At 42.2% G+C, this 72,089-nt stretch overlaps 4 protein-coding genes across 5 annotated transcripts in view; 2 read left to right on the forward strand and 2 right to left on the reverse strand.

Moving 5' to 3' along the window:
• Positions 1-1,703, forward strand: part of LOC130202316 (transcription factor 23-like) — a 4,440-nt gene extending 2,737 nt beyond the window's left edge. The window contains exons 3-4 of the mRNA XM_056427772.1: positions 285-449; positions 688-1,703. Of these exons, the coding sequence (XP_056283747.1) occupies positions 285-449; positions 688-825 (303 nt within the window). The 3' untranslated portion in view covers positions 826-1,703. The remainder of the gene's footprint in view (positions 1-284; positions 450-687) is intronic.
• A 9,869-nt stretch (positions 1,704-11,572) lies between these two features.
• slc5a6a (solute carrier family 5 member 6a) lies at positions 11,573-37,557 on the reverse strand. Of its 2 annotated transcripts, XM_056427768.1 has the most exons (18): positions 36,552-37,557; positions 25,957-26,050; positions 22,746-22,975; positions 22,390-22,611; positions 19,668-19,733; positions 18,585-18,636; positions 18,378-18,445; positions 16,506-16,660; positions 16,268-16,408; positions 15,953-16,082; positions 15,754-15,842; positions 15,474-15,586; positions 15,063-15,130; positions 14,904-14,990; positions 14,631-14,809; positions 14,302-14,405; positions 13,027-13,154; positions 11,573-12,910 (listed from the first exon to the last, which is right to left on the reverse strand). In XM_056427768.1, exons 3-18 carry the CDS (start codon positions 22,869-22,871, stop codon positions 12,710-12,712), a joined length of 1,929 nt encoding a protein of 642 aa, XP_056283743.1. In that variant the 5' UTR covers positions 22,872-22,975; positions 25,957-26,050; positions 36,552-37,557; the 3' UTR covers positions 11,573-12,709. The 2 variants fall into 2 exon arrangements, with proteins under 2 accessions (XP_056283743.1, XP_056283744.1); XM_056427769.1 differs by lacking the exon at positions 25,957-26,050.
• A 90-nt stretch (positions 37,558-37,647) lies between these two features.
• rpl7l1 (ribosomal protein L7-like 1) lies at positions 37,648-41,599 on the reverse strand. The gene is made up of 6 exons (XM_056427771.1): positions 41,531-41,599; positions 41,045-41,153; positions 40,763-40,926; positions 38,797-38,934; positions 38,615-38,724; positions 37,648-38,500 (listed from the first exon to the last, which is right to left on the reverse strand). Exons 1-6 carry the CDS (start codon positions 41,542-41,544, stop codon positions 38,292-38,294), a joined length of 744 nt encoding a protein of 247 aa, XP_056283746.1. The 5' UTR covers positions 41,545-41,599; the 3' UTR covers positions 37,648-38,291.
• Positions 41,600-55,562: 13,963 nt separating this feature from the next.
• Positions 55,563-61,626, forward strand: si:dkey-1j5.4 (leucine-rich repeat-containing protein 15). Its single transcript, XM_056427770.1, has 7 exons — positions 55,563-55,686; positions 57,027-57,251; positions 57,410-57,594; positions 57,698-57,954; positions 58,393-58,513; positions 58,726-58,861; positions 58,987-61,626. Exons 2-7 carry the CDS (start codon positions 57,071-57,073, stop codon positions 59,175-59,177), a joined length of 1,071 nt encoding a protein of 356 aa, XP_056283745.1. The 5' UTR covers positions 55,563-55,686; positions 57,027-57,070; the 3' UTR covers positions 59,178-61,626.
• Positions 61,627-72,089: the final 10,463 nt, after the last annotated feature.

Below are 72,089 nucleotides of genomic sequence, written 5' to 3' on the forward strand. Positions count from 1 at the left end.
TTTCACTTACACACACTTACAATACTCATTCTTACTCATGTAGCACATGGGCAACTCTCACCCACAAAAAGTCCACCTGCTGAGCCTGTTCCAATCTTCTTTGGTCAGGTTAAGATTTTTACATTTGTTTGCTGAATGCTGAATGTTTTTTTTACACTTATTTAGGAAGAAATAAATCAATTACAAATAATCTATTCTAAAGCTAGGCCAAGTTGTTTTCCCTCAATTAGAGATTGTTGAACGTCTCCGTCTACAGATTTGAAAGCTCCTTCCTCTGTCCTCAGGCGGCTCTGCCCTCAGTCCCACCGGACACCAAGCTGTCCAAGCTGGATGTTCTGGTTTTGGCGACGAACTACATCGCTCACCTGACAGAGACACTGGACCAGGGAGCCACGCTGGCCGAGCACGCCCTGCCCTCCAGGCCAGGCGGATACCTGCATCCTGTGAAGGTGAGGACAGGAAGAACTTGCAGGTATTGTCCATCATGATGAGCAAGAAAAGGTCAGGGTCGAATTCCCTCTTCTTGAGTGGCAGTCCCACCGAACGCTGCAGCAGCTGATATTTCGTGTGACTGCAACCCAAGGGTGGGAGGTTAAACTTGGGGCCAAAATAGCATTGTGATCACATGTTCCGGTGCACAGCACATCAGCATGAAGAGCTAACCCAGTGCGCTGCCTCTCTCCTCAGAAGTGGCCCATGCGTTCCCTGCTCTACTGCGGCAGCATGGGAGAGCTGCTGTCGGGGGTCCAAGCCAGTCAGATGCCTCCACCTGGACGGGACGTGAGCCACCCACTGAATCCCACCTTGGAAGCAGACAAGGAGTGATAGCGGAGCATGGGGACTCTCCCTCCGGAACGAGAAGAAGCCTCTTTCCAAGTTACATGGTGGCTGATATTTAACTTTAGCAAAGCTGAAAAAATATAGCCTGCTAAAGGCAAAGATTTAAATATTTTGGATAGAGATCAAAATGTAAAAGTTGTAGTTTTTGGATTCTAATAATGGACAGCGGCCATTATTTTAAATCTCTGGTTTTGAATACGTGATGAAAGTCAAGTTGCCTGGATTGCTTTTTTTAATGAGCTAAAAACAGCTTTTTTGTTTACTGTAACAAGTGTGTGGTGTGTATCCGTGAAGGCCTTGCAAGTCATATTATTTTCCATCAGAGAACACGTAACACACACACAGGGACACATGTGTATCCACGAAGGCCTCGAAAGTCATATTATTTTCCATCAGAGAACACGTAACACACACAGGGACACATGTTAATGCACACAGCACAGAGAGGTTGAGATTCCCTCCAGTTAAACATATTCTATCACTATCTGAGCTTCAGACAGGAACAGATTTAATGCGAGGAAATTAAAAAGCTGCTTCACTTCACTAACAACGCCACAAATCACCGTGCAGAGGAGCAGTGTGTAGCCGATCGTCTTGATTTACAGGTTGTTATGTGTTTAGCTTTTTCATATTGTAATTTTGTGTAAGGAAGTTAAAGGAAATGTAAAAATTGTATTTTGTTGAGATTCTAGGCCCTTTAATGTTGATGATTGAAGCCTGTGTGTGCGTGTGCATGTGCGTGTATGTGGGAGTAAAAAGGATGGACAGACAGATGGGCAGTGAGGGAGGGATTGTTGTGGGAACACAGCTGCTGTCTGATCACTTCATATCTCTCCAGTAGTGACCACTTAGTTCTCATTACAACCCTGTCACAGAATGTAACCTTCTACATTTGAGTAAAACACCATCTACAATTACAACTTGTGCATGTGTTATTTCTTACAATATGACAAATGCTTAAACAGTCCCTTTGGTTCAATTAAATTCAATTAAATGCAGTTTATTTTGTATAGCCCACTCTCACAAATTACAAATTTGCCTCAGAGTGCTTTACAATCTGTACAAATAGACATCCCTGTCCCAGAACCTCGCATCGGATCAGGAAAAACTCCCAAACAACCCTTCACAGGGAAAAAAGGGAAGGAACCTTCAGGAGAGCAACAGAGGCGGATCCCTCTCCAAGATGGACAGGTGCAATAGATGCCATGTGTACAGAAGGACAGATTAGAGTAAACACATTCAATGAATATGACAGAGAATATGAATAGTTGGTAGTAGGCATGGACCATGATCCAGACCTCCATGATCCATCAGGAGGTAGAGGGGAGTGGGCAGAGCATCAACAGGGCCATGGCATAGTTGGTAGAAGGCATGTTCTACGATCCAGACCTCCGTGATCCATCAGGCAGATGGAGGTAGAGGAGGAGTGGGTGGGGCATCAGCAGCGCCATGGCATCAGACCCAGCCCAGTCCAATGGACCCTATGAAACATGAAGTCACAAGCACTCCGGAGAGAAAGCAGAGTTAATAATGTGCTGCGGTGATCCGCAGTGGGCAGTGTGAAAACCTTAGAATTAGGAAATTAAAATCAACACCATTAAAGTCACAGAGACTAGATGGTGCAGTTTTAGATAACAATTTCTTCTTGAAAAAAAAACTAGAGGAGTTTCGTCAAAGAAAAAAATAACCTCCTCTAGTTTTTTTTTTTTGACTCCATGTCTGGCAGTACTTTTTGAAAGGCCTGGATTCGAGAGTTTACACCTCTTTACATGTAGTTTTCACTAAATAACATAAACTAAACACTGATAACTTTGTTTTTCTCCATATAGCATAGTATAGTGTAAACGTACAACGTAAAGCAAGGTACAAGTTACCAAATGTATCCATCTGAAACCATTTTTAACAAGCTAACACCGGTTTACTGTACAGTATTTGCAGTTTCTGGATTTCAACTCGTAATTTACGAAGTATCTTGTTTTTTTTGCTGTATGACAGCAATTGCAGAAATGAGATCTCAGAACTGAAATCCAGTCCAATAACTCATGTAGATATGTTTGTCGGTGAGATAGAAGAGACGAGACCAAGTGAAATCCTCTCCTCCTTGAACAAGATGGGCTCTGCTCCACGAGCAACAGCCCAGCGTTCAAGGCTATCTCTATAAATCTGTCCAGAGAGGGCCGTGTGTAGCGATGACTAATTTGGAGCTGCTGGATTCCAAACACTAAGGCAGAGGTTACGGAAGGACAGGAAGCAACTCTACAGCATGCTGTGGAGAAATAAGCACGCAATGGAATCTGAATCAGAATTTTTTTAAAGAAGCCACATAGTTGGTCGTCCGAATGCGCTCGCTCTTAAGTGGACACTTCAACTTCATTCAATGATCTTAAACTAGGTTTTTAGCACCTCCACTCTTTTTCAGTATTTCAACAATTTCCAATGATCAACTTTACTTCAGTTGCATTAAGTGCTCACACTTCAGCTGCTCTCAGTTCTCTTCACACATTGAAGTGGAAGACGTTCATTCGGGGACACACAATTTTAGGGAATCCCCTTTGTCGCAACAATTTCAATTTTCTTCTGCCCTTTCACTTCAGTAGACACTTCAGCTTCACTCAGCGCTTGCACTTAACTGTGGTTTAAGATTATTTCAGCACCTCCACTTAACTGACACTCTTTTCTGTACTTCTCTGTTCTTTTGGACTCGTGAAACGTCATTCAAAGTCCGCTTCTCGCAAAGCACGGTCAAAATGCCCCGGATGTGACTTGATCCTCCCACTTTCCGGAGGATGCATCAGAGGAGACTTGTGCGTACTCTGGCCAGCCGATATCCCAGAATGCATTTCGAACCAGCAGCCGGAAACAATCGCGGAGGAGAAAATAAACAACTGACAGATGACTTTTTCTAAATACTACTGTTGTTTTGTCACGGAATGTAATTTTAGGATGTTTTCAGACGAGAAGTTAGTAGTTTAAAAATCTAAACTGTGGTCGGTTTGTTTTGATTCAGCCTAATAAAGATATGCGCCGGAGATTTGAGGTTCTGCTCGCGGGACCAGTGCATCATTTATTTTGAATTGTGTGTGGATATACTGTATATGACAGCGTTGTCATTTTTTTTTTGACTTTAAAAAAAGATTTACAGGGAATAATTGGAGTAAACTCATGGGCAAGAACAGCTGATGTGGTGATTACATCAAGTCAGCTGCTGTTCCAATCGAAGAAAGACAGTCCTCAGCCATTTCTCAATTCCAAGTACACCGAGTACAGACTTGTGTTCTTTTGGAGTCTGGACTTGGGAGTTTGGTCTTGGGAGTCCAGACTCCGAAGGACGGTCTTTCTGCTATTGGAACAGCAGCTTACTTGATGACGTCACCACATCAGCTGTTCTTGCTCATGAGTTTACTCCAATTATTCACTGTCAATTGTTTTTTACAGTCAAACAAAATATGAGAACCCTGCTTTTTTCATTACTCTTTAAATATAATTATATTATTTTGAATTGTGTGTGGATATACATATATATATATTTACTAGGGCTGTCAGCGTTAACGCGTTAATCTATGCCATTAATTTGGCCGCGTTAACGCACTAAAATATTTTAACGCAATTAACGCAAATTTTTTTTTTTTTTTTTTTTTTTTTAAACCGCGGCAGTACGGTTTGACACTGTTTCCGTTTTTAAAACAATCATTTCTCCGCGAAAATAAGGATCATAAATCAGTTTAACTCGTGGATGAATCAGTCGGGTTTCCTCCTGCTCCTCCTTCCTCCCGTCTCCCCCTCTGATCCACAGAGGAACGGAGGGGCGACTTGTCGGGGGACGCGGCGCGGAAATAACTCGTCACACGAAACCTTCACCGTGATTGGTCAATCCGTTTGTCTGTCAACATTTCGGGGGGAAAAAAAACCAATGAACACTCAGTAAATCACGAAGGACCTCCCACCTCACAGGTTAGGCTCATTTAGCAGCCTGTCAGTCAGAGAACCAGAGGACACGCGCGAGGACAATGAGGCTCATTTCAGAGCTGAGATTGTTCTGGAATGTTTGATGTATAACACGTGGGGGTGTGTCCCATGCAAAAGACTTTAAACGGTGAATTTAATTTATTTTGTAAAATGTATAAAATGCCCCCAGCCTCCAGAGGGTTAACGTGACATATGTGAATGTCAGTCAGTTACCAAGGCCACTGGTTCTGCTGCTGTTCAATGTTAAAGATGACAGGACCAATGGGGTCTCAATATATATATATTTTTTACTAATCTGATGTTTCACTGAAGAAACAATTTATCATCCACGATAATAAATACCTCGCTGGCACTGTATATGTAGGAGCCTCTTTGAAAACACAGCTCTGTGTGAAGTTTTGTCTTTAAAAAGAATGAACTTTGAACTTTGAATCGCAATTTCAAAATGTGCGATTAATTAGTTACTTTTTTTTAATCGATTGACAGCCCTAATATTTACACAATTCAAAATAAAATAATCATACACATATAATTGTATATATACATGTAATAGATATATTATATACATACATATATATATGTATATATTTGTATCTATACATAGTTATATTGCACATGTAATTGTAAACAATTTGGTCAAAAGTAAAAAGATACCACTTTAGTTCAACATTAAAGTTTAATTAAATATATTAAAAAGTCAAACTGCTCTAATGTTATCTGTGAATAAATAATAAACTCTTTGTTCTCGTTAGATCCATCAAAACATAATTATATCTCATGTTTAACCGCTACGGACATCAGATCCAGCGGAGCATTTAAAAAAGTCTGGCGGCCACACAGCGTGCTGACCGTCCGGCGCTGAGCGAGCAGAACCTCAAATCTCCGGCGCATTTCTTTATTGGGCTGAATCACAACAAACCGACCACAGATATGATTTTTAAACTACTAACTTCTCGCCTGAAAACATCCTAAAATTACTATCCGTGACTCAACAACAGTAATATTTATAAAGTCAACTGTCAGTTGTTTATTTTCTCCTCTGCTATTGCTTCCGGTTGCTGGTGTGAAATGCATTCTGGGATATCGGCTGGCCAGAGTACGCACAAGTCTCCTCTGATGCATCCTCCGGAAAGTGGGAGGATCAAGTCACATCCGGGCATTTTGACCGTGCTTTGCGAGAAGCGGACTTTGAATTGGAACATGTACTCGGGCTGAGACTGATGATGTTTCACGAGTCACAAGGACACAAGTACAGAAAAGTACGGACAAGAACACTGATTGAGAAACGGCTCTCCTGTCTTTTGGAGTCTGGACTGCCAAGACCAAACTCCAAAAGAACACAAGTCTTTACTCAGTGTACTTGGAATTGATAAACGGCTAAAGAATATTGTCAATTCAACTTGGAACTGGTTTAAAGGTCTTAAAAACTAAAGAAATCAGAAATAAAGCCAAAACCATAATAAAGCATTTTTTCCCGCTTGTCATATATAGTTTAACTCCAGGTCCTCCACTTAAACAATTCCACACTTCAGCTCCTTCCAGTGCTTTTACTTCTGCAATTGAATCCTCAACTTCTTTCAGCGATATCGCTTAAATTAACACTTTAAGTGCTGACACTTGAACTGAAACTATTTCTACTGCCACTTTAACTACTTTCAGTATTTTAAATATTACATTTTTTTCTTTCATTGAAAGCTAGCCACATGGAAACAAAATGCCCTATGCCTATTGCACTGATGCACAAAACCACAGTATGCAATGTATAATTGAATAATATGACATCATATAGCAGAGGTGTTGCAAGTGCACCAAAGAGAGTGTCTCTAACTCCAGGGCTGTGTCTATACATTCAAAGTGTGCTTGTGTTGTTGCTCCTGCTTCCACGTAAAGACTATTTATGCCACTGGAACAGCTTCAAGAAAGCGTGGATCCAAACGGTTTGCCCCTTCGTGATGGGAGATAATCAGCATATTTCCAGTATCTCCTGCTCATTATGGTCGGGACTCGCTGATTACAGGCCGGATTTATGGAGCTCTGAAGCCAACTCTCCCCCCGCTTTGGCCCACGGGCCTCTGCTGGAACCGGGTAGAAGTCAAGAAAGAGGATGACAGCGGGGAGGAGAGGATGAATGAAGAGTAGTATGAAGAGGGAGAGGGGAGAGGGGAGAATTTGACCATGGAGAAAATAAATATAGAGAAGACAGGAGAACAGACGGGAACAACAGGGGAAGATGAGGGAGAAAGGGTCAGGAGAGTAACACAACATTGGGGAGGGGGAGCTTTCAATTGTTATGAATAAATCATATTTGATCATTTTAAGATAAAATTATGCTAAACCTTAAGATTTTTCTAAAACGGTATTTCATTCTATAAACATTCTAACAAATTCAAACATCATTTACCTTTCCACTTTTGTTCTTTTTTATTGAAGCAAGAGGTCAGTGCTGTATTTCACACTTGAAGAAAGGCTCAGAATGACACTTGAGTAAAGGTGCACTGCACATTACTAGGGGAACGGAGCTTCAGTTGCCGACGGTGGCATCAACTGTACACGAAGTGGACGGAGTCGTTGTGACGTCACCCGTTCGTTTCAAATCTTCGAGCTTGACGACTTTTGCCGTCGCCATCTTGGATGACGGCGTCGCAACGCGGAGTGACGTAGAGACGCCGTTTACGGCTCGAGTAGGGACAGCATCCTGTCAACCACAGTAAGCCCGCCCTATCTCTGCCGCACGATACATCTAACACAGTGTTGTAGTGAATGTGATGTCATAATTCACCCGTGTTCCTGGTGTAGTTCTATACACAATTATTGAAGTAATGAGTCACACACATCGGTGTGACTGTTCCGGGATCGCGATCCCTTTAACCCTTGTGTTGCCTTCGGGTCATTTTGACCCGATTCAATATTTAACCCTCCTGTCGCCTTCGGGTCAATTTGACCCGATTCAATGTTTAATGTCGGTGTTCTTTCGGGAGTCAACAAACAAACATAAAGTACCTCACACTTAAACTTGGAAAACAATATTAATTCTAATAATTTTCTGGAGATTTTAATAGCTGGGGTCATATTGACCTCAAGGGTAAAATATGTTAGTAAATATAAAGGTAACAGGAGGGTTAAACATTGAATCGGGTCATATTGACCCGAAGGCGACAGGAGGGTGAAACATTGAATCGGGTCAAATTGACCCGAAGGCAACACAAGGGTTAAGTGTTGTGTTGCTGTTTGTGACGTCGAGGCCCATGCGGGTTTGGTTACTGGGCAGCGCCATCTTGTTCATTTTGTTATACGGAATAAACGAGACACACACTTGTGTGCTCAACTTGAGGAATTGTGTTTGCATTTTAATGCAACTTCCACAGTGTCATCATTTTCTAAAGTCCTTCTGGAGAGAGCTGACACATCGTACCTTTATGCTTAGCCTACTAATAATATTAGCTTCCTCTTTTTTCTCACATTTCTGTTGGGCTTCCGTAGCACAAAAACGGTGTTCAGGAATTTCTCCCAATGACAGAAAAATGAAGGTCTGAAAGAATGCATCATCATGCATAGTTGCAACACAGGAGACGATCCACAAATATTTCAATAGTCCACGAGCATGTCTTTTTGTATTTTTAATATAACAAAATACAGAGCGATTGGACAGCAGCGATTGGACCAACATTGACAAACTTATGGCAAACTCCTTCCACGTTTAAAAAAAAAGGGGAGACACACCCTTGCACTGTAAGTATGTATTAATATCTGTTGCCAGTATGAGTTTAATATACTGGAATTCTGCTGCTGTGTGTAAACATCCTCTGAAATATTATCTCTCACACACCAGTTATTGTCCATTAATATGTTCCAAACATACTGAGAGCTTTCTGTCCCGAGATACAATATGGGATGTACCTCTAGCAACACCCTCAGGCCAAACTTCTATTTTAGTCTTCATTATTGATTTTGTTGCCTTGAACAGCAAGGTTTAAATAAAATATAATACAAACATTCGTAGGGTCCTACCATAACATGTTGACAACCAAAAAATAGCATAACAAATATGACTATGCGAAATGTCTGAAAGCTGCATCGCCGAATCTTCTTGCGCTTTGTGGAGTAGCTAGAGGGGCCCTTCTGTTTCATAATCCAATACCATCTCAGAGTAGTGCCTTGATGACCACTAACTAATGGGTTACCAACATAAAGACTTGTTTACAGGCTTAATTTGTGGTTTCCATTTGGTCTTAGTCAACACTTGTGCAGCAGAATTTAGATGTATTCATAGTTGATTTATTGTGCTCCCCGGTAGACCTAAAAGGAGAATTAAAGAGTTCTAAAAGATGCACCTGTCGGCTCTTTGAAAATGGAGATGATGCACAGTGCTGCCAAGGGGGGCATGACTTGGAGGTGAAAAATGTCATGATTTCTTATTAAGAACAAGTCAAAGTGTTAAAAAAAAGTCCTAGAAAGATTATGTAAAAAAATAAACATAAGTTAGTATAGTATCGGGAAAAGTCACAAAAAAGTCAAAAAATATAGGGTAGTCGTTGTATAATATCATGAAATAAAAATAAATAAAATAATGGACAGTCAACAAAAAAAATGTTGATTGAAAAAATCAAAGTAGATTACAACTTATGATTTCTTTCGACGTAAAGTCAAAAACACGCCATAGGAAAGTAAGAAGTTAAAAGTCATAGTTTAGTGCGTCCAAATATGTTATTGATAACAAATTTGAAAACTCACAGTGTTTCCCACAGTAGGTTTCTAAAAAGTCATTCAACGTCAGAGTACATAATTTCTAATGAGTGAAACACTTTTTCATGACCCTTTTTTTATTTTTTCCGTTTTTCCGACAACAAAAGTAACAAAGACACACACTTTTTTTTTTAATAAAAAAAAATATATATATTATTGCATTTGTCATAGTATCATTTTTTTATATATCTCAATCCAACTACATCTAATTTATAAATCTAATATTCAGAGATCCAAATAACTGAAACATGTCAACAGATTAAAATGCAGCCAGTTTAGCTTTGCACTGAATTTAAATACGTTTTTTTTGTTTTCCTTTTCCTCCCTCTCATGGCATCACGAGACACACAGATGTTTGAGACTGGGTTCATATTCCTGTCAATATCCTTTTCATATGAAAATTACATCAGGAAACAGAAAAGATTTTTTTTTAAACAAAAAAAACATCACAAAATGAAGGCACAGACAAAGCAGAGTGGTCATCTCGACTTCAGTGCTTAGTTGTTGTTTTTGGAATGCTACCAGGTGGAATTCATGTGGATGGGAGAACAAATATTATAAATATCGTTTCAAAAGAAAAACAATATTTATCGTTGCTGGAAATTACTTAGTGCCACTATCCGAAACTGTATTCTGAACTCTGTTACCGTGCAATCCAAAATAATTTGATACATATACATATATACATACACACACGTATGTATATATATACACACACACACACACACACACACGTGTATATATATATAAATTAATAAATTAGAAAAAGGCCACTAATGAATAGAAGAAGCATTTATCGGACGTATTAAAATCAAGCATGTTCAGACTGCTTTATGCAAACTGCCAGCTGAGCATCGACATCATTGTGCTTGGTTAGTGTGTTGCTGCTCATTAGGATCACAGTGCTCACCCAGTCAGGGTTCATAAAAGGTCAAAGGGGGGCAGGTCCATCTGTGTATCATTACAGGCACACACTTCAAGTAATTTCAAGTATGAAGGTATCATAAAAATCACAAATTAAAGTACACAATTTCCCGTCATTTGAAAGCAGTTAAAAGCTAACAAGAATTGTTGAACCATGAGACGTGCATGCGGAGGCCAGCATATGGGATGTCGCACTCGAAATTAATTTTAAAAAATCCCTGTGTGAAATGCTGCGTATGGTAAAGGGCGCCATGGCATCGCAGAGATGGACCGTGACGCTCCCGTTTTGCCGACATTCAACAAAAACAAGGAAACACTTCATGGTTCTTGCATATAGAAAGCTACATTTCAATAAGTGCAATGTGGCTTTTACATGAATTTACCAAAATATATTCGATCTCAAATATATCTTCTGTTAGTAAAAAAACAAACATCATAAATACATACTCTATATGCTTTGGATAAAACGAGGTATTTCTGAGAATGACTATACAAACATAACGGATCGGTGCCGATGTGGTTTCAGAAAATGGCTCAAAGTTTGGTTCATATATTGTGTGTATAAATATATATATATATACAGGACTGTCTCAGAAAATTAGAATATTGTGATGAAGTTCTTTATTTTCTGTAATGCAATTAAAAAAACAAAAATGTCATGCATTCTGGATTCATTACAAATCAACTGAAATATTGCAAGCCTTTTATTCTTTTAATATTGCTGATTATGGCTTACAGCTTAAGAAAACTCAAATATCCTATCTCTAAATATTAGAATATCATGAAAAAGTATACTAGTAGGGTATTAAACAAATCACTTGAATTGTCTAATTAACTCGAAACACCTGCAAGGGTTTCCTGAGCCTTGACAAACACTCAGCTGTTATAAATCTTTTTTTTTACTTGGTCTGAGGAAATATTAAAATTTTATGAGATAGGATTTTAGAGTTTTCTTAAGCTGTAAGCCATAATCAGCAATATTAAAAGAATAAAAGGCTTGCAATATTTCAGTTGATTTGTAATGAATCCAGAATGCATGACATTTTTGTTTTTTTAATTGCATTACAGAAAATAAAGAACTTTATCACAATATTCTAATTTTCTGAGACAGTCCTGTATATATATATATAAAATAGGACACGTTCCTCCAATACAGCGCCAGAAAACTAATTTAACCCCTGTGCATCATGAGGGACTGCCTGGCTGCGTCAATTCATTTTGGCATGAGCTTGACTTTTTTTAAGTATGTGGGGGTGGGGGCATTCTTACCTAGAAGACAATTTTAGTAAGTTTCAAAGTAAAATGGATTTGATGCATTTTAAAGCAAAATTCAGAGGCCAGATATATGAACAACTTAGTGCTCCTGTTTCAGCAGTGCTGGAATGGAACCAAGTATTGTACTTAAGGGACACATGCTGTGTCCCTCTCACCCCCAGTCTTTGCAAAGGCTGGACAAAAAAAAAGGGACGAATCCGGGATCCAAAAAGAAAACAAGCCTGTGATTAGTATGACCACAGGGAGCCGCTGATGAATTTGAGATGATTCTCCAAGATCCTGACTAAAAGTGGCCATGCCAAAGAGCAGACTGGAGTGATGCCGAAACACTGTACGTACGTTACGCACGTGCACACAAACACACAATGGATGACTTTAAATGCGATGGTCAAGAATTCTGTGATTCCAAAAAACAGGACGACGATATCCACACGTACACACTATTAAGCAAATCAATCACATACTGGCACTGATGACGACCTGACTACAAAAATACCAGAGATGACTGACCAGAGAATCATATTTACCTTCAAATATATCAAGTGGCTGCCTAATAGGACTAATGTCAGTCCGTTTCATAGGCCCAATCGGGCTTCTCCATGTGGTTCAGAGCAGGCAACACACACACAACTTCTTCTTCTTCTTCTTCTTCTTCGACTGCTGCCATTTGGGCTTTCAGTGCACAGTTCCAGCATGGCTCGATTTTCAGTTGTGTTGAGGAGGAAAAATGAAAATAAAAACTATGCGGGAGCTGGTACCAATAAAACACAGTTTCCCCATTAAAGTCCATAAGCCTTTTCTAGAATCAGATTCAACTGATTCCGACATTGTAGAAACACCCAAACGCGGTACTACAGACCTTCTGAGTAGTGACGGACTTTCACACCTGTGATCCGTCTTGTGCTCTCAGGAACTGCAGCAGCTGGGAGGTTGTTTGCGTAGGAAGCAGGAGGGGAAAGGATCAAAAGGCCGTCTCCTCAACCGTGTGCCCCCTCAGCTGGCATAAGGGCAGGGCCACCCTCGCTTCCAGGTCCTCATCCTCTGTCTGTGCTCGGTCGCTCTCCAGCTCTTTGTCCTCGGTGACCGTGTCCTCTTTGCAGAGGGCTGCTCCGTTGCCGTCCTTCTTGGCCATCTGATAAGGCTGCGCGTCGATTTCTTTGGACTGGACAACAAGGGGTTTGTTATTATCTGTTGCAGTTGAAAGCTCTCGTCGTTTGTTTTTTTACACAAAATAAACAAGGAGGAAACATGCATGGAAGAGTGTAAATAGGAGGTTACCTTCTGAGGGGTGGACAGAGGAGTGACGCAGCAGAGCTTCTCCTTGTAGCGCTCGGGCAGGAAGAAGAGCAGCGTGCCCATGACCGGAAACACTGTGCCGGGTGTCAGGTCCTTCTCCTTCATGGGTCCTAACATGTTGACATATACGTGAGCGGGGCAGCGTTGATGAGGTGTTATTTCATTTGAGTGAAAGCTACCCGGCAGGCGCATGTGCTGAAATCTTGGCAAAGTTTTGATACCAAAATTGAATGGTTGTTGTTTTTTAAGAGGAGAAAACACACAACTAATATGTGGCAGACTCCTTTCCCAATGCCAGTAGCCTTTCATTTGTTCGAAAACCGAGAAACTTAGAGAAAATGTAAATATGCTTTTTCTTAACAAAACTTTATTTCAGTCAAAGTTGACACTTTTATTTGTAAAAGTAAATTTTTACTCATTACTGCATTTAGATGTGCGATAAAAATACAGAATATCGTTTTTTTTCTGTATATCTGCTACTTTTTCACAACACCGAGTTGGGAACTTGTGAACCGGTTTCTGTCAAATCTAAATGAAGTGTGTTTTACAATGATCGGTACATGATCTTTTCACATACACTGATCTTTTAGCATCTAACTCTGTTATTAAAAGGTATAACATCAGAGATTGGGAGCATTCCATTTGTGTCAATATATCGAGGGCGAGCCAGCATGGTTAACCGGCGCTAATTGTAATGGCAGAGCTCAGAGTGTTTACCTGAGAGGGAACAGGAGGATTGAGCTACACTTCAGTAACAACACGGTCAAACCAGATAACATCATCAGCCGTAACCGGAAGAGCAGCGGCCGTGAGCTAACCAGTGGGCCACGACCACATGCACTACAAGCAACACCTCCGATAACAACGTTCAGAAGGAGAACGACTTCCTTCTCAGCTCAGGTTGACATTACTCCTCTATATCTTTACATGGTTAATAGTTGTTTTCTGCTTCATTAATGCTCTGAATATTTGCTCTGTTGTGCGTTTATTTTGACACAAACCAAATCTGGTAACGTTTTGGATTAATTTTGTTATGTCTCAGTCAAGATGATCAGCGAGTTAAAATTACTGTTGTCTGACTAGAGTATAGTGGGTTATAATAATTTTATCAATCTGTTGATTTGACATATATACACATATTTTTACTTATTTGTTTCAAGGACTGAATGCAGATTGTCACCTTCCCCAATTAAGGGGAAAGTTAGATGTTAGTGGGCTTTTTTTATTGGGCGGTAGGAGGGGCTTCTGAGCGTGTACCTGTTAGCAGGCTGACTATCAGTCCCACCACCACCACAGTGGTGGAGTTGTGAGCACTGTACCACATGTAGGACAACGAATAGAGCGCCTCCACACCCGATGGCCTAAAGGAAAGGGGGAGACAAAGTGGTGAAACCTTCAGGGAAGAAACCTTCAGGAGAGCAATTGAGGAGGATCCCTCTCCCCAGATGGGCAGAAGCAATTGATGTCATGTGTACAGATGAACAGGGGACCTCCCTGGGGACCATTACGGGATTATTCATCTGCTGTCGGTCTGCAGAAGTTCAGTGAAATTCTGTGAGGTCAATTCTTTGGTTTTCATGGGTTACCTTAGCTTGGCTTTGGTGGCGGTGACCAGTGTCGTCACGGCGGCGGTGGTCATGTTGCCAAACAGAGGCAGGTCCGTGGCATTGAGTGCTGGCAAGGAATCGGGCATGCGCATCACAAAGCTCCCAATGCCAATCCAGAAGGCCATAGCGAGGCCCGCTACTAACCCGACCACTGCACCCTGAGGAGGACAGGTGCAGAGGTTCGAACCTCAACACAAACAGTGTGGCCAAAATAAAATCAAGAATAAATAAAAGTGTTCAAAAAGGACTTACAGTCGAGTTTGCCCAGGGAAAGAACATTCCCAGACAAAAGAGGCCCAGCAGAGGACCACCTACCATCCCGAAGATGCTGAAGGCTGCCTGAAGGCACAAAGCAGAGGCGATTTTTAAATTATTTTTTTAAAAACTCAGAGCATGTCTATGCATGTTTACCTGCAGCACCGATCCCATTTTCGAGGCGATGTAGGCCATAGCCAGACACACCAAGCCGTAGACAAAAGCTGTGGAGAAGAAATGGGGCTCAGTTGATTCTTAAAGTCAACCTTGTTTTTTTAGAGACTATGAAGAACTGCTCTTGTACACAATTAAATCCAAAACACATTGGCTGTGTACATTTAAATGGCCGTGTGCTGACAGTAAAAAAGAAAGGAGAGTTGTTTCGTTGAATGTGTTTACATTCCTCCTGCTGCAAATAAAAGCAATAACTACAGGAATGCACTATTTTGTAAAGTGTTTTCTTGTGTGGCATGTGATGCATTATGAATTAATTATCCTTAAACATAGATTTGATGTACCGCCCACCATTTCTTTGAGGAAGAACACAATTTAAAGCAGCCGTCTTACCAAGGCCCTTAGATAGCAGCGTAGCTTTAGCCTCGGTCATGTTTGGAAAATAAGGTTTTATCAGGTCCTCCATGGTTACGGTTGCAAGGGAGTTAAAAGCGGATGAGATGGTGCTGGAGGGAGAAAAACAGATGGGATTGAAGGCTCATCCATACGAGAAGAATAGCGCATGAAGACAGCAGTGATCAGGAACTTTCTCAAAGTTTAGAAACTGGAGGACTCGTTGAATTGGCTTCATTCAACAGTGGAGGATCCTTTCATTCCAGATCTGTCCTCTTACCTGAGAGCGCCGCTGAAGAGGCAGGCCACAAACAGTCCAGCGAGCCCGGGCAGATCCTTGAAGACGTCCATCACAAAATACAGCACCATCTGCAAAAAGCAGCTAAATATTAGCAAACACCACCAGAGCAAAGAAAGAAAAGAAAAGTCTCTACATACATACTACTATGAAGGAATCATGAAGAAGAATTAATGTTAACCTGGTCATTAGTTTTGACGTAGCCCTTGTCAAGAGGGCTGTCCTCTCCGTAGCGAGCAAACATGACCAGACCCATCAGGCAACCTAAACACAGGACAATCTGCTGGCATGGGAAAACTACGTAGCAGGACCTGGAAGGATATCAGAGGTGAGGGCCAACGTTCACGGTCAACGGTGGAGACAAGAGCACCGACATCATAAAAAAGGAATAAATGAAAAGGAAAGTAAGTGAATATATCAAATAAGTATCTCTAGCAAGTGTGACGTGTGTGTGTGTGTGTGTGTATGTATTTGTCAAGACTTTGACGGCACTCACATGACGGCCTCCTTTTCCGTACGAGCGCTGAGGTATCTCTGGACCTGGGCCTGGTTGACCCCATACAGAGCCAACATCAGGAAGACTCCTCCCACACCCAGAGTCCAGAAGGTGTGGCGCTCCAGAGGGTCGGGGTTCAGGCTGCACGGGTAAAGGGGAAATGGAGTATGATCAGCCCCTCCCTTTATGTGTCGCAATCTTTCATAGGTAATGAGGAAAGCTTAACCCCGTGACTCACTCTAGTCCAGAAATGCGGCTGCCATTAACTGCTTTCCTCCACACCTCTGCCATGCCCCCCGCCTGATTGGCCCCCACCACGATGACCGCCAGCTGTCCCGCGAACATCACCACCGTTTGGAAGACATCGGTCCAGATCACCGCCTTCAGACCCCCCTGGGAGAGAGGAGCAGTGGATTCACTTTAAATTCTATCATAATCAATGGTGAAAGGTTGACCATAGTGAGCGGCTTGACATACTGACAACAAATGTGACATCTAAGATCCTAGAATGACCAGAGGTGAGGCTAGAAATAATATATATATATCGACATCAGAGAAACATCCTGAGTACTATTAAGTTATACCAGGGGTCGGCAACCTTTCCTATCCAAAGAGCCATTTGGCCTTATTTTCCACCAAATAAAATGTGTCCGGAGCCACAAAAGCTATTTGATAGCATAAGTGTTATCTATATATACATATATACTAGTGCTGTGAAAAATAACGCGTTAACTCAGTTAATTCAATTACAGGTTTAACTAGTTATTTATTTTTAACGCATTTAACGCATGCGCAGAATGAGCTTCCAATCTGTCTGTTGTTGGTCGTCGGGACGAAAAAAAAGTCACTTGCAAAATGAGCTTCCAATACACCACTTCAATCTGAACTCTGTCCGCTCTCATGCAGACGGTCGTGCTGTTCATCGGTAATGATCCTTCCGCAGGTTCACCTACGGAAACCTTGTTACGACTTTTACTTCCTGTAGATCAGGGGTCTCAACACGTCGATCGCGACCTGCCAGTCGATCGCGGCGTAGTGTTGGTAGATCGCATGACATTAAAAAGATTGGCCCGCCCCCTGACATGTTCTCTATAGCACGTCTTTGTTCTTTTATTAAACTAAACGTCTGTTGTTGATCGTATCTCCACAGCAGCATGTCATTTCTGTCTCTTCGCGTTGCGTTAACACTTATCGATCTCCGTCTCGCGCGCCACAGAGCTCCGTGCGCACGCATCGGGACCGAGCAAAAAAAGTCACTTGTCGATCTGTCCACCTTTAGATTGTATCATGGTGGAGTTAATGGTTGACAAACAAGAGAAAAATGCTCTGTTTAAACGTTCCATATGGAAGAAAACTGCTAAATAACTGCTGAGTTGCAGCACCATTGTATAGAAGAATGTATAAATGTATATATCTGTCTTTTGTCATAAATCTCTATGTTCTCACAAAATATACCGAGAATATCGGTAATATGTGATTAATCCACAAAAACCTGTGATTAATCCGATTAAAAATTGTAATCGTTTCACAGCCCTAATATATACATATATATATATATACATATATATATATACACACGTATATATATATATACATACATATATATGTATATACACACATATATATATATATACATACATATATATATGATATATACCTTTATTCGTCCCACAGTGGGGAAATTTCAAAAATCACAGCAGCGGTGCACATCAGAGCATTAATAAAAATAATTATAAAACACAAAACTAAATACTATATATATATATATATATACATATACATACATATATATATATATATATATATACACACACACATACAAAAACTATAGTTTGTTATATTTAAGAAATTATATAACCAGAATTGCTTTTTTACCATGAACAAAACCAAACTTCTATGAAGAGTAGAAAGAAAAATACACCGGTCAAATAATCAGACAACTATGTAGGTCATGTTTCGTGCTAGTTCTGAAAGAGTCTTTCAACATTACATGTTCGATAATTTCTGTCACATATATAGCAGACAGCATCGTTGGCAGTTAAAGACAAATGAATACCCCTACTCCTAACCCCCCCCCAGTTATACAAATGTTGGAGTTTAATGGACTCACCAGAGCAGTATACAGAGTGCACACCAACCCCATGGCCAGCACTGCCCCCCATAGGTCAAAACCTGTCACTGCAAAAGAGTTATAGAGTAGTAGCATTACAAAACACTGCTCGCCGGTTACTCAATCATCGTGGCGACCTGTGGGCAACCGTTTGCAGAAAATAAGGTGTGATAATCCTCTGGTGAAAAATGAATGAATAAATCTTACCTGCATTGAGTGCCAAACATGGGGCGTACAGGACCACCCCCATGTAAATGACCTGCAGAAGAGGACAAATCACAAATGTATCAGATTAGATCTGCTTCACTGTGAAACAACCCGTGGCTTTTTCTCTCTTTTTTTTGCGTTTAGAGAAGGTTTGGTTGGACTCATCCAACTGACTTTGAGATAAGTTAAATAATATGAACGCATTTTTGTAAAATAAATGTAAAAGATGCTAAATAAAAATTCCCTTTTTTCCCCTGTGAAAGTTATTTTTTTAGAGTTCTTTGTGATTGTGTACCTTAGACAGGGATGCCTTATGTGTACATATTGTAAAGCCCTCTGAGGCAAATTTGTAATTTGTGATTTTGGGCAATACAAAATTAACTGAATTGTACCGATTTCACTTGACAATTAATGACATTAAAAGACTACTTTGAGTTCTCCTTACTTTTAGCCATCACTGTGCTGTTTTGACAGAGGTGCATGACTGCAGTGAAAGAAATGAGGCCAAGGTGAGTCAAATGTGACAGGAGGTTTAAAATAACAACAGAAAATGTAACAGTGTTAGGGTTCAGAGGGTTTATCTTTTGTTATACTAGATGTCATCTGCTGATGAAGAGGCAAAGTAGCCTTTTGGGGAATGTGCACTTATTATCTTTGAGACTAACAATTTATGAGAAGACTGAACGCTGTTATGGCTTTTGTTTGATAAAACAACACTTTACGAGGGTCATAGTGACATCTCCAGGGCCAAGGTTTTACTCAGGCCGTCATATAATCAGCCAATGAACGCGTTCTCAGATAGGACGATAAGAAGGAAATTACTTTCTCCTTTTGGCTTGTTGCCTTTCTTAACTCACTGTTTTACAAGCTCATCTGCTTACTTTAGCTGCCAGCTTGCTGAACTCAATGGGAAGTGGCTACGAAGTGATTGTATAAAATGTTCTGTCAGATGAGTCATGTCTGTATCTATTTAGGTGGTCGATTCATCAAAAGGGGCACCGATCAGATCCCCGATTCCTGCAAGTGCTGGCATAGGATGGTGCAGGCAATACGACAAAGAAAGTATGACGCAAAAATAGATACCATCTGAAAGATGAAGGTCACTGTCCCACATATGCGGACCGTCTTGTTGAAGCGCAGCTCCAGATACTGGGAGAAACAAACACAAAAAAACAAGACTGATTAGAATATAATCTCAGAGTCATTGCGCTAAAGGTTTTTAAACGGTCAGTGTCGCGGATACTTATTTTCGGGCTCGGAGCTGCCAATTCAGACCCATATTGTCAAAGTCTACAGTTTCCTTTAAATTAAATCAGTTGCACAAAACACGTCTCCTCATCAAGATGTCAGGTCAGGTTTTCTCCTCATCTTGGTCTCATACTTAAAAGAATTAAAACCCTTTAGCAAACCACAGTAAGGATAAAACACCGAAGGTACCTCTGGCTTCATCTCAACTGCAACATGGCGGCGTACCGAGTCATTCACCAAGTGACAAAATGCCCTTCATCGTCTGCTTAACACCGCAGAAGGTTCCCACCAAAATGAGGAGGCTGCGGTGGCTGCATGCTTTACTTTAATGTTGCCGCATGGACCTCGTCACCAAACCTTTTCATTGCCATTTGTAATTTTTCTCCCACATGCATTGATTTCTTTTTGCACTTATTTGAGAATCCCATTTCCTTTTTTATATTTTACATTCTATTGCGCAACTTTTTTATGGATGTAGAATCTTTTTTAAAGCCATAAGAGTTTTCCCGAAATATGGAAACCGTGGCCTTAAGTAAGAGGGAATCAAACCTTCCATGTCACACTTAAGAAAACTTGGGGTGTTGTGGTCATTCTCGACACGTGTACCCAGTGGTGTATAGTAACGAAGTAGAAGTACTTTGTTACTTTACTTAAGTCGTTTTTTTGGGTATCTGTACTTTATTTTATTACTTATATTTCTGTTTACTTTTACTTTTACTTCACTACATTTTGCAATGAAAACTTGTACTTTTACTCCGATACATTTCCCCTGAAACGGTATCGTTACTCGTTACTACGGAAAAAAATAATCATAAGAAACATCGGGGACTGTTGTGGAACACACCGCAGCGCACCTGAACGCAACACGAACACCAGGTTGGGGATCAGTGGTCCTTGCCGCGTGTTTTCTCTTCCCAGTGATGCCCAGGATGCGAGTGAGCGAGCGGCTACAGATACGACTCATTTCATGTGGAGCAGCAATGGAAGCTCCTCGAACAACCACGGGGACCAAGATCAACGTCCGTGGCCATATTTGGGCGAACTCTTTTCTTTTGTCGGAGTGAAAGTTTCTTCCTCCCGGATGAAGTGCCTCTTATGCCGACCGAAAGCTACGGAGATACTGGCCTTCAACAACTCACTATCCAACCTCAGGAAACACATTGAGGTAAATTAAGATTAATCCCATGAGCCGCAACGTTAATATTTAGTCATCATAAACCTGTTACGATATCTAGCAGTGTTGCCCTCAGGATTGTAGTAAGTTATATCTTTGGCAGGAGGGGGGGAGACAGGTGTCTGATTGTCCTACGCATGTTGTATGTTAGGCTACCGTTCGCTAGCTATCGTCAATTAAATGAGACAATTAGCGTGAGTGTAGTAGACGGATCTCTAGCGAGTTAATGAGCTGAAGAAGTGTTGACAGTTGTGAGAATTTGTTGATTTGAGTCGTCTTAGCTATAATATAATGCTAATCATTCCAGCATTATTATAATTATTTGTATTAATATTATAAGAGTGACGGTCCAGTAATGGCGACGATATTGATTTGGGACTGTTGTTGTGTTTAACTACAGAGATACAAGTACATATTCACAAATCAGCTCTGGATGCACGGACAGCGCATGAAACTAAATGTATAAACTTCAAATTAAAACAAACTATTTTGTACAAAACTTTAGGTTGGGGTCATGACATGTTAGGAAGTGTTATTAATTCTATCATGTCTATAATACTCTCACTTTATTTCAGGAATGGACTACATCAAGCAGCACATGGAAGAACCCTCCCTGCAGCTACGTGATGCCACCAGGTCCAGTTCATCTGATGAAGAGGACTTCTTCTTCATCATCTCAAGCGCATGACAGCAACAAACAGCTGGATGGAGACGTGACCTGTTCAGCAGATCGTTGACTTGCTGAAATGCTTCCCAACTGTGTGCTGCTGTCTGTGAAGCTAGACACACTCTACCTGCACCAGGGCCTGTGAAGCTAGACACACTCTACCTGCATCAGGGCCTGTGAAGCTAGACACACACTACCTGCATCATCAGGGCCTGTGCACGGCTCTTCAGCATCGCAGGACTCGTCTTCAGTCCAAGAAGAGCGACACTGACATCTGTCCATTTTGAAAATCAACTTCTTTTGAAGATGAACAAGACATTTGTTCACTTTAAAGTGATGATTCTGGTTGTTACTTTTGGTTCTGCTTTTTTCTGTGTTAATCGTGTTTTTATATTTTAGTAATTTCATAGTATTCATATATTGCTAAGTTCATCCGAGCTCATACTCCTTGTTCATGGCGGCCACAGCACCCAAACAAATAAACTTCATAATTCTAAAAATTCTGACCCTTTGTTTTTTTTATTAACAGCATTTACTTTTACTTTCAATACTTAAGTACATTTAATATCAGAAAATTACTTTTGATACTTTAATACTTTTACTCAAGTAGTATTCTCATAGGTGACTTTTACTTTTACTTGAGTAATTTTCCAGTCAAGTATCTTTACTTTTACTCAAGTATGACTTTTGGGTACTTTATACACCACTGCGTGTACCTCGTAGGCGCTGGACAGCCGCAGACGGTAGAGAATTGGTATGAACACATGAGCCGGGATGAGCAGGCCCAAAAAGTAGGAGCAGCCCAGGAACCAGTACTGAGTCCCAAAGGTGTACACCTCGGAGGGAGCGCCCAGGATGGCCACGGCTGACTGGAAGGTGGCCAGTAGGGACAGAGACACAGGCAGGCAGCTCATGGAGCGATCCGCCATCAGGAACTCCTAAAAACAAACACAATGTTCGTCAAAATTTTTTTTTTTTTAAAGAACAAAAAAAACACAGAGGAAAAAGTAAGGGTTAGGGTATTGTCAGAAAAGAGATGAAAGAAAAATACTTCCTCCCGTCTGCAGTCTACCTGTGTTGTGCGCTGGCGCCCACCAGAGAAGGCGTAAAAGAGGCCGATGCCGGCTGAGGCCACCAACAGCAAGGTAAAGATGACATAGTCCGCCGTGGTGAAGTGCATGCGGACTACGTCCCCCATGATGACAGAGGATGTGGTGGGGAAGGGGGAGGGAGAGGGGAGGCTGTTTGAAGCACGGCCTCTGGGGCTGATCACGTCGTCAGAGAGAGCCCTCACCCAAAGAGCTGGAGGGAGAACAACAAGGGAGGAGGCGTGATGCGCCATAAGTTCAAACACACCAGAACAACAAGTTTCCATTCAGCCTCTAACTTATTTATATGTGCTCAGATGTTATTATTACTGAACCAGTATGAATCCTATTATTGAATTTAAAAACATTGTTTTGATTTTTTGTACACAAAAATCAATGCAAAGTAAATTTCATTTATGTTGTGTAACATCACAAATTTCCCTTTGAGGGTGTTGCAACCTGTGCAGCATACGACAACCTCTTTCCTTTGACCCTTTGTTTAGATAATGTTGTTTTTTGGTGAGAAACTTAAATAAATTCAGTTGTTTGATGGGGATGTTTTCACAGCATTATAATATATATTAGAGAGGGATTATGATGTGTTTAATTTACCAACACTAGCTCTTAGCAGCAAACTACTAATGGCAACATGTTATGAATAAAAATTAGGGCTGTCAATAGATTAAAAAAAATTAACTAACTAATCGCACATTTTGAAATTCATTAATCGCGATTAAAAGTTTTTTCTTCTTCTAAAGACTACATTTTATAAACTAGAACGGGCACTCGGTAGAGCGCATACCTTCGGATATTACAAGATTGGGCATTGAATTATGAACATTTGGGCATTAGTTGCATGCCAATTGGATATAAATTCTATGGTAAAAAGAAGATTTTTACCTTTTTCATGACCTTGACTGACCTTTGACCCGATCGATCCCAAAATCTAATCAAATGGTCCCCGGATAATAACCAATCATCCCACTAAATTTCATGCGATTCAGTTTAATACTTTTTGACTTAAGCGAATAACACGCACACACACAAATACACGGCGATCAAAACATTACCTTCCGCATTTTCAATGCGAAGGTAATGAACGAGTAATCACTTTTAGACACTCGTTTTATTGTAATTTTTTTTAAAGCCAAAACTTCCCACAGAGCTGTGTTTTCAAAGAGGCTCCTACCTATAAAGTGCCAGTGAGGTATTTAATATTGTGTATGATAAATTGTTTCTTCAGTGAAACATCCAGATTAGTAAAAAAAAAAGTGAATTTGAGACACCATTGGTACTGTCATCTTTAACATTAAACAACACACACAACAGCAGAACAAGTGGCCTTGGTAAACTGAACTGACATTCAAATATGTCATGTTAAGTGAACCCTCTGGAGTCTGGGGTCATTTTCACGATTTTACAAAAAAATGTAAATTCACCTTATAAAGGCTTTTGCATATGACACATACTCATGTGTTGAACATCAAAAATTCCAGAACAATCTCAGCTCTCTATATAATAAGGAACAATTGTCCTCAGGTACAAGTGGAAAGAGAAAATATGGCCCTAAAGCTGAAAATTGAAGTTCAATTTTTAAAAATTCTCCATATCTCTTTTGAAAACATACCTTTACTTTATTCAATTGGATTCAATCTATCTATTTTCATTGCACAGAGTACAGGTACACATGCAACGAAATGTGTTCTCTGCATTTAACCCATCCTTAGTTATTAAGGAGCAGTGGGCTGCAGTGATGCGCCCGGGAAGCAACTGGGGGTTCAGTGCCTTGCTCAAGGACACTTCGACTTGCAACTAATGGGGAGAGCGGGGATCGAACCCACAACCTTGCGGTTGCAGGACGGCCCTCTTACCCCACTGAGCTACAGCCGCCTCTTTACTCATGTGGACGAACTGTTTTGGTGTTTGACCATTACATTTATTTTTTTTCAAATAAATATGTATTGTACATAAAAATAAAAATAAAATTCTACATAACATACATGTTGAGAAATAGAAAACAACTATTGACACAGACTATTTACAATATGTCTTCACTATAATAACATCATGTCATCGTGTCATGCTGATGGTCCTCCGGGGCACGAGACCTCTTTGCTGGCCGGGCAGGTAGAGCTGCAGGTAGAGCTGCAGGTGGGGCTGCAGGCGCTGGTGAATCTTCTCTGTAAAATACAATATTAGTCAGCAACGCGCACACGTACCGGACACCGTGACGGGACACATAACGGACACCGTGACGGGACACGTAACGGACACTGTGACGGGACACGTAATGGACACTGTGACGGGACACGTAAAGTTTAGTAAAGACACTTACCCGGTTCCAAGTGGATCTCTTCTGCGTGTTCCTCCTCGTGGCTCTGCAGCTCCTCCGCGGAGGCTCCGCGCTGCTCGCCAAAATCACTGCAGCTGCTTCCTTGTTGTGAAGTCCGTTCGCGCCATGTTTTCTGGCTTCTCTGACTGACAGATTGCGAATGAGCCTCACCTGTGTGGTGGGTAGGTCCTTTGTGATTTATTGAGTGTTCATTGGTTGTTTTTTTCGCAAAACGTTGACAGACAAACGGATTGACAAATCATGGTGAAAGTTTCCTGTGACGAGTACTTTCCGCGCCGCGTCACCCGACACGTCCACATCCCTATTTTTCTCTGTGAATCTCGGAGGAGCAGACGGAAGGAAGGAGGCGGAAGAGGAAACCCTACTGATTAATCCAATAGTTTAAACTTATTTCTGCTCCGTATATTCGCGGAGAAATAATTGCTTTAAAAACGGAAACAGTGTCAAACTGCACTGCCGCGTGCGTCGACCTAAGAGGAGTGCAAAAACTTCAACGCACACCGGAAGTAAACAAAGTTGCGTTAATTGCGTTAAAATATTTTAGTGCGTTAATCGCGGCCAAAATAATCGCATAGATTAACGCTGACAGCCCTAATAAAAATACACTCTTATTTTAAACTATTTAAATGGTGATTATTTTATGCGAAAGACTATAACAAAATAAAAGGATGACACTTATAGTTCGGACAATTTATGCTGACTTTGGGGGAGTAGTGAAACTAATTATTGCCTGGAGCTTTGCTGCTATAAAAAACAAACAACAAAAACAATCTGTATTGGCAACAAAAAGTGAAATTGGGACGTCACTAAAAGTAATAAAAAAAAGAAGGCAAAGTACTGACTGTAACTACTGACTCTACGCTGCTGCTGCCCGACACACTGGCCACTCAGACTTGAGGCTCACCGGAGTCGAGTCACAACCTCCAATCACGATCACTGCAGAGGTAGAGTAGAACACAAATATTCACCACACAGCACAAATGCAGGGCCTGTTGCAATATTGTTACACATGCAAAACCTTTTTTTTATAAAAACTTGGTTTCTCCTCTTTTGGGTGTATATCATTTCAACCAAAACAAAACCCAATCCCTCGATATGTTTTGACAAGAGAGGCATAACAGTGTCATGGGGAGGGATATGTTTTCCAGAACCTGAGTGTGCTCATCTGAGGATATGCCAGTACACACCATGTGCCTTGTTGTGCTGCAGTCTCCTCCACTACTGAGTGAGTTGAGGGCAACTTTATCTCTGCACTGCCTCCGAGCACAGCTGTTAGAAAAATAAATAAAAGTCCCTAGCTGGAATTGTTGCACAATTGTGTTGGTCAGAATGCCATCTCTGTGGTAGCCAAATAATCCTTGACAGGGATTTGCACGATGTTCATCGTTATTGGTCCGATAATTAGCTGCCATGTTCAACATATTTACGTCGCTACTTTGGCTGTGATGCAGCCGCCTTCTGTTCATTTGTAGTCACCAACCTGGCCATATCTGATAGACTATGAAATGTAACCACTTAATGAGCCTCCCCTGTGTGGTGGGTAGGTCCTTTGTGATTTATTGAGTGTTCATTGGTTGTTTTTGAAGGCTAGTGTGCCCGATTGGGCAAAAACAACAAAAGCTGCTATGGTGAGCGAGTGGACAATTCAATGGTGAAACAGAGCAGCTAATATTGATATATTATAGTGGTATGTACTATTGGTAGTGAGAGCTACCGAGTGTTTAAGCACTGTATCTGTCTGCTCCGCAGACAGAACAAAGTCTTGTATCACAAATTAATCAGAGCGGATCACATTTTCCCAGCTCGAGCTGGGTGTAAACACCGGTCTGCATATTTTATTTACACACTTTATAAAGAGTAAACTGACAACAAGAGTGTTTTGTCAATTATTTATTGAAGTTAGTATATTGAACAGGCACCTCTGTCTCACGCACCTCTGTCTCACGCACGCAAACAAAACAAGTTAATTAAAAAAAAGTTAATCTCGAACACCAGACATTATAGAAACATACGCGTACGAAGATAAATGAAGCACCATTTGAATTGAATTCAATTCAGTTTATTTGTATAGCCCAATTTCACAAATTACAAATTTGTCTCGGAGTGCTTTACAATCTGTACACATAGACATCCCTGCCCCAAAACCTCACATCGGATCAGGAAAAACTCCCAAATAACCCTTCAGGGGAAAAAAAAGGGAAGAAACCTTCAGGAGAGCAACAGAGGAGGATCCCTCTCCAGGATGGACAGGTGCAATAGATGTAATGTGTACAGAAGGACAGATTTAGAGTTTAAATACATTCAATGAATGTGACAGAGTGTATGAATAGTTCATAGTCGGCATATTCCACGATGGAGACCTCCACGATCCATCAGGCAGATGGCGGTAGAGAGGCGGAGTGGGCGGAGTCTCAACAGGACAGTGGCGTAGTCAGGAGCAGGAATTCCACGACCCAGACCTCGATGATCCATCAGGCAGATAGGATCTATGTCATCTCATAGGGTCCGATGACCCCATGAGACGTGAAGTCAAAAGGACTCCGGGGAGAAAGCAGAGTTAGTAACGTGTGATTGAGAGATGAACATTCATCCTTAAGGAGAGAAAAAAGAGGAGATAGGTACTCAGTGCATCCTAAAATGTCCCCCGGCAGTTATAAGCCTAAAGCAGCATATCAAGGGGCTGGACCAGGGCAAACCTGATTCAGCCCTAACTATAAGCTCTGTCAAAGAGGAAAGTCTAAAGTCTACTCTTAAATGAGGTGACTGTCTGCCTCCCGGACTGAAATTGGAAGCTGGTTCCATAAAAGAGGAGCTTGATAACTAAAGGCTCTGGCTCCCATTCTACTTTTTAAGACTCTAGGAACTACAAGTAGTCCCGCATTTAGTGAGCGTAGCTCTCTAGTGGGGCAATATGGTACTACAAGCTCCTTAAGATATGATGGTGCATCACCAATCAAGGCTTTGTAGGTTAAGAGAAGAATTTTAAAAGTGATTCTTGATTTTATGGGTAGCCAGTGCAGAGCAGCTAGTGCAGGAGTGATGTGATCTCTTTTCTTAGTTTTAGTGAGAATACGAGCTGCAGCATTCTGGTCATCAAGTCTAATGTGAGATTACAAGCTACACGCTCCTCAAAAATCCGTGGCTTTCCGTGCTGACAGCCCAGTGGGATGTTTCCCGCTTTTTGATCAAGCACCGGCCGAGACGAATGACCAGGGTTTTTCCTGCATAGAGAAAATTTGGGTGCGCGCCTAAGCGATGGAAAAAAAACAAAAAAACAACTGTGTTCATCACGTGCATATCAGCGAATATGTTCTCAATAGTATGTTTCAAGTAGGCTACAGCCGAACCCTCGTTCTGTTTTGATTAATAGTAATCGAGTTGATAAGCGTGTCTTCTTGTCTGATCAATACACAACTGTGAGGTGCGCGAATGGACAGAGCGGCCAGCTGCTGATCACTCACACAACAGCCCAACGTGCACGAATACACCTGGACTATTGTCAATAGGGATGCACCGATCTGATCGGCGCCGATCCATATCGGCCGATATTCTTATTATCGGTTTTGATCTGCGTTCTCAAACGGCCGATCAAACTTGGCCGATCAGATGACATAACATCTGCGGGAACTATCAGAGACGTTTCAATTGCAGCGCATCGCAACGGAGACGATGCGCCCGGCGAGGGCCGGCAGAGGTCAGAGGTCAACGAGGGGATCCTCACGCACCGAGCGGCGTCCCCGTCCCCCGAGTTGAATCACTGGGTCAACTCAGCCGACACTCACATGTCTGAGCCCCTATAGACTGATGTTCACGGTAAAGAAAATGATTTCCTCAAGCATTGCCTCCATTATTTATGGAAAAAATAATAATTTGGGGGAGCACCGAAGACCCATTTTGACCCAGGAAAAGCCCTGATGACCCTTTAAATCCCAACACTCATCCTCATCATTACGACTAATCTACCACAGTGCATGACAGGTTGGGAACAGAACCAACTGCCAGTGAAATCCGGTTGAGTAAAAAGACAACCTTCGCGTGGCTGTTTCAACAGAGGCAGCTAATGATTAGATTTATGGAACCAGCTTCCACCGGCAGTCCGGGTGGCAGACACAGTCACCTCATTTAAGAGTAGACTCAAGACTTTCCTCTTTAACAGAGCTTATAGTTAGGGCTGAATCAGGTTCACCTGGTGCAGCCCCTAGATATGCTGCCCTATGAGACGTCATAGATCGCATCTGCCTGATGGATTATGGAGGTCTGGATCGTGGAATATGCCTACTACCAACTATGCCATAGCCCTGTTGGGCTCTGCCCATTCCTCCTCTCTACCTCCATCTGTCGGATGGATCGTGGAGGTCTTGATCCTGGAATATGCCTCCTACCAACTATTCATACACTGTCATATTCATTGATTGTGTTGTTAGTACTGTGTTTTAATTTGTGTATAATGATTCCTTCTGTACACATGGCATCTATTACACCTGTCCATCCTGGAGAGGGGTCCTCCTCTGTTGCTCTCCTGAAGGTTTCTTCCCCTTTTTCCCCGTGAAGGGTTGTTTGGGAGTTTTTCCTGATCCGATGTGAGGTTCTGGGACAGGGATGTCTATATTTACAGATTGTAAAGCACTCTGAGACAAATTTGTGAAAATGGGCTATACAAATAAACTGAATTGAAAATTTAATTGAATAACGTTTAAGCCAGGAAGAACACTCAATGCGTCACTTTGCACAAGACTTTGCTTCTGCTAGGAGTTACGGGATCAGAGCAATCTGCCCATTTTTTGCAAATCACTTCTGGTTGGATGCCATTTTAAAAAACGGCAGCAACAATGTGAAAAAACAATGCTTTAAAAACATGAGAAGTTACTTAAGGGCCCTTTGATCAAAATCCTCTTCAAGCTTAAAACCAGAAGCCCACTGGCTTCGTGATGGAATCATGGAGGTACCTGCAAATCCATCCTTGACAACCATTGACTGTCCTTTCTCACAGTCAAACATAAGAGCAGGTCCGCCCAACTGACCTTTACAGTCCTAAATGGGTCAAACTTACAATGCTGACCGCCTCTGGAAAACTCCACCGAACCAAGTTAGCTACGTGGTGTGAAAAAACACCTGGAGCTCTTGATTATCCTCTCCGTGTATGTGGGGTGCAGTGGCAAAATCTGTTGTTCTTCCTCGCCCTAGTGACGTACTCGGTACGAGGAAGACCGAAAGAGTACTACTCTCGGAAACCTTCCTTGTTCATGTCGCTCGCGTTTCACTTTTTACAACAGCTATATCACAAAATATGCAGAGGCAGTTACGGACCAGGATTAGTCGATGGGGACCTTCCAGAATCCGAGCTGCCGAGAGCAAACATAGACTGAACACGTAACCCCACACTGGCCACAGGCCACTGAAATGGATTGGCTGCAAAGGGCAGTACTTATGAATATACAAAACAAAAAACTAAAACATATTTGCTTCTCCCTGATTTAGCCGAGGCCCTATTTCACAATGACAGTGTCTTTTCACCATACAAGTGCCTTGTGTTAAATCACTCACATCCAATAATATCACAACGCCCTGGTCCCAGGATTCAACCGATGTGGAGGTTTCCACATCTGTTGAATCCCACCACCCCGCTCACCCAGTCGGTACATGTAAAGTCCTTTTGCGTGTATGCGCGTGTGTGTGTGAAGCACTCCCTGGCTGTGTCTACTACCGCGCACTTGAGCACTTCGAGCACTGACTTTCAGTGTTCGAAGTGCGCCACTGAAAAAACCAGCAGAATTCAGTGCACTGAAAGTACCCGGATGGTGCACTGCAAACGGGCAAAAAATGTAGTGTAAAACGATGGACACTACTCGCCCTAAGCGGCCGCCATCTTGGCTACGTACCGGAAGAGGAGGAGCCCTTTCGCCAGCTTTTCATTTTATTTCTAAAACAATGGCGGACAGCACAAGCGGTAGACAACGTAGCTACAGACCGTAAATGTAAGTATCAGCGGTTATTACACATTACAATGTACTACTAACATGCCATTCTCAGATTAGTGAGCATACCTAGGTAGCATTAGATGCCATTGGATCTGCATGGCAGTTATGATAAGCTAACTGGGTAATCCACCACCCGGCCAGTCCGACGAAGGTGCACTTTTATCGGACACTTTTCGCCTGACGAGCGGGGGCAGGTCGGCTCCAGGCGCTTGCTCCAGCGGCAAGTCCGACGACAGATAGCTATGTCAGTCATCGGACAGTGTTAAACAACGGCTGTTCTGTTAACCAATCGAAATAGCAATTTTAATAATGGATTAACAATGGATATGCTCAGTTTAATAACGGGTTAACATGACACCGCGAGCGTTTGCACACACGCCGCCCGATAATTAATACCGTTACGATAGCTATCTAAGCTTGTCCTTCTAGAAATAATTGTAGCTTTCAATCATCGTGTGTTGTTTTGTAATGTCGTGTATGTATGTATTAATTTAAATGTAATCGTGGTCTGGGACTGTTTCCTGCCCCAGAGACGTTTCCTGGAGGTGCTGGTGCTGGTCCTCTGCTGCCCTCCCGACATCTGCATCTGGCTCCAATGACCTCTGGCACCTCACATCCACCTCCAGGGCCTTTAAGAAGATGGACCGCCATCGCGTCTTCAGTATCCCGAAGGACCTCTCCACAACACACCTCGCCTTTGACAGGCAGCGGTTGTAGCTTGGAGGTGGTTGCAGACAGGCTGCCTGAACGGGGTCATGAGGCAGATGGGTTGGGACAGGCAGGGGTAGCCACCATCCCCAAGGATACAGTATCCTGGTGGAGGCTATGACTGCTCATAGAAGATGGGGCTGTTATTCAGGACCCTGGCATCATGCACTGAGCCCGGGGCCTGTCGAAGGCCCTGGCCACCACCCGATAGGAGGTGGCGCTGGCAAGCCAAAAAATAAAAACTTGACAGGAGATCTCGGGGCCCCAACCGTGGTCAGTCAGTGCCCAGCACAGCCATGAGGGCGTTGAATGACTCTCGGGTGAGCCTGAAGTCCACCCTCATGTCACTGTGGCCATCACAATACAACGCCAGCAGTGGCATTGCAACATTGATACGGCAGCGCCGCCTGGGACTGGGTGGCTGCTGTAGAGTGTGGGGAGGGGAGGGGAAGGGAAGATTATATTAATATGCAAGTCCCCTTGGGGATTAATAAAGTATATATCTATCTATCTATCATTTTATCAATAAAATGTTGCCATTGAGGTTTTGTAGTCTTTTATTGCGTTTTCTGATTTATATTAGAATTGATGCATGTTTGTAACAACAAATTAATATGCCTGTGTGTTCAATTGCTAATTGATTCCTGTATCAGGGTGAACTTCACTACAACAGAGATGTGTATAAAAGTACAGTCAGTCAAAGTAGGCCTATTACTGTGTGAATTCAAGCAGATGATGCCTATCATTTCAGTGGATAATTCTTAAAACTAATTGGAATCTAGGGACAAACATGTACAGATTTGTCATGTTTTATTTCCATATGGTGTGTATGTGGATTGCAAAGAAGAAGGCTACTTCTGACAAAGATAATTGAGAATTTAGCAAACCTAGTGAGGAGAATTTAATTGCAACTACTACATGAAGCTATGCTGTGAAGGTAAGGCAAAATCACACAATTAAATTTACATATACCATCTCGACTTCAGCCAGAAGGCGGAGGCTCCTGCCGCGATTGTGGAGGTATCGCAGTTTCCACATGGGGTGGAGAAAGGTAAACAAGGGGCAACAAGAGGGCAAGAAGTGCATTCATTTTGTCAGTTTAAGGGTTAGGGGATCGCAAGCAGATTTGCATACGTCACTCCCGGCTTAATTTCGCGGGTGCCGTGAACAGATTTGCGTCCGTCACTTCCGCCAAGTGGTTAACGGTTAAGTGTTCCATTTGAGACAGCACTTCATCAGCGACGCAGTACACTGCAATGCAGTGCACTGAATTGCAGTGTACTGCATTGCAGTGTACTTCGTTAAGTGCGCGGTAGTAGACACAGCCCCTGTGTTTTGGACCAGGCTGCGTATTATGTGGTGGTGTCACAAGTGTCGCAAATCACACAAGGAGGTCAGAGAGGCTGTGGTTGCCAGGCAACACAGGGACAATGGTTGCACGTTGCTACATGAGGTAGTGCGTTTTGAGTCGATGGCAGCGGTGCTTTTACCCTTACGCCCCCAGTCTAGTGTGTAAATGGTGGAAAATCCAGAGACATGCTATTTGATATGGAGGAGAGGGAACAGGTAGAGCATGGGAAGGTTTGCAGCTGCACAGGACACTGAATGACACCAGGGCTTTTTTTGTATGCTTATCAAGGTTGTTCAAAGCAGACGGTCCATTTTCAATCCCAGCAGAGGCTCTCTCTTCAATGCACTGTTTGTGAGCACTAAATGGGAATTAAAAGGTGGCTAACTAAAGAATTATTATCAGTCGTCTTCTCTTTACAGGAAGATACAGAAACCAGACTCATTTTGCATCAGGGTGCCTTTCTATAAAGCAAGCATGTATCTCAATTCAAGGTTGAACAAGGTCGTTTTATCTGCGGTGGCACCAAGCGTCCGTTACTCTTTATCCTTAAAGTCATCATAAAAGATACGGATTGAATTTACTTCCAATAGAGCATTAAAGGTCACCAGTTTGCTTGTCAGTTTCTTTTTGGAGCATGGAGCAGGCTCACTGTTGCTCCTTGAAGGCCAGTATAATAACAACAATAATAAAACTAATAAATTTTATTTGTATAGTGCTTTAATAAAAAGGTACTCAGGCACTTAACTATACTACTTAACACACCTATGGGATGGCGTTCTGTCCTCCAGCCCCAGAGGGCAGCTAAAAACAAAACAAAAAGAAACACCCTACAAGGTTAGTACCCTGTAAATATCCTCTTCTTGCAAATATTTCTCCTTGCGGTTAGTATTTCATTATTTATTTCATTGACTATTTAAAACTATTATTAAAATACTCAGTCAGGCCTTGGCCTCTAACTTCGAGTTTAGAGTCCTAATGGTTTAGTGCAGGGGCCCTTTTCCTCCAGGGATTACAAACATTCTTCTCATCTGAAAGTTTAAACAGATCAAAGCAAAATAATTTTTTTTAACGTAGGCCTGTTTTATCTGCAAGGTCAGGTGGACGAGACAGTCCCAAACAAGATTTTTCTATAATAGGCAATCAAAGACATTTTTTAAACCATTTTTACAAACCAGTGAAATGTCAAGGACAAGATTTGGGTATTGAATGTCTTCTGGGTTCCATTTGTAGTCCAAGTAATATTGATCAATCACGTTCAAGCAGGCTTTGGTTAAATACATTCCGTGTGGAGAGCAAAAAAGGCAAACTGCATTGGCAAAATGTGGCAAAAAATATTGCTCCATTACCCCCTACCCCCCACAGAGACTTATCAATCAACAGACCGATAGCTGATGGGTTCCCGAGATTGGTGAAGTTACAATGCACACCAAAAGAATTTTAGCAAGAAACTAAAAAATAAAATAAACCAACATTGATTTACTACCCACTACATACATTTGTGTGCACGCTACATACTCACACATGGGTCCGGGTGGTCTCATTTGAGTAATCATACCATTTGGTACCCCTCCCTGGCTTGCTGCGTGAGGTGACGAGCCGAGACGCATCGCCTCCGCTTCACGGCGCAGCAACGATCGAGTGGTGCCAACAAAGGAAACCCTAAATTGCCCCCACTGATTAACGCGCCATCATCAGTTCTAAAAAGATATGCCACTGAAGGCTGATGACACAGAGCAGAAACAGTGACGTGGCACACTGCGTTATTCTTGTGACAACTGTTAAAGCATATCTAAAAAGGATAAGTATGTGCAAAAATAGCTCACTGCAGTTTTTGACTAGTAACAAAAAAACAAATTGTTGCCCTGCGAAAACTGCTGACCTGTCCAGGGTCTACCTTTCTCCGGTTGTTTGTACTCATAAACCTCCCATATCAGATATCAGGACAAATACTTGACCCGATTGTTTGACCCCCAATCTACTCACAGATTGTGGGTCAAATCTATGGCAGCCTAACCACTTCAGCTTTAAGTTGGAGAGAGACAGAGAGGCAACCGTACCGGGCAGTGGCTCTATGCTGCATACTGCCTTGTATTACGGACTGGAAAACGGGTCTCAGTTCACGAATGGGAAGAAGCCATCACTTGGAATAAAAAAGACTAACTCATTTGAGATTAGGTCCTCCTCCCCAAACAATCACTGCAAATGAGAAAACTTTACAAAACTCTTATCCAACTCTCATTTCCAAGACTGAACTATGGCAAGGAAATGTGGCCGTACCGTAAAGTCAAACACGTGGAGGGTGGCGTTTAATTGATGTTCTGACCCACCAAAAGAAACAAATATGGTGACTTCAGTTTTCAATGTGCTCCATGAACTGACAAGCAGCCGGTGTGGAATGGGTAGAAATAGGTCGTAGACTTTCCAGTGCCTTCTCTCCATAAACAGTGGCAGTGTCCTTGCTTATTACACTGATGCCAAAAAAACAGATACTCAAGGGACATCTCAACCAATCAGAGCTCTATTTTGGAAATGACTAGTAAACGTATTGTAAACAAAGCAGCCTTTTATTATTTATTTTCGATGGTGAGCATATACAATGTATTTAAATAACTAACCAACAGGGAAAGAAAGGTCATTAATATTAATTTAGCAAAAATAAAGAAAAGCAAAATGTGTCGTGTAGTGTTTGCATCTCATTTTTGTATTTCATAGACAAATTGAAAATGATCTATTACACAATTTAAGTTTTCCGCGTGTGACCTTGTCAATGAGGCTCATCCTCCTTCTCTGATGGGTTCACGCTCAAACAGGTTCATTCAAACCCGGAGATAAATATTGGCTTTACACTTCACGCGCAGCGTAACCAAAGTGGGCCAACGCTTTAGCGCCGACAGCGTTCACGAAGGAAAAGCCCTCTGACGCGAAATGTACCGACACATAAATAGCGTACGACGTTACTTTAAGGGCATATATTCGTATTCTCACCTCGGCGTCGACGTAAGAGACATACCTACTTGGTTAATTAATCTCCACCCGCTCCGACATGTCATTCATTTCAGCCGCGCGAGCTAGCACTATAGTAAAACCGCGTTTGCTACCATTGCTGCGGAGCAGCTAGGTGCATCTCACGTAACGAGACGCCACGCCGACTGTTTTGTGCCAACCGTATCGCCGTTTCAAGCAGAGAAGCAGCAGCACACCGAGACGGTTGTTATTTAACGTGATTCGACTGTGCGCCCACATGGTCTTATTGCCCAATCCCAAACTTTCTTCTACCGCTGCGTGCGCCGGCTTGAGAGACTACCCAGCATTATCAGAACCTTCAGTGACAACGGCTGGCACCAAACGCATTTGAATCCCATTCACGTGAACGTTGTTTGTATGAAGTAACGGGGCTTACCTTGGAGACCGCTCGACGCTCGTCAAAACCACTGAAGCTGCGGTGCATTGCACTGCTCGCGAGGGGCAGGCAGTGGCGGACCGCCCATTCTCCTTGACACACGATTGGATGTTGCCTTCAGTACTTCTCGTAAAATACATACTCACACTGGCCACAGTAAACCGACAAGTGTTTGACAGTTGTGTAAAACTATGCTGTACGTGCAGCGAAACGTTGCAACTATAACCACTGTTTAACACACAGACAAGGAAGGAGTTTGAATAAATTCACTACTGACGAAACGTATTACGTAACTGTTAGAACGTGAGAAAAGGGGAATCACGTGTCACTAATACGTTTATCAACAACCATTGCCATTATTTGACACTGCCTCAATGCGCTGTGTGCTTTCAGCTTGTTCACAACATTCCCCGAAAACTGAGGAGTCGGGAACTCACAGATTTTTGGGAAGGCAGCATAACTCGTGCTACGACAGCAGTCTGCTTTGTCCTAATTATTGGGAGCAAAATACCACACAATTTAATGCACAGGCAGCCGTGTTGCCCGTCGACATTTGGTTCCGTACATGTTGTGAAACAGGATGACGTCCCTCTCGCTGGATTTTGTCTATGGCTGTGCTAGGGAGCAGGTCAAACCGTCATCACAATAATTAATCACCATGCAATTGTCACAGATTGATTTTGTTGTTTATCGATTTAGTTGACAATATGCGTCACTCGACCTACATGACCCCAATAAAGTCTTTTTTCCCTCTTCATACCAGTCCTTCCCAAACGTCTTTGATTGGAAAGTGAGCTCACTTTCACATCCGCTCCCCTCCGCACATGCTCTCATCGGGTTGAGGGGAAACAGGTCGGTGACATCTATTAAGCGTCCAAATCCTCCATTTCTCCCAGTGCGCACTTGGTGAAAGCGCAGCTGCATTGATTGCTTCTCTTCTCTCCCTCTCCTAAATCTGGTGACGCACGTGTCTCAGTGAATTAATAGCAACACCAGCGTAACACTACGGGGCCCTCCTTCGTGGTGTTACACTGGTGTTGCCATTAGTGACAGCACCTTTTTGGAAACGTCAAACGTCCCAGTTATTGCTGCAAAAAACACTGAATCATTTGTTTTATTGTAAAAACAAAAAAGCATCTGCCAAACTGATTTCAAAAGACTCTTTCCACAATTAACACTATTGCATGTAGTGAGTGAATTAGCAATAGACAGGTTTGTGGCTCCTGCAGGGTGAAAGGGGCCACAATCACTGTCCCATTATACGCAGCCATGTGATGTTCCGCTCCTCTGATAAATTGAGGAATAATACATGGCGCAAGTAGAATTACGTCCCCCACAAGTGTACATCAAACTGGTTGCACGGCATCACCTTGAATTCTTCTCTAGAGCACGTGAGGAAGCAGTTAATGATAGGAGGGAAGTGTACCTTTATCAGACAATATTTTTCATCTCACCAGTGATTGGAAATAGTATTTTTCATCAAACAACTTCGAGCAATCTGTAGTCAGGGGAACTACAAAATCAATATATATTTTTTTGAAATTAAGTCAAAGACACTAGTTCAGGTCCTTCTGCTCCCATCATGCAACCACAACAATAGTTGCTACTGAAACAGACATGTTTAATACGACTCTGGGTAAAACCCTGCGCTCCTCTGGCAAACAAAAACATTTGTTGTTGGCGTTCCACTCAGGAAATGAAGTGTGCCTGTAGATGGTGCTTGAGTAGCCGTCCCATCACTCAGTTCAGCTGCCGTATGATGGTGTTAATGTCCGTGCTGCGAAATCCGGGATTTCCCAGGTCCTTCAGGAGCCCGGCCTTGTCCGTAGCGGCGTGACGAGCTACCGACAACCTGAAGGGCAACAGGAAGTTGTTGGCAACCCGGAAGCCACTGCCGACAGAGTAGATCTCGTGTATGAGGTCCTCGAGGCAGATGATGCCATGTTTACCTGAGAAAAAGACATTGACAATTTAAATGAATTTTTTCGGAGTGAGATATTAACGACTTTAAATAATGACGTTGCCGTGTTAATTATTATTGTTTCTGGGGGAAGGAGACTAACCCATGTGCTGCTCGATGAAGGTGTTGTCAGTTAGCGGGACCCTCCTCTTGCCAATCCTGGTCTGACCTCGCTTCAAAATGAGCTCACGGACAGACTTTAAATTGGGAAAACTAGTGGGGGAGAGCATGATGATTAAGATACAGAACAAACCTAAAAAGTTGATCCGAGCTGAAGCTACTCACCCCCAGGCCACATAGGGCTCCACCGTCTTCATCATGGCAACGGAGGTCTTGTTGATCCTGATGAAGGCCCCGCTGAAGATCTTCCTCAGCTTCATCATCTGGACCACCTTCATCACTTTGGGGCTGACACCTTTAATCCTGAAGGGGAGAGATCGATAAGTGTTGACCGAACCGAAGCAGCGTATTCTTGTGTACATATAAAGATGTAATCTAAAAGATCTGTATCAATTCTATTGGCTACAATGAAAAGAAAGCAGAATAAGAAACGGCGTCTCTGCTTTTATTGATCTCCTCTCTGTGCCAGTACTACAGATGGCACCGTCGTGTATTCTGACACGACCGCTCAGCAATAGTAATTTAATTCAGTCAATCATGTTTATGCCAGTGCACTATAAATACCTAAAAGCACAAGCAGAGCAGAATCAATAATACATATATATTTTTTTTAAATGCTTGACTGATCAAATCCTGATGAAATTCAGCAGTATGGAGCACAGCAGCCAAAGCAACTGCCACTTATACTTTTTTTTTAAACAAGGAGGCCAAAGACATTTTAAAGAGGGTTTGGTTATAACATTTAAGTACATTAAGGAACGGCTTAAACCAATAGGATATTTTTATTAGATTCAAGGCAAAAAAAAAATGTTTGCAAAACACATACCTGCAAACTCATGAGGGGTGAACAAGGTGACGGGGGGAGGGTGCTGGTGACTTTTGTCGCCACACCACATCCATGTTGTATGAACTACGGTCATTTGATTGTTCTGACCACAAATCTAGATAAAAATAAACATTTTAAGAACAATAGGTCTTCCATTCTGACTAAGTCAGTGATCGGGCCCTATAATAATCGTAATAAATATAAATTGGCATTATATATATATAATATGGTCATTCATGAACCAACTTCCTTTTTTTGTCCTGAACAAGTCTTCAAGTCTCGCGTGCTCTGCTGAGCCATGAGTCTGTTCCTCGAGTCTGTTATGTCTTTACCTGGCTGTCACGATCTTCAAGACCATACCTGCCATAAAAATCATGATACCAGATTTCAATACAATACCATAAAAACAATATGATACCATAAATACGATACTGGTATATTTATCTATAATAGTAATAAATAAAATATCTGTATGCTTCACTTTTTACCAACTTTTTCAACACTTAAAATGGCAGTAATATTAATATAAGCCTACAGCAAGCTATGAATGAAACTACATGGTGCCATCATAACATTGATTGTCCTTTAATCAGTATCTGACCAGATGATACAGAGTTCCTTCAGTATGAGCAATTGTAGTTACATAACTTTACTGACTGTCTGCATTGCAGACAAAAGCCAAAGACAGTCGGCAAAAGCTCCGCCACTTCACTCGCTGTGAGAGCTGCGCAGCGCGTGCAGACAGCTTGACACGAAGCGGAGCAGTGCGCTCTGATCTCGCTCTTTTAATAAAGTATTGATACAAAAAATATGCTAAATCATATTGTTTTTAACGTACGGATACCTTGTTAGTATCGATAAACTGCAGCATTACAGCAGTAGATGTAGCAGGCTGACATTCAAGCTAACCCGAAGCCCCCAAACGCTGTCGACATCTTAACGCCGATTAGCCAAGACTCGACATGATACATCAAAGATGTTTTATTGCGAAGATCAAAACATCGCATTTTCTCCGTGTCTCAATGCAATCTCATAAACGCCGGCCGGCCAGTTGACCCCCCCCCACCCCAAACCAAAAACTCTTCGGATCTACACGAATCACGAGGATGACCTATTTTGATTTCAAAACGGTGACTTTCACCGAAATGTGACAAGTTTGCAGGTATGAAAACAACGAAACAAATTGAAAACAGTTTCAGCCACTGATGAATTCCCATATGATCCTGTCACATGGCCAAGGCTTTCTGTGTGTACGTGTACATATAGAAAGGCACATTCTGCTCTGAAAAGATCCAAAACACTCACTGTCTGATGCGAACTGCGAAGGCCAGCTTGTTCTTGGCGGGGGGCAGCGGGGTTCTCGGTCTGTTCTTGGATCTCTGGATACGCGTGTCATCGCGGTGCTTCCTGTGGCTGTCTTTCATGAAGTCCTCCAGACGCTTGAACTTCAGCGGCTTGCCTCTACACACCTGGAAATCAGACAGACAGTATGTGCAACTAAAAAACAGGCAGCCGGTGTGTGTAGAAATGGTGTTTGACATTTACGTTTTGCTCACGTTGCAGAGACACTTTGTGATCATCACGTACCTTTCTCTTCTCAAGCAGCGCGAGCTTGGCTTGCGTGGCTTTGATGGCCTGGTACGCTTTCCTCTTCTTCAGGAGATACTCGGGTACGAGCTTGATCACTTTCTTTGGTCTGATAACAAGGCACACGCACACACAAAGGGAAACTTTATGAGAAACAGACTTTGAAGAGTCCAGCTAGAGGCACGTCGTCCGAACCGCGACCAGAATACGAGAAACAGCATTTCAACCGCGCTCAACGAGTGCCGAATATTGGCAAAATATTGCGCGAGCTCCGCCATGCCCGCGTCTTCGTAATGTACACTCGGACTCATGTGAAATCCAAAAACCCTAGAATCAGCCATTTTATCACCATCGACCAGATCAATATTGGTTTCTATAGAAATATGAATGCATGTATATCTTACAGACATTTTAAACCAGGCAAGTCCATGTAGAGAAAGAACAGATGGACTTAGATAAGATAAAATCAACAAAGCGTTCACATACTCATCTTCCGCCATGGTGAATTCGGGAGACTCTAGCGTCGCTCGGTGATGACGTAGTAGACCACTCTTGTTTTTTGTTTTATTTCCGGCGGACTGGCGACTGTACCGGCCTCTTCTGCCGCCCAGCGGTCAACAACATACGTACATGTCAATGATTTCCAGTTGATCTATTCTACCGACCTGACTTTCAGTGCAATACTTCATCGATGCCTCTTTAATGGTGTATAATAACAACGTCATGGTCGTGGTATTGTTGTACCCATTCGCCTTCACGCCCGCCTTCTCCGTGTGTTGTTATTTATAGACTATGGTAGCTACTAATTATGGCACATTATTCTCCCTATTATTTTGTAAGAGGACTTTTATATTCTAGTGAATAGTCAGCAAATAATGTAGAAAGCTTTCTCCCATGGGGTTTCTGGGTCAAAGTAACGGTTGTGAGGGAGGGACAAAAACAAGCTTTTAATTGTCAACAATCCTGTTTAGTGGCAAAAACAAGCACTTTTAGTGGACGCACATTGGCAGGTGAGAAGTTGCCCGAGCTATTACACCGCAGCCCAATTAGGAAAAGACCGTTTTTTTTAGGTTGAAAAACAAAAAGGTACTTTGCTCTGTTACAGGGAAAAAAAATCCAAATGTGGTTCAGAGGGGGAAACAGGCTTGTGGATGTTGCTGCGACTCCTCTCTGGTCCAGACCAATAAACTATCCATATCCTTGACTTACCTCAACCTCTAATGAATCAAAAAGAATCAACAATAAAAAGATGACCTTCTACATATGAGTCAGGAGGCTCAGCGCTAAGCTCACAGATGTGTGTGTGTGACACGACGACAGGTGCTGCAGGTAAACAGCTTAGACAGGATGCAAAAAGGCCTTCCCTGCAGGTACAGTGCATACAGTGCATACCCCCCCCCCCCCAGACACACACACAAACACACACGCACACACCAGATGGCTCAATCACTCTCCGCTCGTCACTTTTATGCCTTATGAAGCAGAAATATCCGAAGAGTCAGCACGGTGGATTGCGCTGAATAATTTCAAAGGAGTGCTTTGCACCATAATGAGGCGTTTGATGGACATATATCTGTTACGTAACAGCGCAGGGATGGATTAACCAACGGGCCTACCGGGCCCAGGCCCAGGGGCCCATGAGCTCAGGGGGCCCCTGGGCCTGAGCCTCCGCACGTGACGTCGCTGTTATTAACATTGTATTGATATGAATATGATGATATGACACGATGCGAGGCTTAAGTCATTCATGTCAGGAACAGGGCCCCAATAGTCCTACTCAGGGATGGATTACCGAACGAGCCTACCGGCACCAGGGGCCCATGAGCTCAGGGGGCCCCTAAGCCAGAGCCTCTGCGTGAAGTCGCTTTTATTAACTTTGTATTGATATGATGATATGACAAGATGCGCCATAGCCGGTATATGCTAGGCTTAAGTCATTCATGTCATGGTCATATAATTCGCGTTATGTTGTCTGCTCAGCTCTGGTATCGTTGTTCCATATGGACTGTTTTATTAGCGATGTTTAAAAAAAGAATAACATTTTGTACAATTTTTTTTTTTTGCGGGGGGGGGGGGGGGGGGCCCTTGACAGGTCCAGGCCCAGGGGCCCGTGGTTTCTTAATCCGTCCATGCTTCAGCGTGACCTGTTTTTCATTACGTTTGATGCAGGGATCTGAGCTAACAGCTGTGTGAGCAAGAAGCAACTCCCTAACCTCATCATCGTATGATGGAAATATGGCAGTCATGATAACGTGATTTTATTTTTGGTGTGTGTTTTTAAATTTGTGTTTTCTGGGGAATCATGATACCTCCCCAGTTGCTTGCTAATAAGTGTTAGGTTTATTTAAATGTTATCTTTAATTTAAGGATGTGTAGAGAACGTAGTCGTGACTTTACACGTTGGTTCGTGGACCGCCGTTTTGAGGCCTGGAAGGAGCCATCTTGGTTTACAGCTATCGCCGTGTTGTCTGTTGTCTCTGACGTAGCGACGACATATACGGCTTTGGAAGCAGCAGTGACCTGTCAATCACAGTGAGCCCACCCTAAAGCATATACTCTGTGCAAAATCTAAATAGCCCAAATTACAGTTTACCTCAACATATACAGTCTATGTTTGCTCTCCAAAGGTACATGGACTAGTTCTTACCTGAAACTGCTCACAATAAAGTCTGTGGATTATTTTCAATAACATTCAGTTGAGTTTTCCAAATGGATTCTTGGCGCTTTGAACACCAAAAGCCGAGTGCCATTTAGTCCCATTATACTGAAGATAAGGCAGATATATATCGATGGCCGCTTTACAAAAGACTAGCCAACTCCTACCAAAACAATTGGACTAAAAGCACGAAAGGGAAGAGGGTCAAAATAAATAGGTATTTTAGATTTTTAGGATCAATTGTTCCTTTAAATGTAATTCACTCCTCAATCCCACCCATCAAAGATGGGTGAGACAATCGAAAAAAACTGAAAAATAGAAAAGTAAAATACACTTCACATACAGGACTGTCTCAGAAAATTAGAATATTGTGATAAAGTTCTTTATTTTCTGTAATGCAATTAAAAAAACAAAAATGTCATGCATTCTGGATTCATTACAAATCAACTGAAATATTGCAAGCCTTTTATTCTTTTAATATTGCTGATTATGGCTTACAGCTTAAGAAAACTCTAAAATCCTATCTCATAAAATTTTAATATTTCCTCAGACCAAGTTAAAAAAAAGATTTATAACAGCTGAGTGTTTGTCAAGGCTCAGGAAACCCTTGCAGGTGTTTCGAGTTAATTAGACAATTCAAGTGATTTGTTTAATACCCTACTAGTATACTTTTTCATGATATTCTAATATTTAGAGATAGGAATAAAAGGCTTGCAATATTTCAGTTGATTTGTAATGAATCCAGAATGCATGACATTTTTGTTTTTTTAATTGCATTACAGAAAATAAAGAACTTCATCACAATATTCTAATTTTCTGAGACAGTCCTGTAGATAAAAAATAAGTTAAACAGATGGTAAAATGAATATTACAAAATCAATAAAAAATAATAACCAGTTACAGATGTAAAAAAACTGGCAAACAATGTAAACCACTGTGATGTATGAACATGTGTACATAAAAATATATGATTTTTCACAGTCTGGGTTAGAGAACTTTTAGTGCCTTGGACAAGGTGTCAACTATCTTTCCCTCCGCACTGCTGGATGAGCTATGGAGAGTCCCAGAGAGATTTTGTTTGACTGTAAAAAATAATTTACAGTGAATAATTGGAGTAAACTGATGATCAAGAACAGCTGATGTGGCGACGTCATCAAGTAAGCTGCTGTTCCAAAAGCAGAAAGACCGTCCTCTCGTCCTTCGGTCCTTCGGTCCTCCCGCCCTCCCGTCCTTCGGAGTCTGGACTCCCAAGACCAAACTCCCAAGTCCAGACTCCAAAAGAACACAAGTCTGTACTCAGTCAACTTGGAATTGAGAAACGGCTGTGACTATGGGAGGTACTGCACACCGGCCGTCAGTAGGTGATGCTAGAGAGCCATACAGAACACAGTGCGTTACATTACCATTATTCAATGAGGTACCCCTTTGCTCCTGCAGGCTGAGTGTCCCCGTAGTTGATCTGGGAGGAGGCAGAACACGGGGGTCCAACGTGGGCTCAGCCATTAGCCTGCAGGGAACGATCAAAGTCTCTCTTAAAAAGACGATGGTTGATTTGACTGGACCGCTTCTGTTGGTCCATGCATAATGGGTGCATGGGTTGGCCACGCACGCCCGAGCATCATTACAGTCAACATCTGTCTCATAGAAAGAGCAGTAGGCTCTGGAAGCTTGAAGGCGTTCAGTCCCAGCTGTATTTGTAAGATCCTGTTGCCTGTATGAGTAAAGCAACAATGCTCATGTTCTCATCCTTACAACTAACAGTTGGCTGGCGTTAGCACTTTCTATGACGCCCATGTCTATAATTCATTATTATAGTTGTAAGCGCTCCATGTCTGTAATGCTTTTTGACAATAATAAAGTCTAATAAATCAATTTAATTATTTGGACATGGAGCAACATTAGCATTTATGATTTGTGTAGCTGCTAAATGCTCCACTAGTGAGTTGCCAACTTTCCTGTCTGCTGTTTGTTGCCAGGACAACACATTGCTTCACTCCCTTCTCATCAAATGCAGACCCTTGGTCAGTGGCCCTCGGCGTCTGATACCCGCACACCATAGCTGTTCTTATGCTGCGTTCACACAAAGCGTTGTGAATGTTTCGCGTCAGTAGATCCCATGCAAAGTCAATGTACAGACGCGAATTGTTGCGTGTGACTCGAATTATGCGGCGCCAAAAATTTGCCTAATTCGCCTCAAGTTGAAATATTTCAACTTTGGTGAAAAATATTCAGCATTAGTGGGCTTCCAACAGAAACCAATGTAAACCCATCAGTTTCTTTATTAGATGCTAAAAGCAACTGGCGTGGTATAAAGAGCAAGAAAGACTGTGTGGGAGATGTGTTTTTTTATGGGTCACACAAACACAGGGCTTCCACCCAGGTGATTGACCGCTGTTCCTGTCCAGTGTGAAAGCATACGTGCTTATTTAACCTCATTTTTTGCTCAACCTAACAATGCTTTTTTATTGCATGAGTAAACCTAAAGATATTGTTTTGAAAAGACACTACTCATTTAACAAAGACTGTCACTAGAGGCGAACTTAGAGAGTCATAGTTTGAAGCGTAGGGCCACTGACCAAGCATCCACCAATTTGGGAGTGAGAAAGTGCTTTCTTGGCAGGGAGGATACCGTGGGTTTATAATTATCCAATATAAATATATGCCTGCTGCAACTGTAATTCTGAATTATTCTGCATGCACTTATTTTAGCTGTTGGTAAAAAAAACTGGTCGAATATGATGGCGACATCTGATTGGCTACAAATAGGTCTATGTTGAAAAAAACCAGATTTGCGAATTTGAGCCATGGCAGGAGAGTCAAAAACCCATGCACAAATGTGTAGCAGTCCACAAACAAATGCAGTGCGATCGACAAACAAACAAATCGTAATTTATTTATGTGTACATAGGAATGTATTTGTGAATCATTTTGTGTAGATTTGTGAGTAATTTATTTGTCAATCCTTCTGTGTGCATTTGTGAATCGAATATATTTGTGAATTGTTTTGTACGCATTTGTGAATCTTTGTGTTTGCATTTGTGAGTCTCTCTGTGTACATCTGCAATTATTGAAACTGCTCTGACCCCATATTAAAAAAGAGTCATTTTTAAAGCACAAAACATGACGTTTGGTACCTTTGGTCACCTGCAATACAAGACATAGACATTTTTTTCCATCTAACTGCTCTCTGGTCTTCCTGTGTCATCTGATACCTGTTGCAGTGTGTGAGTGGCAAAGTAAGAGGCCATTGCGCTACACAAAGAAAGTGAACCCTGCAAGTCATTCTTTTCTTTTATAAATTTGTCATCAGCGTTTGCTTTTCTTGCAAGAAGAAGAACTTAAAATCATTTTACTATGTTTTTTTGTGTTATTTTATAGGTTAAATCTGTTTTAAAGCATCAAGTCTGGAAATGTAGCCTTCCCCTTCTTGGTTTACGGTTGTCGCCAAGTTTATTTTCGCAACCAATGACCATAAGTTACCATATTTGGAATGTGGAGGGGTGACTCGTTTTTACAATGTTTACTGAGGTAACAAATCAAGAGAGTAATTTTCTCATAGACTTCTATGCAACCAGACTTTTTGTAACCAGTTGAGTTGCCCCTTGCTGGTCAGTTGAGAGGATGCAGATTTAAAGACACTTACGGATCACCTGGTTAAAACCTCATAAATTAATTCCAAGCATTTTATTATATTAGTTGTTATCCTCAGAATGTCCCCTCATAGTTACTCCTGCCATCAATGATCAATTTTGGAGCAGTTCCCGAGTACATAATAATGACACTGCAGGTTTCTGATTGGCTAGCGTCTGACACCGGGAGACCGTCATTCCAGTCGGTGCCGGTGCTGCCTGGCAACGTTCACCAACTGTCCCCTGTCGATGTCGTAGGAGCTCACTCTGCTGCACCCGTGGGGAATTTATTTACTGTTGCCATTTGCGGCTTGCATTGGACGCCGCGTCAAATCAAGTCTTATCTCATCAATAAGCAATTGATGCTCCCATCAATCTTGCAGTATGTTGATGGGCGATCTTTTGGGGGACACCGCCGCGCCATAAGAAGTGCCATCTGATCACTGTAAGCGTTGATCCGATGGCGCCGGGCCATTGTTAACAAACACTTTGATTGGAAGCTAGCCATCCAAAATGAATGACCATCTGCTGTGGGCAGAGTGGCTTTGAACAGCTTCAGATGGCTGTGTGGAGGAAGATAGAGGCATTTAACAGCATCATCAGCTCTGTTTGAATCTTCCTCCTCCCCTCCCTCCTTCCCCCTCTCCCTGCTTCTCTTTAATTGTCTACCTATCATTCATCTGTCAACCTCCCCCTTCTGCTCTTCCCACTTTTTTCTTTTGTAACTTTGCAGTTTTCTTTTTTTGGTTCAATCAAAGGATTTAGTGAAGGTCAATTGAAGCAAATTTTTTCAATTTATATCCGTTTAGGTTGGCAAATGACCATTAGGATCCTTTGTTGCGGTGGATACTCAGTTTGATTAATGTTTAATAAACAAAGACATTTTGGGGGATTAATTTATGGCGCCGAAATATTTATAATATATAATTTGCTGTAGTGAAAGGTTGATAGCCTACATAGCCTACCTACTTTATGTACTTTCTGTTGAACAATTCAAGTGAAATTGATGAATAAATATAAATACTGTAAAAATAATTATATAAATGTTGTATTATATACATTGTACTAACCAATTTTAGTTACCTAGTTTTATTACTGATATTCACAATGAATCCATCCTCCTGCTGGGATCAGTTTAATCCTGATTTTTGGGATCAAAAAGATCCCAATCCTACCAAAAAGTTTTGAAAAACCCAAACTCAAGGTTTGATCCGGATCAAGAACAAGATTGGATTGCGTGATCCAATCCAATTTCTGAATCCTTTTTTCCTTTTGAAAAACCCATTTTCAAGATTTGATCCAATCCGATCCGATTACTTTTGAAAAACCGGCCGCAGGTTACTAGTGCCGTAGTTTAAACAGCGAGTAAGCCTGTGGGAGGGTTTCTGTGTTTGCTCAAACAAACGCAATACTTTCAAGCAGTCATGCCCCCAAGTATTGTTGAGCTATTTTGAAGTTAAGGGAATAAAGTAGAGTTGAATATAATGAAAGTTTTTTTCCTAGATGATCTGAATGAGTCGCTAATTTGGTCGCTAGACGCCTTTGAGAAATAAAGTATTTTTTAAATTTAAGTTGCTAAAACTAACAGGAAATTTGGGAATGCCACCTGGCAACAGAGAATTTTGTCTGCTTAACATTTGGCCAGATTGTTTTTTAAATTATTAATCCCTTTGATGGATAGGCCTTTTTCTTTACAACAGACATTTTGAACAGTCATGGTAGGAAAAGTCATATCATGAAGGGTTGAATTCCATTCAGCTGCTTCATATTCAGGGGGCTAGCACGGTCCATTCACTATCTTTATGCATATTTTGAAAACTGTGCAAAAAGTTCCCCATTGTCGGAGTGATTTTTTTGTTTTTGTTTTCGTCGAAAAAGAGTTGACTTATCTCAATTTTTTTTTCTACCGTGCATGGTTCTGATGGCCAAGGTGACTTATTCTCCTTCTCTGTCTGTATCACAAGCCATGCGGAGCCTATAGCGCCAACTTCAGATCAAACTACGCTGTAGCAGAATTTATCTGCTCCAAACCAGTTGATGGAAATGCACCTCATTTATTTTTTGCGACATTTGGAAAGTCCCCATTAAATTCACTTTAAAATTGAATGGAGAAGCGATTCCAGTCATGACTCACTGGGACACTTAAGCAGAAGGGAGCCTTCGTTAAAGTCAAAATGCCGTGATGAGCCAAAGGCCAATGGAGCTCTACAGCAGCGGTCCCCAACCTTTTTTGAGCCACGGACCGGTTCCGTGTCAGAAATTATTTTCACGGACCGGCAATATAAATGACGTAATAAATATGACGTCATACAATTATACGAAGGGCATAAAGTGCCAAAACTACAACTCATCATTACGCCGAATTAGTGTGAGCCGTGCGCTTGTTTACCTGCAACGAGCCGCTAATGGAGACGGCGACACAGACGTGTGTTTGGTCCGCTGCTCCTAACCGAGTTCTGGTCGCTGTCATTAGAACACCGGCAGAGTTGTTGTGTGAAATGTCCCTTAAGGCCACCGTCATTTGCATCTCGAACAAATTTTCTTCTAGCTCGGACGGGCTCGATTCACCGGGTTAGTTTGTTTACAGGTCTATTCTTTTGCAGTCAGTTCTTTTGTGGTTGGAGTACCGCTCAAACTCTTTTAAAAGCCTCTTCCACCCGGTCAACGTCTGAAACATGTAGAATATTCCGCTGTTCACTCGCCCACACAGCAGCGACTTTATCGGCCAACTTGAAAACAGTTGTCATTTCCCTGAAGTGACAGAATTCATTGAGCAGGTTGAATATGTTTTAAGATTCTTTGTCACTGAAATGTGCCGTCAGCAGAGGGTTCGGCGCGTGAGACTCGCCTGCAGCACGGGTGTATCCGGTCCTTTTTCAAAATAATATATTTTTCCGACTGATTTGAAGAAAAAAAATTACAACTTTTTTTATTCACTTTTTTTCTGCGGCCCGGTTCCAACCAAGCCGTGGACCGGTACCGGGCCGCAGCCCGGGGGTTGGGGACCCCTGCTCTACAGCACAGAGCAATGAGTTGTATTGTGCTTTGGATCCATTGGTGTGGCCCTTTCATTGGCTTTGTTGACAGAAAGACAAATATAGAATATCTTCAGATTTTTTAATTTGTTGGTGTTGGTCTTTAAAATAAAGACAATCTGTCATAATTAATTTGATGACAGATCCCCATCTGTATTTTGTGTTACATTCGGCCTTATTTCCCATCTGTTACACCCCCCACACACACACACACACACACATAGCTACACACACTATCTCTCTCTGTGTGTAGCACTGCTTCTTCTGGCCTGCTCACTCTCCACCCTGCTGCTGCAACCTTTTCTCCCAGTTTTTTCATCCCTTTTTTTTCCCCTTGGGTTTTCTGTGCCCCCTCTGTGTCACTGAGTCTCTCTGAGCTTCTTGCCTCCTCTTGTCTCCCCATCCCTTGTCGTCTTTTCGTTGATGTGTAATAGAGAAGGACATTTTTGGCAGCTCCCTCTGCTCTCTCCCCTCATAAGGAATCCCTTTTCTGACCCACTTCCACATGCAGCCGCTGCCACATATAGGTAGGTGCATGACTGTGAAACAACTTGAGTCATCAACTGCCAAGGAGAAAGATGTGCAACCTACCTAACTGCATATTGATATATTATACCTGAGAGCAAAGCGATGTCTCGCTATCTGAAAAAAGTAGTTAAAGTGAGCGCTTAATTCCGGATGTTCTTTTCTCCGATATATAACAATGAATAACTCCCTGTAGTATTGAAGGGCTGTTACAGATCCCACTGCAAGTCACCAATTCACTCTGCAGCTCTGTGCAGTTTCAATGTCCTTGGAGGAACTTTTAACTGGTTATGAAAAGTCTCATTGTAATACTAATGCCTATATATGACCTATATATGAGTTAATAAGAAGATTGGCTATTTCTACATCTCAATGCTTGTCATCGATGCCATTAGGTCGGATTCCAGCGGGGGCTCTGTGGAGCTCTCCTCCTCTGGCCAGGAGCAGGACTTTGCCTCATTATTTGGGGGCCAAAACCGACACCACGCTGCTTGGAGGCCCAGGTCGTACTGCTGGTCTCAACTAGAGGGAATGGGAGGCAGGGTTGAACCAGGTCCAGGACTGAACCGGGGCAGACTGTCTAGAGTCTGCAGTAGGGTCTAGACCAGGCCTATTCAACTAGCGGCCCGTGGGCCGGTTACGGCCCGTTTGAGTTTAACTATGGCCCGCAAGACTGCCTGCAAATCAGTATAGCTTGGTAAGAAAAAATAAAACTGACGGACACGCCTCTTTTATACATTGAGACATTTAACCCAGAGCCATTGAGTTCCACTGTTGCCTCAACCAAACCTGTATGGTTACATCTTTATGTTACGCACCCGTGTTGGTTGCCGTTGTTACACCCCTACTGGTTTTCAAACCTACTGGTTTCCCTGCGCGTGCATGCGTTGTGTTCTCTTCACGTCTGCAGCGGGGCTCTGTCTCGCGCACCAGATTTGTCACACATTCACAAACATATTGCTGGAGATCTTCAAGCCTCCGTTCATATCCATGTCGGCGGTTACGATTGTATAAGTGAGCAGCGCATCACAGCCACGTATGAAGAAATGCATTTTCGAAAAAATAAAAATAAAAAGATCGCCCGACCTGGTTTCGATCCCTTTCACGCAAAAGGAGTCTGCACTCAAAGACATGCAGCCTGTGCACTGCACCACCAGATATTAGTTTCATCCCAAGTCATTTATATATTGATCCATTAAGTCACATTTCTTATGTTTTCATGGGAAGTTTGGTTGAAGGAATCTGAAACAACTGCCTTGAGCGGATATTTACACTTTGAAACATGTTTATAGTGATGCTTGTTCGCAACACTTTTGCCACACAATACCGACGCATTTTCGTGTGTGACTGTTTACCTGTGGAAATATACATTACTGTTTTTAATTTTGAGCCATTATTTGATCAATATTCTGTGCGGCCATCACACCCCCCGTGATTTTCTTATTCGGCCCACTTGCTACTGAAGTTGAATAGCCCTGGTCTAGACTCTAGACCCGCTGCAGCAAAAGGAGAGATTTTGCAGACAGCGTGTCTTTTGCCAAAATCAACACAACATTTGAGTTCCTCAAAGTAGCTTTAAGATGCTCTAAATGATGGTCAGTTTTCGTCCAACCTGGTCTCACCATTCCCTCCACATGAAACTGTGAGCAAACAAACCTGGTCCCCTACTAATCTGTAAACTCACATTACATATTGGTGGCCTCCTTAAATATCATATTATGATATGATATTCCTTTATTTGTCCCACAGTGGGGAAATTTCAAACATCAAAGCGGCGGTGCACATCAGAGCATCAATGAAAATAAATATAAAACACAAAACACAAGAACGATACTAAAAAAACTAAATACTAAATATACGGCGGGAAAATAAAGTAAAGTAAAGTGCTGAGTGTGTTTAGTGTGTAAGTGATCTACTGCAGAGTGTTGTGCAGCCTGACAGCTGCAGGAAGGAAGGACTTGCGGTACCTCTCCCTCAGACACCGGGGATGAATCAGCCGGTGGCTGAAGGAGCTGTGCAGAGCTGCGAGAGTGTCTGTGGCAGCGGGGGGTGTTTAGGCTCTGCTGCAGAGTGGGTGGAGTGGGGGTGTGGTTCAGGGAACGGTGTCTGATTGTCATCAGCTGGTCTGATGACAATCAGACCAGCTGATGACAATCTGTGTTTGTGTATCTGCGAGGCTTTGTCTTCAAAAGGAGCTGGATGGACTGAAGACGGAGGGTGCCGAGCAGAGACACTGCCTGTGGTCGGGTACAATAAAGGATATTACAAAACATCACTCTGGCTGCTCATTCCGTGTGGCTTAAAGGGGGAACCTACCAGTGATGGCTAGACACCTGTCACAGTGTCATACATGGGGTGGTTCATCAGGGATGATAGCTTTGCCATCATCCTCCTGTCCCCCACCACCTCCACAGTATCCAGAGGACACCCCAGCACGCTGCTGGCCTTCTTCATCAGCTTGTTCAGCCTCTTCCTGTCAGCCGCTGCCATGCTGCTGCTCCAGAAGACCACTCCATAAAAGATGGCTGATGCCACCACAGAGTCAAAGAAGGTCTTCAGGAGTGCTCCCTGCACTCCAAAGGACCTCAGTCTCCTCAGCAGAAAGAGTCTGCTCTGTCCCTTTTTATAAAGGGTGTGTGCGTGGTCAGCCCAGTCTAGTTTGTTGTTCAGGTGAACACCCAGATACTTATAAGATTTTACAATCTCAATGACCTGTCCTTGGATGCTCACTGGTACCAGAGGAGAGCGTTTACCACGGTGGAAGTCGACCACCAGCTCCTTGGTATTACTGTAGTTGATGTTGAGGCGGTTCAGCTGGCACAATTCCAAAAAGTCCTAGTTCTGTACTCCCTGTCAACGTCGGCAGAGATGAGGCCGACGATTGCAGAGTCGTCAGAGAACTTTTGCAGGTAGACGTTGTCAGAGTTTTGCTTGAAGTGCCAGGTGTAAATGGTGAAGAGGAATGGAGCGAGAACGGTTCCTTGTGGAGCCCCTGTGCTGCAGGAGACCCGGTCTGACTCACATCCCCGTATCCTCACATATTGTCGATGGTTGGTGAGGTAGTCCAGGATCCATGCAGTGAGGTGGTGGTCCACCCCGGTCTGCTCCAGCTTGTCCCTCAGAAGCAAAGGCTGGATGGTGTTGAAGGCACTGGAGAAGTCGAAGAACATGACTGTGTTAAAAAATATTATTATTAATAAATAATTATAATACATTTTGTTTTTATATAAAAAAATGTCAAGATGGAACACAACTTACTTGTGATTTATTATGACACAGTTTGATGCAAAACCCCCCTCTGTTCCTGGGAACAACTCACCACTCACAAAGATGAATTCATAAATATCCAGACTCCCAGTGTCACATAATGGATGTCTTTGTTATTGGGAAAACCTGCTTAGAATTCTGAAAACTTAATTACTCAATATTTGCATATGATTTGTGGTCCTTGGTGGCGGTGTGACTTTAATGGCAGTGGAAAGCAGCAAGGACCCCTAGAGTGATTAAAATATTTAAATCACCTCTCATTTTTCAGACAGTATGCGATTACTCTGATTACTTACTTCAATCTGCATCGTGATGAACGGAACTTTTGTATCATGAAACAAAGCACAGCTGGAAATATGAGCTGAATGCTACATTTTGGCAGAACAAACAAGCTTGACAAACACGTGTTATGCACTGCAACGATCCATGACATATACCTGCACATAAAAGCGTACCTTTAAAAAAAAATTGGATTCATTAATTATTTTTGCGAATTATGAAATAAAATAAAAGTTTGAATAAATAATACCAATAATTAATAATACATTATAATAAATACAAAAAATACAAATTAATAATACATATTAAAATGTTTAATCACAGTAGTATACACATTTTCAGTGAACATGTTACAGTACTGTGAAATTAATGCAACTAGTAGGCAGTAATTTATGGTGAGTTTACAGTCAAATCTCCTCCTAACCGAGTCGTCTCGTTACCTAAACCTGATCGCCACCAGTTCACAATGTGAACCATGTGTTGCAACATTGAACGCCACCATTTCAAAACTAAGTGAAAACCCACTGCGTCATGATGGGGTTGCACAAACATCCCCCGCAGATATATTGATAAAGATATAAATAGATGAAAAGCAGAAACCGATGCTGGACTGCTGTTAGTTGGTGCTACAAGCAACGTTGCACACAACTGGCTACGGTCTCCCTATTTTAATAATACTTTCAAACGTATTAAAAGTAGAAAACTAGAATGCAAAGATATATATCTGTCTCACTCTCTTGTATTATTATTATTATACAAGAACATATTTATATATAAATAAATAAACACAAATGCTTTTTTATAACGTCCGAAAGAATGATCAATTTTCAAGCGATATTTGAGTTTTGAGTCTTATTATTTCATTTTTATTTGTCTGAAACATTTTACTTTTGTAAAAGTTGACTCCATGGCTATGACCTCACAATAAGGACTCTGGCCCAAATGCCCAAAAAACCCCACCCCCACCCCACACACACACCTGGCAGCATAACATGGATTGATGCCATAATCTGTGGATGCCAAAGTTCTCTGGGTTCTGTGACATTGCAGAAGCTCCAGGAGCTTCACACCCTGCTTCCACAGACTTGCTGTGTTCCCACACTGTGGCACTGGACAAGTGTCTTAAAGATGCTTTTAAAGTCAAGAGAGAAAGACAGCGCTGCATAGCTCCCTGTTTCAGAACACACAGGGCGAGCTGAGGATCGAGCACAACGTGGATAGACATCTGGAGAATCACTTGTTGTTGTTCAGGTAAGTGGAACCCAGCAGGAGGAAAACTGCTTTGAAATGAGCTTTGTTCCGTGTTTGGATTTTTTTGTTCTTCTCCAACTTGGATCACTTTAAGTCGTGTGGGAAGAATTGAATGCACCTCAGGCAGTTAGGTTTGTTAAAACAATAACCAGGTTTGAGTGTTTCTCCTGATGTAATGCCAATCTGATTTTCGTCACTGCAATATGTGGCCTGTGGTTTTTGTTGCTCTGCAATGGATAACTTTTCAACTCTGGTAGTTACATTTTAGCTGTATAACTAATACAGCTAAAATGTAACATAAAAATATGTATACGAGTTGATGTTTTTTTCATGATGAAAAGAATTAAACTTAAACTGGGTTATTTTACTATGAGTTAGAGGAACATTCCCTCATCTTGAAATGAAAGTATATGAAATAAAGGTGAATAAAAGATTGGCTTCCACTGAAGGATATGCATTGAAATGTAGAAAAGTAAACAGGTGACGCAAATATGGCACAAATGTGGCCCCTCTATGGCTATTCATAACAAAATCACAATAAAAGTACTTGGGCTAATTAAGCAAACTTAGAAGATTCTTCATCCAATACAGGGAACAACATGTGTCCATGCTGCCTAACATATTGATAGGGGAAATAAATGTAACATAAATCACCACAACGTGCTTGAGAGGCCCACAGAATATTTTTACTCCACAAGCATCAGCAATCCGTCTGCAACAGCCGTCATTCCTAGCAAAATAGCACATTATATTGTAAACCCCTGTATTTTCCAGCTGACCTCTTGACCTCTGAGCAAGCATGCTGCTCTGAGAGACGGTCAAACTACAACCTTTGTTGTTCAAAGTCAACACCTGGCCTTCTGCGGCATAGGCATGCTTTTACCTGATTTTTGCACGGCAGCTGGTTTTTTGCGATGTAACAAGATCATGATCACATATCAGAGAAATATCCATCTTATCTGGCTTCAATTCACCCGTTCATGTCCTGCGAGCCATAGCACAGACCAACCAGTGTCCTTGTTGGAAGCTAGGGGGCATGGCTTAGATGTGTGGATACAGGACATGGAGAGGCAACAGTTTGTTCTCAACAACTATGGCGGCTTCTGAAGAGGTTAGCGTAGCTGCTGTTATATAATTCTGTCAGAACTGGAGAAAAAAAATGTCATTGAAAAAATGAGCGATGTAAACACTAACAAGATTTTCTTCATGGTAAAGTATCTTCTCACTGCGCCCGACCAGTTTCTAATGACGGCTTCTAAGAAGGCTCTGCGTAACAAAACACCTGATGGGCCCAGTTAGCTTTTGCCACCTGATCACATGATAGAACTTTCTGCCCCAAGACTCTCTCTAGGTCTCTCTCTACATCCTCAACCCTCAAGGAGAGATGCAGATAGTGTGGTTCATGCTTGTAAGCCCATGGATGGTGCAGGCTGCGCAGGGCTGTCCCGATGTCTGTAAATGCTCTCGGAAATCCGGTCCAGAAAAGTCAGAGGTCAATTGTCATAAAAGGGGGCTTCGCGTCTTTCCTTCCAAACTGCCTCCTGATGCCTGGATCCTCAAACTAGGTGAATACCTTGTGGTTATTCATATCAAATACTAGGAGTGTTGTAATGTTCTTCACTTAATAATGTATCTGATATTTACTGCTGGTACACATAAGTATTGTGGGACATGGCTTCATGTAGGACATGACTTCATCGGTATCCAACTTTTTTATTTAAAGGTGAGAATGGTATCACAGACCTGAAGGCTAACGTTTTGAGATCAATCCCAAAGATTGAGAGCATCAATCTGGAACGGAATGCCATCAAGTCCATCCACCCCCAGGCCTTCTACGGCGCGAAGCAACTGATGCTCCTCAATCTCTACGGCAACCACATCGCCAACCTTATACCGAGAGGATTCCAAGTAAATAGTTTTTCTTGAGAGGAATCGTTAACATGCACAGCATTCACGATGCAATGATCTGACCACAACAAATATATTGTGCCTCTTTCTTCCATGTCTTTAGGACCTCCTGAACCTTCGCTTCCTCATGCTGGGACATAACCAGATTGGCATCCTCAAATCTCAGATGTTTGCAGGAATGAGGAACTTGTCAGACTTAGACCTTCCGCTTAACGCGCTGACAACGCTACCGTCTAATGCCTTTAAGCCTCTGATCGCGCTGAAAGTTCTGGACCTTTCCCTAAATCGCATCCAGAGGATCTCTCCGAAGGCATTCATTGGACTCAGACAGCTTATGTTCCTCAACTTAGACAATAACAGGTCATCACACATGTCCCTCAGTGGATTCTTCTATATACCTCTCAATGCCAGACCTACCACAACCTATTCTTTATTGAACATACAGGGTTTTTGCATAATCCTCCACCATCGATGTACTGTCTGGATTTGGTTTGATAAGATGTGACTACACTGGTTAGGTTAGGATACAACCTAACTAAGTGACACCAAGTAACTACAGTAGCATTGTTGCAGATAAAGATAGGTTATAGCAAGTATATGACTGTTTCATAGGGTTTTACCTTAGCAGTGTTTGTTTACATTGAGGAAACCAAACAAGAGACAACTGAACAGCAAAGAGGAATTTGATATGAGGGAATGCCTTCATCACATTATGTTTTCATATTGCCTATTAGACATGTTACATTAGTTGTGCAGTGTATTGATGTTCATTAAGGCATTCTGACTCTCCAAATCCAGTCTGAAGAACATTCCTGCTGAAGCATTCAGGCCGCTGCAATCTCTGGAGATGCTGGTTCTGGACAACAACCTCCTGTCCACGCTGAGCTCTTCAACTCTGGATGGCCTGGGCAACTTGCAGGTAATATAAATGGGCTGGTCCATATGGTTTTCTGTTGTTCTGCAAAACCAGTAACGCACTGTAGGTTTAAGAATGTGTTTTCAACTAATGTATGTAAATTAGAACAAGCAGGTGACCTTATCATTCAACACTTTTATATACACTTGAACATAGTTGTTAATATGTTAAAGGAGCTATAAAGCCATTAAAAACAGTGCTGACTAATGAAACAGGAACTCTACCTGAGGAACAACGAGCTGGAGCACCTGCCACCTGATGTGTTCAGGAACATGGCCCATCTTTCTCAGCTGTCTCTCAGTGGAAACCGCCTGAAGACAGTGAACGGAAACATGTTCGCCCATATGCTTGGTACGACCACCATTTAGGCCTCATTTTTACAGGCCTACTTTTACTCGTAATATTAGAGGTAGAAGTGACTACATCGCGTACTGATGATTCATTCTTGGTGATTTTCTTTGTCTGACCCCCGTCAGACCTGACGAAGCTATATCTCCATGAAAATGCATGGCAGTGTGACTGTAACATCATCACTCTGGTGCAGTGGATGGGGCGGACCAAGGCCTCCCTGTCGCCCCGGGATGCCCTGAAGTGCAAGAGTCCACCGGAGCTCCGAAACAAGAGCCTCTACAGCCTCCAAGCCGACAAGTTGTCCTGCCGTGCCTAACGCCAGACAACCTGTATGAAGACCACAGCTTCAGCTCCAGCTCCAGAGATTGACTCTTCCTAAAAACATCTCTTTTTTCTCTAGACTGAGTTAGTATTTGAGGAATGAATTTCTTTATTTTATGGTTTCTCAACAATGCGATGCAGCCAATAGATGTTCTTGTTGGGGTGTCTATCTTCTCGAAAGCAACATGGTGATGTTTTCAGCTAAAACCCTTTGAGAAACTTTGGCTTGAACACCATGTATTTGTGAGTATAAAAGAGCTACATATGCAATTTCAACCCCTATCAAAGCATTGGAACCTTCAACTTGCAGTTAAAGCATGAAAATAACAAAAACACTGGAGTTATGATGTTTTCATTGAGCAGAAAGACATGTGTGCATCTCTGTTGTACTCTCTACCAGGAGAGAACACTTGCCGTCCCTTATCAAATTCAACACTGAGATTAAGATTATAATCTCATATTGCTTGTCACATAGACTTGTATTCGCACGTTTGGAAAGTGAGGGATTACACGCAATGGGTTCCAGGAAATGGTTTCTGTAATCTTTTATGGTTACGGTTTACAAAAAAAAGAAAGAAAGGCCGTTGGATAGTGAGATCATGCACAGCCAGGATGTGCACAGCAACCATCTTAAAGTAAAGAGGGTTGGAGATAATAAAACTTTATTGAAATTGTTATAACAACATTAGATTAAAAGTAATATAAGGAAGATGATCCAGGCTGATGTTCCCAAGCAGCCGAGCATGAATACACTACAAGGTCAAAAGTTTGTGGACATCTGAGCCTTGTGGTTATTGAGCATGGCATTAATCGGCTATCTCTCTTCTTACACCAGATTTAAGAACCTGGCTGCATCAATTTGATCCCATTAAGGCCAGGCAGCAACCTTCAGGTTTGAAAACGAAAGCCAATGCATTCTCTCTAATTGCAATCAGAGGGTGACTTCTTTAGTTGCAATAAGAATTGGGATAGTATTACATTACATTACATGTCATTTAGCAGACGCTTTTATCCAAAGCGACTTACAATAAGTGCATTTCAACCTAGAGTACAAACTAAGAACAACAATTGGGATAGTATAAGATTGTAAGTCTACGAGAAGATGACTAATTCTCTCTTGATTTATTCCCTCAGTAAACTTTGTAAATATGAGTTTATGGTCTCAATCTCTAGTTTCAAATATTCTTAAATACAGCATGATGTTTATTTAGTCAATTATAGTCCATTTAGAGTAAAATAGATCATAAAGCAGGGTATGCTTTCGGGCGGGCTACCTTGTGATTGACAGGTCACTATCAGCGGTCCAGGAGTTGTCTGTGTTTTTCGAACTTTAACCATCTACGGTGTGTTTTCAGTCCATATGAGATAATTGGGAGATAACCATTGGTTGCCTAAAAATGTCTTAATCCACGTTCCGTTGAAATTAGCTTGTGTAATTTCTTTTTGCAAAAAATCAAGATGGCAACGGCCAAACTGCCAAAAGTAGAGGCTTTAAAACTGCTGCCCACGTGGCTAGGGCCACTTCTTTTATACAATCTATGATTCAGTTGCAAGAGCATGAGCAAGATCCACATCCAGTTTTGGTTGCATTGCACATATAGACCTCCGCTCCTACGAGTGGTGGAGTTTATAAGTGACCTTTTCCAACTGCACGTCTCCTGAGCAGCCATGTTTTAAATGTATTCAAACATCCACATTCACGGTAAAAAAAGAAAGTGTATTAGAACTCAGATGAGATGGGAATGCACAAAACAGATACTTAGTCAGCTCCCAAGTTTAGCTTCCTGTAGCTCCCATAGTTCCTTTGCCCACAACACCAGAACAAAACTATAAAACTGCTTACTTTTCAATAAAGTGCATTAAAGGACACAGAAAAGGTCCCTCCCTCCTCCGCCAGTGCTCACTTCACGCTATGTTCTGCGATTGTCGTACTGCAACCTTCTTCGTCCCTCTGTCAGAGGCAGACTCCTCTAGTTCAGTAGAGCGGAATTGAGCTGGGAGACGGGGAAAAGCAAGAGCATGATATCCTGCCCTCAGCTTTCTGTAATTGACAAGGCCACTCCGGTCGACCTCCCCTACACAGCAACATTGACACAAAATCGCCAGCGTCTCCCACTCCAGAGGGGGAGATAATCGTCATAATTTCCATCTGCAATAAACCTGCTATTATAGGTGAGCTCCCGAGAACAATACATTAGCCGTGGCAGTGTTCCGAGCCTACGCTGGTGTACTCTGACATGTTATGCAGCAAAGTCTTTCTTTCACTTTGATCGCTGAGATCGTACACCAACATCTCAGCAGCTAACGAAAATGAAAGGTTTCTCGTCGATGTCGAGATTTCGGATTATTGAATTTTTGTGTGAAGTTGTTGGCGTGTCCAGATGGTTGTGGTGTACTGTTCTTTACATAAAGTCATTTGATATGTTCTTGTTCCAGCGGCTGTACAAAATCTCTTGTAACATTCTTCAAATAATATATAATCACATTATCATCCCATTGCATTTTACGAGCATGTCATCTTTTTTTCAATGATTCAGACTGCTGCGTTTGGTCAGGATTCCATAGCTCCTCCAGGCGATAATTGGTGAACAAAGGCTGTACTCTAAAGATTTGTGTTAAATTGCCAATGAAAATGCTCTGTTGAAGTTGGGTATGGCAATTCACTATGACTACATCAATGCACTGCCAGATATGCTTAGAGTGTATGCTGCTGCTGTGCAGCATCAGGATTTAACAGGAAAACAATTCCTATGGCACTTGTGGCGCATAATGCATCGTAAATGTATTTATAATGTGCCATAATCTGCTTAAGCCAGTATATAATTAAGAACACATAAAAATTAATGATACTTTTAAAACAATATCCAAACACATTATAAAGCATTTTATAATAACCTTGAAGGTTGGGCATCACAATACTACAGAGTTGGCGGTCTATCACTGCCATTTATTTAGCAAAGATCACATATCACTATAACATGTTTAAGTGTTAAAATTACCTGAAGCAAACAGCCACAAAAATAAATGCATGAAAAAAGAGGAGGAAGACTGAAGCTCCACCAGACTTGCCATTAAAATAGATTGCCCTTGTGTTCCCTGAAGGCTCGAGTGATTGATATTAGAGTGCATTCTACACTTGTCCTGACTAAGATGTTTCATGAAGGCTGCAGGGTGTGAGCCCAAAATGACATCAGTGCACGGAAACAGTCACTTCACTTGGAATTAAATCATCACAAATAACTGTATATACAGGACTGTCTCAGAAAATTAGAATATTGTGATAAAGTTCTTTATTTTCTGTAATGCAATTAAAAAAACAAAAATGTCATGCATTCTGGATTCATTACAAATCAACTGAAATATTGCAAGCCTTTTATTCTTTTAATATTGCTGATTATGGCTTACAGCTTAAGAAAACTCTAAAATCCTATCTCATAAAATTTGAATATTTCCTCAGACCAAGTTAAAAAAAAGATTTATAACAGCAAAACAAAATCAAACATTTGAAAATGTGTTTCCAGGTGTTTCGAGTTAATTAGACGATTCAAGTGATTTGTTTAATACCCTACTAGTATACTTTTTCATGATATTCTAATATTTAGAGATAGGATATTTGAGTTTTCTTAAGCTGTAAGCCATAATCAGCAATATTAAAAGAATAAAAGGCTTGCAATATTTCAGTTGATTTGTAATGAATCCAGAATGCATGACATTTTTGTTTTTTTAATTGCATTACAGAAAATAAAGAACTTTATCACAATATTCTAATTTTCTGAGACAGTCCTGTATATATGTGGCAGCGGGGTGTGTTTAGGCTCGGCTGCAGAGTGGGTGGAGCAGGGCACAGTCTGCTGAAATAAAGCATATTAACGAATATATCCTTTGTGAATGTTCATCCTTAGGTCCTTGGGGGGAAATATCTACCTGTGACAGCCACGAACCTGTTAAACTGGAGCCAACCGTTGTGCCCCGGGTCGACTAACTCCTTCACCGACTGGGCACTGCGTGTTTCTTTACGACCCCGGATTTAACTATAGGCTACTGGCAGATTCCTCTGTCGCCAGAGTCCAGGAAAAAGACGGCCTTTGCCAATTTTTCAATTCAATTCAGTTTAATTGTATAGCCCATTTTCACAAATTACTAATTTGTCTCAGAGTGCTTTACAATCTGTACATATAGACATCCCTGTCCCAGAACCTCACATCGGATCAGGAAAAACTCCCAAACAACCCACTCTGTATGGGTTATACCAACTTCCCTTTGGGTTGTTTGGGGCCCCAGCCACTTTTCAACGCCTCATAGACGTATATGCGTCCTCACGCTGCATATACTTGGATGACGCGATCATCCACAGCACCACCTGGGCGGAGCATGTGCAGCGGGTGGACGCGGTGCTGGAGTCCCTGAGGCAGGCGGGGCTGACCGCCAATCCAGGGAAGTGTGCAGTTGGACGGAGGGAGGTACGGTATCTGGGGTACCATTTGGGTACCATTTTGTCCCAGCAGGTAGGGGGGGTTGACCGCCCTGTGCTGTACATCAGCCACAAGCTGTCGAAGAGGTAGGGCAGGTACAGGACAGTGGAGGAGTGCCTAGCCATAGGGTAAGCGGTTAACTCCCTACGCTACTACTTTCCAGTGGTGTATAGTAACGAAGTAGAAGTACTTCGTTACTTTACTTAAGTCGTTTTTTTGGGTATCTGTACTTTATTTTACTACTTATATTTCTTTTTACTTTTACTTTTACTTCACTACATTTTGCAATGAAAACTTGTACTTTTACTCCGATACATTTCCCCTGAAACAGTATCGTTACTCGTTACTACGGAAAAAAATAATCATGAGACAAACATCGGGGACTGTGGTGGAACACACCGCAGCACACCTGAACGCAGCACGAACACCAGGTTGGGGATCAGTGGTCCTTGCCGAAGTTGCCGCGTGTATTCTCTTCCCAGTGATGCCCAGGATGCTAGCGAGCGAGCGGCTACAGATACGACTCGTTTCATGTGGAAGCAGCAATTGAAGCTACTCGAACAACCACGGGGACCAAGATCAACGTCCGTGGCCATATTTGGGCGAACTCTTTTCTTTTGTCGGAGTGAAAGTTCCTTCCTACGGATGAAGTGCCTCTTATGCCGAACGAAAGCTACGGAGATATGGCCTTCAACAACTCACCAACCTCAGGAAACGCATTGAGGTAAATTAAGATTAATCCCATGAGCCGCAACGTTAATGTTTAGTTTTGATAATCATCATAAACCTGTTAAGATATCTAGCAGTGTTGCCCACAGGATTGTAGTAAGTTCTATCGTTGGCAGGAGAGGGGAAGACAGGTGTCTGATTGTCCTACGCATGTTGTATGTTAGGCTAACGTTCGCTAGCTATCGTCAATTAAATGAGACAATTAGCGTGAGTGGAGTAGACGGATCTCTAGCGAGTTAATGAGCTGAAGAAGTGTTGACAGTTGTGAGAATTTGTTGATTTGAGTCGTCTTAGCTATAATATAATGCAAATCATTACAGCATTATTATCATTATTTGTATTAATATTATAAGAGTGACGGTCCAGTAATGGCGACGATATTGATTTGGGAATGTTGTTGTGTTTAACTACAGAGATACAAGTGCATATTCACAAATCAACTCTGGATGCACGGACAGTGCATGAAACTAAATGTATAAACCTCAAATTAAAACAAACTATTTCGTACAAAACTGTTGGTTGGGGTCATGACATGTTAGGAAGTGTTATTAATTCTATCATGTCTATAATACTCTCACTTTATTTCAGGAATGGACTACATCAAGCAGCACATGGAAGAACCCTCCCTGCAGCTAGGTGATGCCACCAGGTCCAGTTCATCTGATGAAGAGGACTTCTTCTTCGTCATCTCAAGCGCATGACAGCAGCAAACAGCTGGATGGAGACGTGGATCACGTTGACTTGCTGAAATGCTTCCCAACTGTGTGCTGCTGTCTGTGAAGCTAGACACACTCTACCTGCACCAGGCCTGTGAAGATAGACACACTCTACCTGCACCATCAGGGCCTGTGAAGCTAGACACACTCTACCTGCACCATCAGGGCCTGTGAAGCTAGACACACTCTACCTGCACCAGGGCCTGTGAAGCTAGACACACTCTACCTGCACCATCAGGGCCTGTGAAGCTAGACACACTCTACCTGCACCAGGGCCTGTGAAGCTAGACACACTCTACCTGCACCATCAGGGCCTGTGAAGCTAGACACACTCTACCTGCACCAGGGCCTGTGAAGCTAGACACACTCTACCTGCACCATCAGGGCCTGTGAAGCGAGATACACTCTACCTGCACCATCAGGGCCTGTGAAGCTAGACACACTCTACCTGCACCAGGGCCTGTGAAGCTAGACACACTCTACCTGCACCATCAGGGCCTGTGAAGCTAGACACACTCTACCTGCACCAGGGCCTGTGAAGCTAGACACACTCTACCTGCACCATCAGGGCCTGTGAAGCGAGATACACTCTACCTGCACCATCAGGGCCTGTGAAGCTAGACACACTCTACCTGCACCAGGGCCTGTGAAGCTAGACACACTCTACCTGCACCAGGGCCTGTGAACGGCTCTTCAGCATCGCAGGACTCGTCTTCAGTCCAAGAAGAGCGACACTGAAATCTGTCCATTTTGAAAATCAACTTCTTTTGAAGATGAACAATACATTTTTCACTTTAAAGTGATGATTTTTGTTGTTACTTTTGGTTCTGCTTTTTTCTGTGTTAATCGTGTTTTTATATTTTAGTAATTTCATAGTATTCATATATTGCTAAGTTCATCCTAGCTCATACTCCTTGTTCATGGCGGCCACAGCACCCAAACAAATAAACTTCATAATTCTCAAAATTCTATTAATTGCATTTACTTTTACTTTCAATACTTAAGTACATTTAATATCAGAAAATTACTTTTGATACTTAAGTATGAAAAAAATCAGATACTTTAATACTTTTACTCAAGTAGTATTCTCATAGGTGACTTTTACTTTTGTAATTTTTCAGTCAAGTATCTTTACTTTTACTCAAGTATGACTTTTGGGTACTTTATACACCACTGCTACTTTCTGGGACGCTCATTCATCCTCTGGTTGGACCACGCCCCGCTCTAGTGGCTCCAATGCATAAAAGATACCAACGCCCAGATCACTCTGTGGTATCTGGCTTTACATTTTAATTTCAAGGTGATCCATAGGCCGGGGACGCAGATGGTTGTGGCTTACTTCCTCTCCCGCTCTCATGGGGGGAGAGGGAGTAGGTTAGGCCAGATGTTGCCCTTGCCTAATGGTACGCACACACCAAAAGAGACACACTTTTTTTGCCTGACCGAATCCCATGAAAAGTCAACGTACAGATGTGTGTGGCTGCGATAGACGCTAGTGGTTAGTTCATGGTGGATGAAGAGAATGATAACGGTCTTTAATAACGGGGTGTGTTTAGGCTCGGCTGCAGAGTGGGTGGAGCGGGGGGTTCAGGGAACGGTGTCTAATTGTCCCCAGCTGGTGGCTGATTAGTAATCAGCCCAGTGGAAGCCAATTTCTGTGTGTATCTGTCCCCATAAAGGAGCAGTAGAGACTAAGGAGTGAGTGAGTGGGGAGCAGAGGCACAGTCTGCTGAAATAAAGCATATTACCGAATATATCCTTTGTTAATGCTCATCTTTTGGTGCTTGGGGGGAGATACCTACCTGTGACAGACACAAACCTGTTACAATATACTATATATATATAATACTTGTATTCCAAGTGAAGTGCGGCTGTAGCTCAGTGGGGTAAGGGGGTCGTCCTACTGTTAGGATCCCTGTTAATATTAATCTGATTTATTGAAGGGACCGTAATGTCTAGGTTCCGGCAAAACATCAGAAGAGACGGCACTTTGCCTGTGAGGAGACAGAGATATTGTGTCTGCAGCTCAAGGATAGCTACACGCCTGACCGTATTCAACATTCACATTTGTTATCAATAATACACATAACAAGAGCGACGCACGGCCAACAGACAGCCCCCACCCGGGGGTACGAGGGACGGGATATGCTCCTGTGACGAGATCTGGGTATAAAAGATTGAATCTTGATGTGCTAGAGAGAAGTGTGGTTTCCGGGCTTCAACTTGCATGTTGAGGAGAGCTCCCCGTGGTTTGTACTTTGCTTTTGATCGGTGAATAAACGTCTCCCTGAAGGAGAGAACTACAGCAGACTGTGGATCGTATTATTGAAGAAGCTCTTCCAGGCCGTCAATTCTGAATTACGTTACAATTTGGTGACCCCGAACGTTGGTTGGCTGACCTGGACGGTAACAGAGAGCTTTTGACCAGAGCGGTGACGTCCGTTTCCCGGACTCCCGACCAAGGGTCGGCGGCTGTTCGGCGGTTGACAACCAAAGGATCCTCATAAACAACAGGTAAAGACAACCTTTTTAATAAAATGTCTGAATATGAATATACACTGTATTGAATATGAATATACACTGTATTGAGTACACTAAATTAGGCTGTCAATGGCGGATAAGCCTCTACCCATAAATTAAAAATATAGACAGTTAGAAATTGTAACTGATCACATGTAAAGTATAAACACATAATCACACTGTTAGGGATATAGGGAGTGTCCATTGATAGGGTATAATTAGGGAATCTAGAGCTGTAGTTGTGTTAACAGTAGGGAATTTGAAGACTAGGGCCTTTAGGTAAATTAATAGAGTTTCGGAAGACTAAGGGACGCTCTTCGGAGATACTGAGGTCGGCTCTTAGTCGGTAGAAATCCATGTTCTGTATTTCATGTGTTGAGGGTTCCACTGGAATAAACTGAACCGCTGGTCCTGACTACTGAGTGAGTCAGTGTAGCTGAGAAATCCAAGTTCTTTATTTCATGTGTTGAGGGTTCCACTGGAATAAACTGAACCGCTGGTCCTGACTGCTGGGTGAGTCAGTGTAGATTAGAAATCCATGTTCTGTATTTCATGTGTTGAGGGTTCCACTGGAATAAACTGAACCGCTGGTCCTGACTGCTGGGTGAGTCAGTGTAGATTAGAAATCCATGTTCTTTATTTCATGTGTTGAGGGTTCCACTGGAATAAACTGAACCGCTGGTCCTGACTGCTGGGTGAGTCAGTGTAGATTAGAAATCCATGTTCTGTATTTCATGTGTTGAGGGTTCCACTGGAAGTACATGGTCCTGTCGTCTGTGTAAAAAGAGGCAGTGTGGTGATGAATTAGGGTAAGTCCGTGTTAAAACGTGAATAATTCCGTTTAATGCGTTGTACGCCACTGGATGTAGTCACCTAGTGATAGGGGAAATTAGAGAATATAGTTTATCTAGGGTGTATTATGCGAGATGCGATGGACACAGGGAGAGATTTTTTGTTTTCAATAAACTGTGTGGGGGGTTTGCTGTAGCTCGTGGAGATTTTAACGAGACCTGAACACCGAGCGTATCGGAACACGTAAGTGCCCTGAGAATTCCTCGGAAGAAGGTTCTCGGCCAGACTACGCCTCTGTGGGGCATTGAAGAGGGTAAACGGAATTCATTGACGAGGGTAGTATGAAGTGAAGGAGAAATAAAACAATATTTGTGAACTGGTGTTATCAAATCCTAGTGGACGAGCGCTGTATCCTTATGATACAGTAGAAGCTTCTCGCCTGAGTTCATAGTATTGGTTATTGCAACTTTTCTCCTGGCTTCAAAGGATACGTGTAAAAATCACATTTCTGCTTGTTTGGAAAGCTGTTGCAGAGCGGATCATTCTGTGTATGTGTGTGTGTGACTTGCTGTGACCTTGGGGTGCTCAGACTCCTCTCGGGAAAAACGATTTTTTTAACAAACAACATATTGATACATATATGACGGTAAAACCAACATAATTGATAAAGTATATAGAGTTTAAAAATCTTGAGCTCAAGTAGTAGGTACATAAAAAGATATTCTGCAATATAAGTAACGCATGATAAAGATTAGAGAGTGTGTGAGAAAAGCTCCTGTTATGTTGAAGCTGTGAAACGTGTGTTTTTCTTTAAATCCCAGCTGTGCTTGATGAACTGCGTGCTTCGTGAAATGGCCATTAACTCACGTTCACCCTGACCTGTGTATGTTGCTTTAACGTGTTATAGCTTGGTAGATAAATAACTGAATATATGACTTTAGGGGACCCCGAACTCAGATTAGTGACCTGGTTTAAGATAAAGAGTAAAGACGTTTCACAGACCCCTGACGAGGGTCGGCGGTTTGGCGGTTGACAACAAGAGGCCTCATAAACAACAGGTGTGCAGACGACCTTTTGTCTTAAGACTGTCTGTGATTGGAGAAACTAAATGTTGTTGTCAACAGTTAAATAAGCCTCTACCCATAGTTTAGAAATAGCTTATAAAATAAACGGGGACCGATTGATTAGAAGTGTATCAAATAAAAGACATAACTGTGTCACAAGCTGCAGACAGGAACCTTGGGGAAGCCAAGAGAGTGTGTGAGTGTTTGTGTGTGTGTGTGCGCGCGTTCTTGGAGCGTGTGTCATTTGTTGTGAACTTGGATGTGTTTCTTTAACTATTTCGAGAAAAAGGGAAAGCGTGGATTAACAAGGGGGAGATTGATAAAACTGGGAACGCTACCTACATTATTAAAACGTTAAAACGATGTGAATCTGAAGCTGAAGACATGGAATTAAAAGGAATAAAAGTTCCGCTGGGGAACTATTCAATATCATTATATATTATAAACCAATGAGCATTTTGTGAATGTTCTGTTGATGCGCTATATGATAAACATAATACACACGCACTTCTTAGCTGATAAGACAGGAGCGAAGGGACAGATAGCATTGAGGCACGAGGGCTAGCCTTCAGCTAAGCACGTCGAAGGACGAGGCAGGACATAGGGAAAGATCAGACAAGAGTGCCTTAAGGTACAGGATAGAAGGGAGACACAGTGGTCAGGGGTGGTACTGCACCCACAATAAGAGATAGGGCCTCTAGAGGTAGGGAGACTCATACCCCAGTGGGCAGATAGGCTACTGCAGGGAATTAACCCATGGACACCATCGTGTTGCCAAAGTTAGGTATATAAAATAAAGATTAATGTACACACACATACTTCATGAACCAACCAAGGCCATGTTGGAGTTGGACAGCGACACACCACCTGGACGGCACTCACGGGAAGAAAGAGCGGTAGACTTCTACGTTACATCTATAAGCGTTTTATTCAGAAATCAGGATGCAAGTAGACATCATGCATGGACCCCCCTCCGGCTGGTACCTAGAGTATTCAGACTAGAGAGAGGCCCATAACAGAGGGCGCGACGGTTTAAATAGCCATCAAGGCCAGTTCTGATTGGTCCAGCGAAGAGAGGGCGGTGTCTTCTCATTGGTTCTTCGTCTCTCTGCCTCCATCGCTGTCGCTCATTCATTGGTTCTTCTCGGCCCGCCAATGAGAGCATATGTTGTGAAAAAGTGTGAGAAAGGAAGATGGAATTCACATGTAGCTTCCTTGACTGAGCTGGGGAGTTTTCTAAGATAGTCTTATCTCTTCCTAGGTGGGATGCGCTGTGGCGAGAAGGTCGTTTAAACAAAGGGCCTTTTCATGTGTGTGTGTGTGTGTGTTGGGTCAGAGGGCTGTGTTTGAATCCGGATATTAATTGTCAAAGCTGGACCTTTCCTTATCTTATCTGCACTCAGTAGTTGTCTCTGTGTCTCTCCTGTTCATGTGAGCATGAGTGTTGCTTTGTTCTATTCAAATCTAGGGTGAGCGTTGGTGCATAAAGTTCTTTCGTGTGTCACTGTTATCTTCTTTGATTAGTTCAGGCGCTGGACTGCCCTGCTAGAGTTTCAAACCTTCCACAGTGATTTTCCACTTTCCACATAACATTTATGCAAACAATACTAGGCTATGCTAAGCTATAATATATATTCTTTACAGCCATAAAATGGAAGAGAGTAGGTGAGAAAGCATTAGACAAAATAAATAGAGCAGTTACGCGCAGAAAAAGCTAGAAAAATTGAAAATAATGAAGATGCATGCTCTAACTAAATACTGAAAAGTGCTCAGCTGCACACTCTGCTGCTCGCTCCCACAAAAGCGCTGCCTTCACAGAAAGGAGATCGGCCCCTCCCCTACCCACTTCGCTGCGTGCGCCGCACTCACAAGTCAGAGAGCAGCCCCGCCTCCACCCAAACTTGAGCTCCCCGCCGTGCGCTGTCGCTGAGCGCACCACCGTTACAGGACAGGAGAGCCAGAACAGTGACTGAAGACATCGTTTGACGATAATTATTAATTGGGAGAGTGCACGACCATATGTTTTTTTTTTTACAACATTTTTTTAGGGATATGAATTGTTAGTTAAAAGTTATATTTTATTATAATTTTTCCTCAGTCTCTCTTAAAGATTTGACCCCTTTCAAGCATAACTGCAGTTTTTTTCCAGCCACAAGGCACCTCTCTTAGCAGTTCAGATAAAAAGAAAAAAGAAAAACTAAGAAATAGGTTGATATTTCTAAAATAATGATGATGCCACCATTGGATGGTGAGGGAGGAGCAGCCTATTTAGGTAGAATCAGAGAGTTGTAGAACGACAAACTAGGGAAAGATTTCCTTGAGGATAGCATGACTGAACAGTTTTTAGGTTATCAATAGAATCATCTGTGACTGTGACCATAAAGACTGAGCTGAAAGGGATAGTAGGACTAAAGTACATGAACTTCTATGACTGGGAAGCTCAGGTCAGACGCCATATAGATAAAAATAAACAGAGCAGAGAAAAGATGAACCTGACCAAAGCAGAAGCAACTGGCACAAGCCACGGTGCAGCAGACAGCAGCACAACCACCTGGACCTTAGGTCCCGTATAGTCCGTATCCAGCTCCTCCTCCAAATCCAGAAGCACTGATCT

This window comes from Pseudoliparis swirei, chromosome 12 (assembly GCF_029220125.1).
Source record: "Pseudoliparis swirei isolate HS2019 ecotype Mariana Trench chromosome 12, NWPU_hadal_v1, whole genome shotgun sequence".
Taxonomy (NCBI): domain Eukaryota; kingdom Metazoa; phylum Chordata; class Actinopteri; order Perciformes; family Liparidae; genus Pseudoliparis; species Pseudoliparis swirei.

What these genes read in the sequence shown, in the direction of transcription:
- si:dkey-1j5.4 (XM_056427770.1), top strand. Translation starts at nt 57,071, where the DNA reads ATGCAGATAGTGTGGTTCATGCTTGTAAGCCCATGGATGGTGCAGGCT. An exon ending in TTATACCGAGAGGATTCCAA is followed by an intron (nt 57,595 to 57,697) that starts GTAAATAGTTTT and finishes CCATGTCTTTAG; the next exon opens with GACCTCCTGAACCTTCGCTT. An exon ending in ATGGCCTGGGCAACTTGCAG is followed by an intron (nt 58,514 to 58,725) that starts GTAATATAAATG and finishes CTAATGAAACAG; the next exon opens with GAACTCTACCTGAGGAACAA.
- rpl7l1 (XM_056427771.1), bottom strand. An exon ending in GAGCCCTATGTGGCCTGGGG is followed by an intron (nt 38,725 to 38,796) that starts GTGAGTAGCTTC and finishes CTCCCCCACTAG; the next exon opens with TTTTCCCAATTTAAAGTCTG. An exon ending in CTTCATCGAGCAGCACATGG is followed by an intron (nt 38,501 to 38,614) that starts GTTAGTCTCCTT and finishes TCTTTTTCTCAG; the next exon opens with GTAAACATGGCATCATCTGC.
- slc5a6a (XM_056427769.1), bottom strand. Translation starts at nt 22,871, where the DNA reads ATGGGGGACGTAGTCCGCATGCACTTCACCACGGCGGACTATGTCATC. An exon ending in AGCCGCATTTCTGGACTAGA is followed by an intron (nt 16,409 to 16,505) that starts GTGAGTCACGGG and finishes TTACCCGTGCAG; the next exon opens with CCTGAACCCCGACCCTCTGG. An exon ending in GCCACCAAAGCCAAGCTAAG is followed by an intron (nt 14,406 to 14,630) that starts GTAACCCATGAA and finishes CCTTTCCTTTAG; the next exon opens with GCCATCGGGTGTGGAGGCGC.